Source organism: Anopheles coluzzii, chromosome 3 (assembly GCF_943734685.1).
Source record: "Anopheles coluzzii chromosome 3, AcolN3, whole genome shotgun sequence".
NCBI lineage: Eukaryota > Metazoa > Arthropoda > Insecta > Diptera > Culicidae > Anopheles > Anopheles coluzzii.
The window spans coordinates 16,748,271-16,820,125 of record NC_064671.1 but is presented as its reverse complement, the minus strand read 5'-3'; the positions used below and the strand labels follow the sequence as shown (position 1 = coordinate 16,820,125).

At 43.6% G+C, this 71,855-nt stretch overlaps 4 protein-coding genes across 4 annotated transcripts; 2 read left to right on the top strand and 2 right to left on the bottom strand.

Annotated features, from left to right (window-relative positions):
• Positions 1-37,378: 37,378 nt before the first annotated feature.
• Positions 37,379-43,106, bottom strand: LOC120956500 (ER degradation-enhancing alpha-mannosidase-like protein 3). Its single transcript, XM_040377997.2, has 12 exons — positions 41,772-43,106; positions 41,395-41,541; positions 40,348-40,500; positions 40,123-40,276; positions 39,492-40,055; positions 39,330-39,419; positions 39,014-39,266; positions 38,673-38,941; positions 38,360-38,594; positions 38,191-38,286; positions 37,941-38,113; positions 37,379-37,865 (listed from the first exon to the last, which is right to left on the bottom strand). Exons 1-12 carry the CDS (start codon positions 41,957-41,959, stop codon positions 37,767-37,769), a joined length of 2,421 nt encoding a protein of 806 aa, XP_040233931.2. The 5' UTR covers positions 41,960-43,106; the 3' UTR covers positions 37,379-37,766.
• A 451-nt stretch (positions 43,107-43,557) lies between these two features.
• On the top strand, positions 43,558-46,284 carry LOC120956809 (DNA repair and recombination protein RAD54-like). The gene is made up of 4 exons (XM_040378554.2): positions 43,558-43,707; positions 43,770-44,281; positions 44,359-44,854; positions 44,923-46,284. Exons 1-4 carry the CDS (start codon positions 43,705-43,707, stop codon positions 46,282-46,284), a joined length of 2,373 nt encoding a protein of 790 aa, XP_040234488.2. The 5' UTR covers positions 43,558-43,704.
• Positions 46,285-46,301: 17 nt separating this feature from the next.
• LOC120956808 (nuclear pore complex protein Nup50) lies at positions 46,302-49,332 on the bottom strand. The gene has a single exon (XM_040378553.2). The coding sequence runs from the start codon at positions 49,155-49,157 to the stop codon at positions 46,533-46,535; it is 2,625 nt and encodes an 874-aa protein (XP_040234487.2). The 5' UTR covers positions 49,158-49,332; the 3' UTR covers positions 46,302-46,532.
• Positions 49,333-54,403: 5,071 nt separating this feature from the next.
• LOC120958257 (protein ABHD13) lies at positions 54,404-63,950 on the top strand. The gene is made up of 3 exons (XM_040380920.2): positions 54,404-55,003; positions 55,072-55,834; positions 63,213-63,950. The coding sequence occupies exons 1-3, from the start codon at positions 54,850-54,852 to the stop codon at positions 63,319-63,321; spliced, it is 1,026 nt and encodes a 341-aa protein (XP_040236854.2). The 5' UTR covers positions 54,404-54,849; the 3' UTR covers positions 63,322-63,950.
• Positions 63,951-71,855: the final 7,905 nt, after the last annotated feature.

The following is a 71,855-nucleotide window of genomic DNA, read 5'->3' as shown; positions in this document are numbered from 1 at the left end:
TTGCACCAGTTCCAACTCGTAACGGCATATGCATCAAATCGATCTCTGGGGAAACATTTATTGCTCGCCGAGTGAGGTTGTTATGAGACGATGGTGCCATTCATTAAATTTACCAACGTGTTTATGGTTGAACGAAAAATAGACAACATTTTGAAAGAAATAATTCGAAAAGATGATGCTTTCAACATGTTTAGCAAGACATTCAGTTCAGTCGTTTCCAAAAATGTATAGCATAAATAGACTTTAACTTTTTTTCATCAATTTCTGCCTTTCTATTGAGAACCTTCTACTGTCCCTTACATTCACTGCACATTTTCGTCCCTCCAAAACCACCTTTTAAAGGTTCATATTTTAAATACATCCCGCTGCATCAATCTTTTCCTTCCGCTCGTTAAATACCTCTCCGCAACGCCCACATAAACGAAAGCCTCCAAACAGCCCAACACAACACGTGGACGGCTGCGTCAAAGAACCTCGTCACTCGGTCGGCAGGCAGTGTACACCCAGAGCCCGACAGGAACTTCGTTCCGCTGTGCGCTTTAAAGCCGCCAAAACCTACCGCGCACGACACGTGACCACCATTATCAACGCGTAATGAGTTTTGCATTTTCAATTAAACTTCCCGGGGCTGTCGGAGCTGTCCGTCCGGGCCGGGAGGCGGCCACGCGGGAACGCGTCAGATTTGTATCCTGCAAACTAAGTCCGGCCTCTTCCCGGCCTCTGCCATGATGAATGAAACATTCCTCGAAACATTCATTCCCGGAGACCACCCGGAGCAGGATATAAGATGGCAGGGAAAGATTAAAGCAAAAACGGTGGCCATTTTTTGTGTACTGTTCGCGTTGGAATAGAGTCGCTTGACAGGGCGACTGAAGATTATTGATCGAACAGGTTGTACCGTGTGTTTGGCTTCGTTCCAGTCTTGTGGACGGTGAGTTTTAAATTTTGTTTGTGTATTTGCGTTTCGTGTTTCATGTCGCACCCCGTCCGCGTTGAGTGATGGTTTAATGAGCCACTCGGTGGCACGCGACTTGGTTCGCGGTTTGCTGAAGTGGTCTGTCAAAACATTTCTATAATCCGATAGATGTACTTGCTTTAAGTGTTTGTTTCCCTGAGTGTCCCGATTGCCATAGGGTGCTGTTGTAGGAGATTTGCCTGAATTTTCAATAGAAAAACTTGGAGTTTGCATTGAGTTTTTAAACAAATCTCCATGTTCATGTTTTTTTTTGTTTCGGCTTTACAGGAGTTTTCAGGGGTTCTTATAATTTTGGGACACATTCTTAACTCTTGCTTGCCGAAGTTGAACTTTAAAGAACGGGAATTGGACTCTACGGCATCCCTTTTTCAACAGGCATATTGTAAATTCTTATCGAATTCCAACTGTGCCAGTTCAGAGTCCAATTCTCTCCGTGAAAGAGAGAGTGTCCCAAAATTATGAGAACTTCTGAAAAACCCTGTATCGTTACGACCTACCAGTGGCGGATTTAGGGCATCGGGGACCCGTAAGAGCAGTTCAGGAAGCCCTTGTAAGAATTGATCGGTGTCGCAAATCCTTGGTCGCAAAATGCTTGGACGCGAGTGTCTTGGTCGCACAATTCATGGTTGCAAAATTATTGAACGCAAAATCCCACTTTGTTATACAGTTTGTTCCCGAGGCATCCACTAAACTGGAATACTCTCTCTCTCTCTCTCTCTATCTCTCTCTCTCTCTATCTCTCTCTCTCACTCTCTCTCTCTCCCATGTTGGCCTGCTCACGATAGAGCACGTCAGTGTGACATGGCCCGGTCAACAATCGTTCTCCAGGATGATCGGTCCCTGGCTGCAGCCTTCCATCCATCTAGACACACGATCTCCGACAGGTCTCTCTCTCACCAGATCCAGCCATTGAGTTCGCTGTGCTCCCCTGCGCCTTATGCCGAACTGGGGATCGCTGTCAAACACCTTCTTGGTGGGGCATGAGTCCGGCTGGAAACTGGAATACCCGCATAAGGCGAATATCACATTTTCTGCCAAAATACTTACTTATTTACTTATCCGGCGCTACAACCGCTGTGCAGTCTTGGCCTACCTCAGGAGTGTCCGAAACCACTCACGGTCTCGCGCCTTCGTCTGCCAGTCCGTTATCCCGGCCTCCTCTGTCCTTGTGGACGGCCTAAAAAGACTTTACGGGCTAGGTCGTCCGTTTCCATGCGTACAACATGACCAGCCCACCGGAGCCTGGCGAGTTTGATAAGCTGCACGACAGTGAGGTCGCCGTACAGCTCGTATAGCTCGTCATTATAGCGGCTCCTTCCACATTGTCCTTCCACACATACGGAGCCAAGTATCTTTCTGAGCATCTTCCTCTCTAACGCGGCTAAGAGGGTTTCGTCAAATATGGACAGTGTCCATGTCTCAGAGGCGTATGTGAGTACTGGTACTTTATAGGTACTATATAGTCCCAGCTTCGTTCATCGCGACAGGTTCTTTGAGGTGAACTGCTTTTTCAGGCTGTAGAATGACCAGTTGGCAACTCAGCTTCCATGCTATTGTCCTTGCTGACCTTTGACCCAAGATGAATTGTGGGACGACTTTTAAAGTGCGTTCACCTACCTGCACGTCACGCCTACGTAGATTCTGATTATTTATTGGTAGCCCCGCTGATGTTGCCACCATCAGTTTGGTCTTTGCCTCGTTCTCTGCCAAAATACAATGGATAAAAATGGAAAGTTTTGATTATATTTATTAGTTTTATTATGTAAGTGTTTTATTTAGTAGTTGATTTCATGTAATTCCTGCAACAAATCAGATTATTTTTGGTTTTTAGGCAGCATAAAAAAATACTAAAAAACGCAATTTATTCTGTATTTGACAATATCAATCACAGCTGTTCTAAATATCTGTGGATTTTAATTAAAGTTTGTACAAAAGATACTACACAATGAATCTTGCGGAATGGTTTGTATCCATATTATTGTTCCCCTCAATATGAACAATGTTCAATCAATCACGGGCCTCACGACTTCGTCTTGAAAGCACCAAACAAGTAACATTCAATATTTTATGGCAACTTGGCTGTTTGATGGATTTTTTTTTGTTATAATAACTCTCTTTGCACGAATTCTAAAACGAATGGCTAGAAATGTGTTGAATCATGAACTTGTTAGTTAACATGTTACATATTAGTATTCTTTGTGAACCCAAGTATCCTCCCTTAAAATCTTGTTTTGATGTAAAAATTCAACTTTTGTTTATTGTTCATCCATTGGCAAAGCAGATTAGGTAAACAGTGAAAGAATATTGGTTTACTACAAAACGCAACAAACATCGTTCGCTTATCCCACTCGAAACTCACTCGAGACACTCGATACAACATCATGCGTGTTGCCAAACATATGCGCCGAAAGTAATCACCCTTCGTCCTTTAAAACATATGAGCTATAAACCAACCGGTTGGCCAAAAATCACTCCTAACACAGACACACACACCTACTCACACACGCATTCACGTACGTCCATTTCGGAAAGACAAAATTAAACCCACCCGAGCGCTTTGGGAATGCAGCTCACTGCCACAAAGAGTGAGGAAAGGAAGAGCATGTTTGAGTTTGTTGGACGAAATTTAATCCTGTCGGTGAATCCTTTGCGCGATTCCACCACCCCCTCCACATGCGAAGTGGCCACGTAACCTCACCACTGTCCCACACCACCCTGAACCCTCGTCAAAGGCAACCCCCTATCCTTGCCTCGAGCAAATTGCTATCCCTTTGCTCATATTGCACTGTTCGGTTTTGTTTGGATTTTATTTATTATGATTAGCTTATGAATATGAATTTCAGGAAACGGCACACTATTTTTTACCGACCGATTCTTAAATCCTTTTCCTACCCGGAGGGTTTAACTTTTTCCGGACCACTTCTTCCACTGCTTCTTCCTCCGTTTCCGAAAGTGGCCGTATTCGGCGACGCGATATGCGTTCTCCCGTACCATTTCGTGCAGCATGATGTGCAGTCCATATTTCATCAACTTCCCCTTGCCAAGGCACTTCCCCTACCCAGGGACGAGGGTGGAAGAAGATTATCCCCTCCCCCTCCCCCCGCGTCACCTGCCCTTCGATTCTGTTCCGATCCGTTCGGTTTTTGAATGATGGATTGGATTAAAATTTATGTACATTTGAAGATTAAGAGTCGTGTACGATCGGTGTTGTTCGGTCGGTCGGTCCGAGCACGCAACCGGATTTATCATCGGGCGAGGGGGTTTGGTTTTGGAGTTTTTGGTTTCATCATTTAAAAATCCTCGTGCGATGAATCTCGCAGTCGCGGGAAGGGAGGGTTCGTGGATGATAATGCAGATCATAAATTATCCAGAAATTAATTACTTCGCGCTATCACCGGATCGATTTATGCTCCCACGCATTGCTGCTTTGCACGTTCGGTGCGTTCCGTTTCCTTTCCACTTGCGATCCAATGGCGACGGGCCACGCAAGAACAAAAAACAGGGGGAAATAAATGATGATAAAGCACGCCAGTGAAAAGGCTAGCCCCGGCTCGAAAGGTTCTATGGCTGCCAATTGGGGTTGAACGGGGAGAAGAAAAATCAGGTGTTTTGCGGTGGATTGTGCACAGATGAAAGGAATCTTTTTTGGGAAATTGATTGTTAATGATGCTGTGGGAGGTTTATTGGAAAGATTAAATTATTTTTTTAAGTTTTGTTTTTGACAGTGATAACATGATGCATTTCTTTGTTAAATTTAAGAAGTAAATTGCAACAAGAAAAACAGAATTTTGTGTGTATTATATTTGTCTTAGGACGCACATTGTTTTGGGTAATTAAGACGAATATGTAATTTCAGAATATAAGTCGATTTAATTATATCTTTTAAACCACACCTTGGATATTCAACCCCTGTATTAAGTCTTGTGTAATGTAATGGTCCAGTGACTTAAATAATAGAGGCGTGGTTGGAATCCGTTCCATAGCGTCTTCACGTACACACAGTGGCGTATTTAACGGTAAGCAAAGTAAGCAATTGCGGGGGGCCCCGGGAATCTTTAGTCCATTATCCATAACAGTTGATAGAATATGGTACTGTATTAGCAAGGAGGGCCCCGTGGGTGATGGACGTTGGGGCCCCGCGCTAGACGAACCGTAAGCACCCCCCCCCCCCCCCCGGCAGCAACCAAATTTAAGTTGAAATGTTACATTACCAAAAACAGATGCCGAGTACCCCCCAGTAATCATGTACAAAGGGGCCTCAACACTTCTTAATGCTTAGGGCCCCCGACACTGTAAACCCGCTGCTGCGTAGACAAGCTTAGCTATTATCCTGATATTGATGTAATTCAGTTCATTGAAGTAGGATTGATAACAGATTATTACGGGGATTGTATCATCGTTATCTTATTGGCATGAGCATGTTAACAGTCGTCTTGCATGTCGCCAATTCCAATAATACATTTCTTGAATCAGTACATCTTGATTCTTGTTTGATTTAAATACCATTTCAAAGATAAATTCTAGTGCATCTTCAATTCAAGATAGAAACTACTGTTGTCTTCATTCTCATGCTTTAGGATTGAAGCCTCTAAAAGACGACCATCTGTAACAATACTCAACACATCGAGTGTTAAGCGAGGTAGTCTCCGATGATCTAAACTTAATGAACCTTCCAATTAATTTAGTGAACGATGAGATGTGGAAAAATCAATTAGTTAACCTTCAATAGGATATTATTTCTGTTTAAAAATTGATCTATTCGAAAACAATATAGAAGTTCCTAAGATTTTTGGGATCATCAATCATCAAAATTGAACATAAACTTCCTAAAAGCCTAAGGTAATACTGTTCCTGCAACTTGGCTCTACAACATACTCACAGGGACATTGCCTGTTAATCTTTAGTATTTTTACCTTGACCTTGCATAATGTAGGATCTTATTCTTCTCATATCTATGCATGCACAGACATCCATATACATATCTCGATTTATAGTGATGATACTCCTCATAGCGTACTATTTGCAGCTAATCGTACGGTTAAGGTTACTATATTTTCACGTTTTATGTATTGTATAATTGTTACACCTTAAGCGTCTAAATATCCACTAAAACACCTCATAATAATTAAATTAACGTTTATATCAATTAAATTGAACATTTACCACGATTCACCAGGGTTCATTACATACAACCAAAATCAACTCTCGATCCCACCCTAAAGGAGCATATGATCACCAACATTTCCTTAAAGAAATAACCAACTTAGCAGGACAGACAGGATGGATTTCTTTTTCATTCTTCCCTTGATTTGCCTTCTATTCGCTCAAACATCTGCACATGCTGGCTGTCAAACAGTTCCATCAATCATTTGTCCAGTAACAGTAACAGTAGCAGTAGAAGCAAAGCATAAGAACCATCATTTCAGGGTTTGCTAATTTTAGAAGGAATTCTACAGATGATATGGTTTTGTTTGTGACGCTGCCCATCACCCAATACTTCATTTGTTTGCGCTTGTGGACCTCCCGTTAAAGGACTTTCTTCGAAACACCCGACTGTGTCACAAGAGTATCTTTGCAAACATTAGGCTCTTTGCGTTGGTGTAGTTAGAAATAAAAGAACAAGCTATGGCTTGCGAGAGGTAAACATGGTTTGAAAAATTCACTACATTACCGGTGGGAAAGTCACTTTAAGCCAAATAAATAATGATGTCGCTCGCAGACACCGTGGACGCCGAGGGAAGGGGATATATTTTAATCCACCTCCGCCTCTAGGTCGGTTTGTACGCGCGTTCCGTGGCGGATGCTAGCGCTGCCAGGCGCTCTAATTGCTGCCAGCAAAACCGAACACACCCGTGAGCACCCGAATGCGATGCTCACAGGGCTCACAGGGCAGAAGCGTTTCCGTTGAAATGACAAATGGGGATTTAATTGTGCAACTATTAATCCCGACAGACGACAGACGCTCCTGATCTGCTCCGGGAGGGCACTGGTGCACAGTAGTGTGCGGTACAGTGCAGTTGCCAGGTCGGTCGGCTTTCCCCCCCCCTCCCCGCCCCTTTTTCCCCGACGCAGGGAACGCTTATTACGGCCGGAAATGGAAACGGTTGGCGTACGAACGATATTTGAACCGGTTGGTGGCTGCCAGCTGCAGACACACTCGGGCATTCGTTATCAATTTGCTGCCGTGTGGATGTGATGGGATTCCATTTCTCTTCTCGATTGTGTCATGTTTTGTTTTTGCCGTTTTCCCCGTTTCGGTGTATCCGTGTACCTTTTTTAGGAGCACCGTCGTGTTCGTGTCCGGGCTGGGTTCTGGTTCAGCCAAGCAATACACCTGCATCAGGTGTCAATATTTTTGCCGGCCGGGTGTTTTTTTTTTGGTTCGAAATTGATTGCAGATTTAATTTATCAAGGTTTTTTTTTGCTAGTTTGAAGCGGTGGATTGTGTATTTCAATCGGACAAGATTGAATTGTGGATCATGTGCTACAGTCCAAATTTGTCACTTTCAGGAAGAGTTTAACATGAATGAGATCGTTTTCGGGGTCTTTTTTTTTTGGCTTCCATAAAAGCAACAGTCGCAATAGACACTCTGTTTATAAGGCTTACTATTTGCATACAGTGCGTGGATGTGGCTTCCCTTTGATGTGAAGCGTTTTGATCGTTTGTAAAGTTTTCCAGATTTGTTTTGGATTGCCTTCACTTAGTACCTCAAATCATCATCTTCGGTGAATGTGGCTATGGCATGTTTTCAAGCGTTTTTTTGTATTATTTTATCTGTCATTAAATATTGTTCGAAAAAATGCAATTCATTTTAAATTTCATATTTGATAAGATATTCCCGACAGACATCATGTAATACAAAAATGTTTTTTTTTTTTTAATTTTGTTTCATCTGGGCTGTATTGATTACTGCTTTCAAGGGTTTGAAGTAATTTTTACTAAATACAATATGCATAATTTTGTAAAGATTTGTTCTGTTTTTTTCAGCATTTAATTGAAAAATCATTCTGCAACGTAAGAACGAGTTTCCCAATGTCACTACAGATGACGCCAGCAGCGTTTTTGCTATTTTAATAACACTCCATTTGTTTACCATTTACTAACGGGAGTCGTATAGGCGTCATATAAGACTATGAGCTTGAACAATTTAAACGTCTTTTAAGGGACTTGTGCCACTTAGGACCACTTTGGAAATGGTTACATTTACGTGTTCGACTTGATTCGAATAGAAATGAAGAAAATAACGTAAGTCTGAACTTTCTCGAATGTTGAACTCAATATAATAAACCTGCTTGGGCCCTTTAAAGGAACAGTTTAGCAAATATACAATTATATTTGCATTTATTTTTTATAAAAGCATATTATTTATTTTTATAATTTGATATCAAAAGCACGTTTAAAAAAAACGCTTCAATTAAGAGATATTTTGAATTTGATTCAAAACAAACAACGTTGTGCTATTTTAAAATAGACTTAAAACTCCCCTATGAGCTATTAAATTCCTATTTGAAAGCACTTTACTTCGAAAAATCGTTTGTTTTCTCTTTCAATAATGGGAATACTCCTTTCTGTAATCAAATGTGTACACTTTATCATCATAAAAAGGCTACAAATTGCACTATTAAAATCAGATTACCTAGCGATACTGTGCCAATGCTCACTCTAAAACGACTCCATTGAACGTTGATCGATACACGACTGTAATGTCGATTTAACGCTATAAAAATACTCAGCCCGTCTAATTGAACAATAGAGGCATGGGATTACTTTTTTCTCTATCTCTTTGCAACATTCGCTTCACTTGTGTATGCAGCAAAGCGATAGTGTGCATTCGAGCGATTTGTGGGTGTAACTGCAGCTAATGAAGCGAATGTGAGCTTAGAAAACTCATCATGCAATATCATTACGATGAAGGTAGAAAGAAACGAAACCGAGTGTAGTCCCTGTACGGAGAGAGCTATTGCAATTCAATTCAATTAAATTATAATACTAACATTCATTCCGTAAGTGTGTTTTCTCAACAATTGTGTTTATTTGAGATACTGGTGGCTCACTTTCACCGACTGTTCGACGTAGGTGGAGGGTAAGGAACTCGCGGAAAACTGATGCCTCGTGTGGGATTGTGAGCTGTGAGACTCAACCAAGCAGACGACACATTAGCATAATTGAGAAAACGTGCAAATGTAGAGTGTGCGACACAATTTCCAACGCAAATTAGATTGTAACTGAAAGGGCCTGAGATGGCTCTGTGTCTACGGAACATGCAGAACCGGAGCCGGAGCCGGTTGACGGTCAATCAATCGTAAAATGCAATAATGGAATTGTATTTTTAGCTCGACCTTCAAAGATGTGTGTGTGTGCAGGGAGGTTTATGTTTCCATTATTAGGCAAGCGTGCTTAACATTTCGCTTTGTTCTGTGCATTTTTGTTGAAGCTCCCATACCGATGCCTTGTACCTGCCTGCCTACCTGTGCTAAAATCGCAATAATCCACCCAATGCGCGGGTTGTGGCGTCTTTGTTCACAAAAGAACACGATTACGTTTGCACACGGTGCAATATCTAATTTGCTTATGCTAATATTTGATCACCGAATATGCAGCGCGCAGTGTAGGGTGAAATAATTATGCGCTTTAATGTTGCATGGGATTATGCGGTAGATTTAACACCGTTGCACACAGAACAGGTGGGATGATACGGTGAGGCTGGTAGCCTTGGTAGCCGAAATAATAAAGCGAAAGGTGGAACGTGTCGAGCCGTTTACATTACAGCTAGTTATGAATAGTTAAGCTCGGAGTGGTAATGAAACAATACTTAAAAGTTCCATTTTAATGTTTTTATTTACTCTGATAAAACTGACTTTTAAATGAAAATAATTCATACTCTTTGAATAGCTTTCTAGTGTTAATCACTAGAAATCAACATTATCAACGTGATTAAGAGTCATTGTACATTATGAACATTAGGCCGGTCTCGTAGTACAGTCGTTAACTCGTACGACTTAACAACATGCCCGTCATGGGTTCAAGCCCCAAATAGACCGTGCCGCCATACGTAGGACTGACTATCCTGCTATGGGGGGAAATCAATTAGTCACTGAAAGCCAAACCCACAAGAGGTAAAGGCAGGCCTTGACCGACAACGGTTGTTGAGCCAAAGAAGAAAGAAGAAGAAGAGTACATTATGAAGCAAGTAATTTTTAAATTGCATTCAAGCTGTTTCATCCTTTATAGTCAGATTTGTATGGGTTTAAAAGTCTTTAAATATTATAAGATCGTTTATCGACTAAAATTGTTAAATTGAACTATAGCTCCGAATGCACTAGTTGAATGCACTTCAAATGCCTACCAACCATTGAATTTATGATTACAAGGCACTGAATTGTTACACAGTAGCAAAGATAACAAAACGATTTAAAGGAAATAAATCCCTAATCGTCTGTGAAATGCAAGAAAGCTCAACAAACGAAGGATATTTTGTATAAATTTGAATTCGTTTAATGTGTTCCTAGTTCACGATTAGTTTCAGCCACGTCTATGACGCCTATGACTCAGGCGGTGAAGAAGATTGATAAGGAATTGTTTATCAAGGTTTCATAGCACATAAATGTAAGTTTCCTCATGTTGTATGGATCTGTAAAGTTATCAATTTAGAGCCCAAATGGAGAGCTTCTTCCTTCCTTCCTAATCCGACGCTACAACCGCTTTACGGTCTTGGCCTGCCTCAGGAGTGTCCGAAACCGCTCACGGTCTCGCGCCTTCGTCTGCCAGTCCGTTATCCCGGCCTTAATCTTGCCACCTCAATTTAGGCCTACCACACCTTCTCTGTCCTTTAGGACGGCCTAAAAAGACTTTACGGGCTGGGTCGTCCGTTTCCATGCGTACAACATGGCCAGCCCACCGGAGCCTGGCGAGCTTGATACGCTGCACGACAGTGAGGTCGCCGTACATCTCGTATAGCTCGTCATTATAGCGGCTCCTCCATTGTGGAGGAGGCGAGCTCCATTCAATGGGGGAGAGCTTCTAGTGAGCTTTAATGCATATAATAATCCGTGAACGGGCGCGGTCCCGTGATACAGTTGTCAACTCGTATGACTTAACAACACACGCGTCATGAGTTCAAGCCTCATATGGACCGCCCTCCCCTTGTAACAAGGACTTGACTATCCGGCTGCGTGGTACGAAATAAGTACCGAAAGTCTGCATAGAGGCCGGGCTTGTCCGCGTAGGACGTTCCTTCAAATAGAAGAACAACTCCTGAAAATCAAGGTTTCTGTTTTTGTATGGTGTGTACAGACAACAAAGACTCAAAAGCTCCAATATACAGACACGAGTATGCAGACATGTATGCAATGTATGCAAATAGAATAGAATGAGCCAAATTACCTCACTTTGCAGCAGTAAGTTTAATTAAATTAAGTGAGCCATGCCGTCCCTCTCCTTCCGGATTAAACGGCACTGCTCGTTGCCAGATTGTTTCGACAACGAGCAATATTTGAAGCATTCTCCGATAATCACAATATATAAGGCAGTTCAATGGTCACATGCAAACTTATATGCAATTTGCGTCGATACGCAGGTTTGGAAAATTCACAAGATGATAGAAAATTTCACACAAACCCTACAAGATAATGGATTATTATCTTAAAAAGTATCGAGCGAGCGTACTTGCAAGCGCGTGCATATTGAGTGGGATAAGCACGTCGTGTAGTGGAAAAGTTAGTACCAAAACATAAGCAGAATGGAGAACAAAACTGAACACTAACAACAAATCAGCTGAACTTGAGCAAAAACAAAAACACTTTGTATCGGTTCAATGATGCTACGATCAGTACGCATGCATGTACCTTCATATTAAGCTTCTTATGTTTGTATTCACTTGATGGTAAGATTGTTATCCTTTCCATACAGATTAATGCTTTACACTCCTCCGCCAAAAAGGTGCCCGTGTGCTTTGCTTTGCTGGGGGATGCTTACCCTTTAGCGGTGTCTGGTGCTTTGTGTTCAATTTACCATTTCTTCCAGCTTCAAGAAGATTGTTACGATCGATCCCTTCGTGCGTTGTGTGCACCCCCTGGCCCAACCCCCAAACCCTGCTATTTGATCTTTGGCACGTGGCCGGGAAAGGATTCGCTGGGGTTGAGTTGATGTCTAGTAGAAAGAATAGCCGAGGACGTTCCGCCACTTTTCGGGCGAACCGTTTCCTTCCCGCCGGACCCATTGCGGTTCTGTGCCTGAGCTTGCACTTTTGCTTTACTTTTCTTCGATTTTTTCAAACCCTCACCTCGCACTGTTACCCCAGGCGCAGGCGATAGGTAATGTTATTTTGTCTAGACGCCCGGCAGTGTCGATCTACTTCTTCTCCTTCTCCCATCGCTGCTTATCTGCAGACAGGGCTGCTGCTGCTGCTGCTACAAATTGAATAATTTATCGTCAAACAGATTACGCCATGCATTATAGAAATTGCTAACAACACTGGTGTATTTGCAACACCACCCCAATACCACCGATTTGGCAAAGGGTCGTGCAAACTCCTTTGAGTTGTTGAGATGTGCCTGTGTGTGTGCGTACTGCACCGAAAGCTCTCTATTGTACGTTCGAAAATACGACAAAATAATTGTCGAATTATTCCATTTCATATCAATACACAAGGCTCCAATGACAACTCAGCCCAGCGCCATTAGAAAGGAAGGCGAGAAGTACATTTTGATTAACAGTCCTCACCCACTTCCCTCCCCGTTGGAAGCCTGCATTGTGAGGGGACAGGGTGCAAGTCACTCCAACTCGGGCAGCTTCCAATTAGAGCACCATTGTTGGCTGGTATCAAATTTGCATTTTGATAAACACCTTCTCCGCTGATCTCCCTTCATCACATCCCCACCCGCCAGCAAATGGAAAAAAACAATAAGCTTGAAAACGAAAATCAAACGAGCCAGGCAGCCAGCTCTAGCAGTAGTGGTGGTGGTAGTCCCGGAAAATGGATTCGAAAACGTGCTCCAGTTTTGTGGTTAACCTTGTGCAATTTGCGAAAAACCCACAAACACCGCCATCGTCATCATCATCACCATCGTCATCTCTCCATCACCAGCATCATCAGCAGCCAGCACCAATTCGCATGGGCTTTCCCATTTGGGGGCTTTACTCAATCACCGGGTTTGATTTAAGCGCTCGGTGCAAACAATAGAAACTCGATCCCGCCGTTGGCCACCGTTCAGGCCCTCAGCCATCTCCTCGCGGGGGTTGTTAAGGGCTTTTCCCAATATTCCCTACCCAGCGGTTGGTGGAGTTAGAGGACCTTTCACCGTTTGCTGGGGAGCAAAAGCGGTGCCAAGCGGTGTTCACTTTTTAGGGGGAGAAGAACAAAAAAAAACAATGGTCGAATCAAGAGTTTACTCCAACAATCAATTTGCATATTCCATTAAAATTTGGCCAACCATTTATCGTGTTATGGAACACCGTGTTTCGTGCTTTGTTGCAGCTCGCCCTACTACTCCCTCATGGGGAGTAAGTGAGGGGAAAGGGTGTAGATGAAGAGCACTAGCGAGCAGACGAGCTTTCGAATATAATGCATTAACTTGTTACGGTGGGCTTTGTTTTGGTGGATTTTACCCCGGGTATGTTACAGTGTGGGTCAGCAATGTGTGCACAAATAAGCATTGGAGCTGGTTTTTTTTGTTACGAAATGTTTTCTTAATTTTCACATGAAGGACCACTTTATAACTTTATAGCTTTCAGATTTTTTTGAATATAACGAGCTTTTTGTTATCATCTGTAAATACAATACTTCTTGTATAATACAGGAATTTGGAATAGCTTCAATCGATGCGAACATTTTTTTTGCACGGCTATCTAGTGTCTAGTGATATTTTCAGACTTTACATTTGCTCAAGAACAGTTGTTAAACCTAATTTTATTGATATAAAATCTACTGATAATCAATCGATTGGTTTAGAGTGATTTTTTTAACCAATGTATTGTATAACTGTTATATTTATTTTGACATTTCTTGAACCATTTTCCGTGGAAAACGGTTAACTGGCAACCCGAGTCTGATCCCGAGCTGTCCGAATAATTGACGTTTTACTGTAATTATCTGACATCTCATAGAATTTGTGAAGAGAAAAGAGATAAATAGTATTTTGCACTGAAACAAACAGAGACAGTACTGCAAAAAGTGCTATATAGTCGCAAATTTAAAAAGAAGTTAGTAATAAATAATGAATAATGATAGTAAAAAAGGCAAATAAAACATAAACGATAAATAGCGGATTTGGGGCACGATTGCCAGCAAGCATTTTTTTCCAAAAAAACTTAAGTTAAAAGATCAATTGTGTATACAGATGGTTGCGTTTCAAATACTAGGTATACTGTGCCGAATTTCATTTATGTCAATCGATTTTTCCCATTTTTTATTTATTTATTTATTTTATTTTATAAGGTATCGAGCCTCCATGGCCTACATACACAATTACAAATAATGTCTTATAAACTAAGAGTTCCTAAAATTAGACGTAATGCAGTCTCGTATGACACTAGTACATTTCGGTACACTAAAGGACAGGTCTACAAAATTTGAAAATAAATTAAAATTCTTGGACGTCAATAACAACGGATCCCTAGCACAGAAAAGACGTCGTAAAAATCGACGTAAAAATTTTCGAGATCTTAAAGGTACATAAAAATTGTTTTGAACTTTTTAATATTGAGCATCAAAGTTGAGCAGAAAATTATAGTTTTTATAGTTTGTATTATAGAATCAAAGCAAATAAGCTCTCAAAAAACTTGGAAACAATAAATCGAGAAAATATTTATACCACCGTAAAACTGAGAAAACGTGAAAGTTTTTGTGGGGTTAGTTGAAAAAAAAACTTTCTTTTTGTTACTGAAAAATACAATTCGAAAAAAGGTACAACTTTTGGGGTAAAAGAGCCATCCTCCTTTGGGGCAAGCGCGTCACCATATTTCACAGGCGCGAGCTGTCAAAAATGTAAAAAAAAATATATTGTAGCGTGCTGTGATATTGTGTGCATTTAAGAGTAGATTCCACCCCGAAAAAAAACAGACCAGTAACTTCCATATTGCGGCACAGTTTGTGGTAAAAAAAGGGTTCATTGGTGACTTAAGAGATGGATAAATATATACACTAGGGCCATACACGTAAACATATCAAAGAAATCTTATTCTTCTTCTTTGGCTCAACAACCGTTGTCGGTCAAGGCCTGCCCGTACCACTAGCGGGCTTTTTGGCTTTCAGTGACTGATTGATTTCCCCCCATAGCAGGATAGTCAGTATGGCGGCACGGTCTTATTTGGGGCTTGAACCCATGACGGGCATGTTGTTAAGTCGTACGAGTTGACGACTGTACTACGAGACCGGTCTAATCATCATCAAAGTATCAAAGAAATACGTTTATTTTAATCAGGTGGCCTTGTTGCCCCATAGCCCATAAAAAAACAATGTCTTCTTCGACCCTTTTTAAAACCCTTCAAAAATAGTTTTGTTTACACTTATTTCAAGCGAAACTCATTTATAAGTGAGGAAATAGATGTAAAATGGCTATGAGATTTAAATCAGCTTTTGATATACAAGTTTTAGTGTGTTATGACTTGAAATTCTTAAGATTGTTACACATGCCCCAAATGCCGCTACAACGATGTACATATTAGCTAATCAACACTCGATATGAACGAAAATCAAACCGACCTAAAATCACGCTCAGCACTGTGCCCAGCGCTTACACGTACGATCCCATTTCGGCCCGTTCGCCCGGAAGGCTTCGCACAAAATAGCTTACTTGGATGAAAGAATAATGTAATTGATTTTATGTTAAGCACAGCACAGCGTCCCGCAGCGGGACGGGGGGACCTCTTTAGTGCGCACTGTGCATGTTTGCCAGGTTGTTAGCAGCCATCGGAATGAAACTTTTTAATAAAATCAATTACAACAACACATACCTCCAATGGTCCTTCACCATCTCCCTCTCACACACACACACACTCGTTCGGTTTGGTTATAGATCTTTTCCGACGCGCTATTGCGCCCTCCCGCCATCATCCCCCATTGCATACGTAAGCAGCCTTGAAAAGCGTGCTATTCGATCGAAAACTTTTCCGGTTGATTAACGGAAGGAAATGAATTAGTTATACTTCCTTCCTCCATTTGTGGCTGTGTGGCAAAAAGGTTAGCCGTTCCCGTTCAATATGGCTGGATGGTCTGCCTCTTGTTAGAGGTAGGATAGCGCTTGGATAGTGAAGTTTTGTATTGTGAACCGGAAGTAAACAAACCTCCCCAAAACCGAGAGAAAAAGAAACGAGAAGCAAGCAAATCGGGAATAAAAAAACACACACACACACACCCACAATCCACCAAGATGAAAGGAATGCCAGCAATAAAGCATTTGCTGCAATTGTTTTCCAGCTTGTGTGCTGTGGCGGAGGCGTCAGCGGTACTAGACGTTACCAGGCCCTGCTCGTGAAAGCAGCAACCGTTGAGCAACATTTCGGAGTTTTCGGAGCAACAAATTAAAACAATTGGACCACGTCATTCCGGTTGCAGCTTGCCCGCCCCGGGCCCAACGCTCGGGTACGGTTGGTGGAAATTTCATAACTTTCAACTCAAAAAGCCATTTCCACGAGATGGCTGGCTGGCTGGCAGGCTGGCTGTCTGACGTTGATGGTAACTTGGTAAGCTTTTGCGTTCCGTCCGTTCTGAAGAGGGGAAACGGTACATAGGGGAAGAAGGACACAACAGGAAGAAGGAGGAAAGTTTCCAAATTTTCCAACTGCAGCATAAATTCCTCTACCGACATGGCAAGCACACTCACGCACACTACACCGGAGGCGGGGAAACTTTTAACTGTCTCCTAATTACCGAGTGACACCGAGCGTTGAGCACCAACAAGTAGGGTTTTTGGAGAATTTGAGATTGTTTGTTGCTTAGGAGAAAATTAAATGCTTTTGTAACGTAAAATTAAGAAATTATTTATATGTATTTTGGGCGCTGGTTTTAATATTTTTTTTGGTATTTTCTCCATGAATGTTGTAAGATATCTTCTTAATTTTTTGTGAAGATTTAGTTTTATATTTTTAGCTATCAATTGATCAGCTTTAAACCTTTAATAAGTTAATAAATAAATTTAGAGAAAACAGAGGTTCCTTCAATTAAGACAGATAAAAAATTTAAAATGATATCTGAACGGACCCTTACATGGCCTCAGCCTAATTAAGAACTATTCTAGCTTATGCATTATTAACTATCGACATATGGCAAGAGCTGATGTTAAGACACTTAAAACCCATCAGCTTGGGTGACTTTTAAAATTCGTCAGTTGAGTGATTTATATCAAATCAATAAAGGGAAAGTTAAACTTTTAGTCACGAGGAGCATAGGAGCTGAACAATTGATCAGCTTTAAACCTTTAATAAGTTAATAAATAAATTTAGAGAAAACAGAGGTTCCTTCAATTAAGACAGATAAAAAATTTAAAATGATATCTGAACGGACCCTTACATGGCCTCAGCCTAATTAAGAACTATTCTAGCTTATGCATTATTAACTATCGACATATGGCAAGAGCTGATGTTAAGACACTTAAAACCCATCTGCTTGGGTGACTTTTAAAATTCGTCAGTTGAGTGATTTATATCAAATCAATAAAGGGAAAGTTAAACTTTTAGTCACGAGGAGCATAGGGCTGTATACTTGGCTAAAGTAAATACTTGGCTATTTTATATGTCTGGTCTTAAGTGTACTAAGTATTTTGGCCACAAATAGATTTGAATAATCCTACGTCGATATTTTAAGGGCTGAAGAAGAAGTTGAATGATCTTTTATATTTATCTTGATCAAAATGTAACTTAGGTTATGCTTGATTGCTTGATGATCAAGCTTATTATAGTCTTCAATTTTTACTCAATCTTGATCATTTTTATTTAATATAGATTTTTACACGATTTATTGGTTGGTTCCCATCAATTTTTGGTGGTTTCCCATATTTTTTTTATGCGTTCAAAGAATGTTTTGGTCCAATTGTATTAATATCCAATCGGAAAATACCAATAAATTATGGAAACGAACCAAAAATCTATGGGATACGATCAAAAAATCGTGGGAACGCACCAAAAAATCTTGGGAACTGACCAATAAATCGTGGGAAACCCTGTAAGTAGCTATGTTACGAATAAAAACAGATGTATTGAATGAGCTTTTATTTACAAATGTAAATAGTTTAATATTATTATCATTGAGGCATCAGACGGGTACAAGCCTCGCCTAAAATGAGCTTAAAACACACTTTTATAAAGGTAATTGTGTACGAAACCTCGTTAAAATGTTAATAGATTTAGTTATCGTTCTTGTTCTTGCAAAGTTACCTAATTCAGGTTTGACTAATAGCTCATGAAATGACACATTAGTATAACGATAAAACGATAAATTTACAGAAAAATCATACCCTTGATAATAAAACTAAGCTATTTTCACAATCAAAAGAGTGTTACTCCGTTGCAACAATCCCGAACAGAGTTTCATCTACATCTCCACTTAATTAGAGCGCACTAAATGGCACTCGTAGTGCGTTCCCGATATTTGTTTCACACAAACACTCACCATACACGTATATCCGGCACGATATTATTGCATCCGGACCGCGTGGAAAAGGGAGTCCGACAGCGGCAGCAGCTTCCGGGCTCGAAAGCAATCATTTGATTCAATTCCTTGTCCGCAGACCCGATACAGCAATGGCTGGGAGCGCACTAAGCAACAAACCGAGTCCCCATAAACGGAACCGATTTGTTTTTGCCTATTCTATTCCAATCGCAAGCGTTCGTTTGCGCGTTTTTCCTCTATTTTTGTTTTTGTATTTTTTGCTCAATATATAGTGTATTAATGCAAAGCAAAATGGCGGTGCGCAGAGGAGCGAAAACAAAGCGGAAGTAGCTTTTGTTAGTAAACTCGTCGCCTACTACAGTACAGTGCTTACGGCACCGGTTCTGCAGTCGCATCACGAACCAGCAAACGCACCCAAACAAATCCCGGAAGCGAAAAATCAACGCCAACTTTGCTGCCCGACAGTGAGAAGGTGCATGTGTGTGCGTTTGTGTACATGTATGAATGTAGCAGAAGAAGAAAAGTCGAACGGAAAGGACTACAGATTGTGGTTTCGGTGATCGGTTCTTTGTTCGATGAGAGGCAAATGGGGGATTTTTTCTTCCTTCTTTTTATTCTATACTGTCGTTGTTGTCGGCCTATCGCACGTATATGGAGCTGAGAGCGTGGGCTTGACACCACGCACGCTATAACAGTAAATGACTTTTTCCTGGTCAAATCAAGAGCCGCTATCGATCGGGCATACCGGAAGCTGCTGGCTATGATGCCGGGCCACCCGGGCCGGTTGCAATTGATGTATTTTTGTGTTCGTTTTCTGCGTTTGCCGCGTTTGCCGGCGCGTTGTGTGCGGTAATGGGGGGTTGAAAGGGTGGAGGGGGAAGTTTTTTTGTATCAAACTCTTTTTTAAAAATATAAATGGATACAATCAGATTTCACGTTAACGTATCGGCCTGCCGTCGTACGGCAACGGAAAGCCACAACGTGAGCGGCTTGCGATTTGTATTGCGTACGTACTTGGAATTCAATTCTGTTCAGAGTATGCAATTGAAAAGGATATTTTGATACTTCGATATGGTGAGCAATGTTTTCGTATACAATATAAACACGTTGTGTAAAATACTAATAAACCTTACTAGTTTTAAAAAGTAGAATAAATATGAAAACAATTTTTTTGAACATAATTTTGAAGAATTATTGGCGGCAGTGTTTAAGTGCTTGCAACATTTAAATATGAATTAAATCCAACACAATTTCCTCTTAATTCACACGACAATATTTCTTATTTTTAATAACTATCATAAAATTAAGTAGTATATTCAACTACTCTTTGATGTGCTCTTTAGCTACTTTAGCTTAAACAATGTTTTGAAAATTATCCAATGTCCAATGATCCACAAACCCAAAAATCAAGCAGATAAGGCAAAGGAGATACAAAAGCGTTGCTAGAACTCACATTAGTTGAGTTACAGGGTTTTTTTTCGATTTACAGGGTTCCCCACGATTTACTGGTTGGTTCCCATCAATTTTTGGTGGGTTCTCATATTTTTTGGTGCGTTCTCACGATTTTTTGGTCGTTTCTCAGAATTTTTTTGGTCCAATTGTATTGATATCTAATCGGAAAATACCAATAATTTATGGGAACGAACCAAAAATCTAAAAAAAAAAAAAACGTTAAACTAAAAAAATCGGGGGAACGCTCCAAAAAATCATGGGAACTGACCAATAAATCATGGGAAACCCTGTATTGGTTGGGTCCCGAAATGTTTTGGGCTCGTTTCACGATTCATCGCTTCCAATAGGTTTTTGGTTCGTTTCCACGATTTATTGGTATCGTCTCTATGAATATCAATAAAATTGAACCAATAAAATTTGAGAGACGTTCAAAAAATCTTGGGAACACAAAAAATATGGAAATCAAACAAACATTTTCGTTAAACAAACAAAAACCTGGGGAAACCAGGTGGAATTTCTTCTTACATATTTCTCAAAAGCTATCATTTCCGTACCATACTCTTAAATGATGTAAGATAAGAATAGCCTTAGAGGTAATACTCATAAGATCGTTAAACAAATTTGCTATTAGTATTTATATAAAGATATGATCAAAAATAGGAAAAGATAATTTCTCATGAAGTAAAAAACGATGGCAGATGTTGTGTAACCGACTACGAAAGCAGTTCAGCACAAAACTCTCCTTTTTGGAGAGCATTCGAATCAGATACATAATTGATTTCAACCTTATTTCATTTAATCGCGCTAGTTTGCCCAACAATGACTTCATCGGAGCCATAATAATTACTTTTGTCTCGTCATTTTACCGCTTTAGTCATTCCTCTTCATTCCATCTCAGTACTTTACAAGCTGAGCCTAGTCGTTGCCACCAGAATGAAATGGCCATATCATTGAAATTTGCCTCCGCTTTACTGAACCACAGTGAGAACGTCATTCATTCTTTCTCGCTGGCTTCAATCGCCATCTAGATTTATTGAATGTTTGCGTAACTTTTTGATTACCCGTGCAAGCTATTATTGCAAACAAAATGTTAAACGTTTCAAATACCCATACTGCCTGCCAATGCTACTGCCGACCCAAACGGCAGGACGTTACTCAATCAAATTACCTTTAACGGAAACCACCGTCGGCACCGCAATTCAAATCAGGTCACGAAGTTTTATTTACCCCCCCCCCCCCCCCCCTCCAACCTGTGTACCGGAAAACGATAAAGCCCGCCAATATGTTTGTGGTTTTGATTGTAATTTCCGTTCTTCCGCAACAGCAGAGGACGACCTCAACCTTCACTAACCTTTCCAGCTGAATTACGATTCATGACGGAACGTGGTGAAAGTTTGTCACTCTTCACGTTCTCTACTGGCCCTCTCTTTCTCTCTCTCCTCTCTCTCTTTCTCCCTGGAGTAGAATGTTCGCGCAGTGGTGATATTCAATTTATATTCCACTTGCCCATCATTAAATTCGGAATTCAACCGGACGCCGATTCCGACGAAACCGGTACCACCACCACCAGCGCCACCGGAATGAAGATGATGTCCGTCCGTGGTGGTTTGGGAGATCATTTTTAATATTCGCAGCGCTGTATTGGCATTGGTATGGGCACTTCCGGGCTTTGATCGCTTCAGCAATGCTTCCAGCAGGAGCAACAGCAAGCAAGCATTCAACCTGGTGGGCACCGGGCCAGAAGACAAATTAAACATTGAAAAGGCAACCGACATCAAAGGGAAAATGGGAAACCATGCTCTGTAAATAGTGCGCCGTGGCTTCGGTGGTTCGTTCCAGGAAGATGGGGAGAGCACGAGTGGATTGAAATTTTTCACTTCTCTTCCATTTCGGTACTGTTTGTTCGGGTGCTTTTTTTGTTTTGTTGTTGTGTGTTTTAACGGCACGGCGAATGATGGATGGACGAATTGTACAGAGTGAAACAATGCGAGAATATGGGCCTGGGTACAAACAATTAGGAGAATTTAATATCGCTCGTATTGGGTATGGTTCGGTAAAAATTGTTGTGTGATTTTGCAATTCGCTTTAAAGCTAGGATTGTTTAGCGAGCTTGAAGAGGACGGGTGGGAAAATTTAACCAAGACCAAGCACTTACATTACTATTCCCACCCCTCATAAGAATGTAAAGAAACTTTTTCATTTCAATTACCTATTATTCAAAATTTTCCGAGTAGGTGTGATTGCCTCACATGAGAAACTCTTCAATCAGAAGCTTTTGTCGTTGAACAGCATTTTGTTGATGTGAAACTGATAGCGTGGAGCTCAATTAATCGATTTAATCAAACATCCAATCAGATCAGTGGATAATCAGGTTTGAAGAAACCATTCCTAGAACGTTTAATGCCATTGGATAACTTTGTACCACGTTGGATAACTCTAACGGTGTCTTCGATACCAGCCATAGATCATTCCGTCTCTGAATAGTGCATTCAAAGACTGGTCAATCAGGTTATTTGTAATAAACGAGTCTCATAGGACTATGTAACATCCGTGTAGGTAAAGGGGCAGAAGAGAGCCCTTGCAAGAAACAACTATTGCCATCCGACCACCGTCCGACCTTGTGGTCCTATGGTAAATACCTCTACTAACGTAATTATACTAAGATACTAAGCAGCAGGAGTTGGAAGTAGAAAAACACATTTGAAACTTTTTTTTGCACAGTTGGAATGTTTGAGTTACTAAAAGAGAATTCTTCAATAATCAGCTTGTGCCTGTTAATCGTTCTTCACGGGAGTTATAGCACCGACAAACCGACGTGACACTTCGAACAAAATGAGCTTCAAAAGTTGTCTCCTTATTTCAAATGAAAATACGTTAAACACTAGCGCCATCTCTATAATGATTCGCTTACTACACTGACACAGAGAAGAAACTGCTAAACCCCCTTTTTGTTTTTCTTCGCAAATTCCAATGCGTATTGTTTTATGTACTTCTCACATCTTTTGCATTGATTTGGAAACTTATAAAATGATTTTCCTGGGTGTTTTGTCCAAGAATTCTCACAAAATCTTGCCTCACACTTCCTTCGCAATTTGTATTTAGAAAAGTTGTTTACATCGAAGCAGCAGTGAACAGAGCTTACTTTGACAGAAGTGATCGCCTCACTGGTAAATGACAGTACTTTCGTGTGGGACATTTTTGTAACGCCAGTTTCACGTCGGTTTGTCGGTGGTTATAGTTTTGATAGTTTTGAGTTATAGTATAGTAATTGACTGCATTCAATAATGGAAAGTTTTATATCCCTTATATATGACGAAAAGTAGCTCCATTTTCTTCAAATTAGCACGAACTGTCACCGAACTCTTGAACTTGACAGTTTAACTTGTAGTGTGCGCCAATATTCGTTGAATTATATTCGTTAAGTTAGATCCGTTGTGTCAAACAGGCTATAGATGCTTTAAGTTTAACTTGTTAGTATTATTGTTAAGCCATTCCCTTCCAGTCTTTTCCAATATGGATGTTAGACATATCAAATCGAACTTTTGTTTTAATGTATTACTCTTATTATATTTTAGCGCAACAAATGTAGTAAATATGACTGAAGGCTTATTGATTTGCCTTATTTTATTAAGGCGATCTTGATGATATGGATTTATTTATTTGTTTATTTATTTACACTTCAAAACAACATGGCTAAAACAGCCACTATACTTAATATTGAATAAATAAATAAATAAATAAATAAATAAATAAATAAATAAAAGGTTACATCCCTCGTAAAATAGACAATTCATTAAGAGAAGAAAAACAGACAAATCTAGCTAAAGCTGACAATTTTCGTTCCAAAAGAATTGAAATAACGAAATGATAAAAACGCAAATCATTCTAAAAATGTCCCAAAAAATAGAATTCCCAACACCGGAAAGCTTTACCCATCTAATCGGCACCAACCGCTTTGCTCCCTCTGACAGTTTCCACCAACTGAACGAGCCGAAATGATAGTTAAATGGCCTGCCGGTTGAGCAAGTTTTTGCACACCATCGTGAAAAATGCTGTGAAAGGGCCGCATTTTTCACACCCCGTAGAGTTGATCAATTTTGTTTCTAGAGAAAAAAAATACAGTGAAAATAGATCCACTCTTGCCTGAAATTTGGGGATGCGGCCCTAAAAATTCATTTAAAACTATTCGCTGAAACGATTCGGCTCGCTTTCACGCGCGCGCGCGCGCCCCTAAAAGTGTCTCCTCCCGTTGGCCACTAGTTTTGTGTTTGACTTTGATCGAACCTTGGCGTTAAAATGGGCCGAATGGTTGAAATAGTTTCCGACTTTCCCGGCCCCCGGTGCAACTCGTCCAGTCCGCTTTGCTACCGGCTTTCCGTCCTGTGACTTTGACTTTCAGCCCGAAGCGGAGAGTTTGTGTGACAATTACTGTAAATTCATTCAATGCAATAAAACTCCCCCTACCTCTCGTCCACAGCCCCGTCCTCTGTCTCTCTATCACAGTTTGGCTTTGAATTTTACACCAAAATCAACAGCAGAAAGTGAGGCTGCTGCTGAAAACTGCTCAACTGTTGCAAAACCCGGTTCAAAGTGGGCATCATTTGGTGGGGATCGCTCGTTGGCAAGCGAAAGCGAAACAACGCTAACAGATGGGAGATGGGAGCGGGTCCAATTTGCATTCGGCTTCCTCTGCACGCCAACACTAACGCTGGCTGTGCTAAATTTCATTCGCCCCCAAGAGGAACGCACACGGAAGAGCTTGCCGAAACTCTTCCTCCAGCTTCCACCGTAAATCGTTTGTCCCTCCCCTGTCTCGGGGCGGGCAGCGTTGAAATCGTTGCATTTGTCGCTGTTTTGCAAACGCCCTCGGTGTCGGATGTGTTTCGAACTTTTACAATTGAATTTGCTCAATTCGATCAGCGGCCAGCGCCGTTGCGCGGGCACGGCAAACAACACAACAAGTGTTTCGGATTTCTGTAAACTATTCCACCGCATTGTCGTTGCGCGACAGCATGGACGGTGGTGGTGGTTGATTATGGTGAAAGGGAATGGAGGTGTATATCACGTGGGTGACAATTTCATTTTAACACCGCTGGAAGGATTTTACAGCACCCCTTCTTTTCTATCGTGCGCCATTTTTACGCTGACTGGAGATGTGGGAAAAAAGCAAACCTAATATGCTATACAATGCTTCGTTGCGGTGGTACTTCTAAAGGACATGAAATCAAATATTTGAGATCATAAATGGAGCTCTTTTTAAATATTTTATTACAATTTTTATTTAATATTCTCCGTTTATAATATGACTAAAGTTTAACGTATTTCCAATAACAAGCTTTTGATGGAGACGCCTGGTGGATGACGGCAAAATTTGGTTCCCGCTTAGTAAAAATACATTTCGTTGCAGTTCCGACTTTGTAAATATTACATAAACATAAAAAAATAATTCTTATTTTGTGGGATTTTTTGTTAATTTTTCTCACGCTTCTATACAATATACAATCTAAATCTAAAAATCTAAAAAGTGCTAAACAAAAAATATCAATGAAGAAAGCTTACAGAGTCGAACCCATTCAACCGTACCGGTGAACTCGTTCGTACCCGGGAACGTTCGCTGCAGCACTCATTTTCACTCATTCCATAGCCCTCTAGATCAAAAATTTGAAACTGAATCCGTTTGTAGCGGGAACGTACGGCGCTCACTCGGTATCCTAGGGATGGCAACACATTTCAGGTGCCCGGCCCTATAACGCCGCGGTAAATAATGATAGCAACCATCTATGGGGCCCTTCACGATTCTAGTCAGTTTTTTTATGGAGTTTGACAGTTGGAGGCTGAAATCATGTAAACACTACATACAAAACCACACATAAAACAAGTCTGCAATTTTCAGTCTAGACTATTCAAGCCTCAAAGCTAGAATTAGATTCGAGTATCTGCTCAAAAAATGGCAAAAAGGTGGTATTTACTTTTATCCCAAGGTGCATTAAAGAGATCTGGTGATGGAATCCAGAATCAAAGTGTATGTAGTCCAGGTGATCTCATAGCATGCTTTTACAACCAAATTTTAATATCACTTTTTGACAGGATGGGTGAAAACTTTTGTTCAAACAAGCTTTCTGGAGGCTTGACGAATACACAAAACACTTATAAAATCTTTATTCAAAAACAGAAGCGATAAAAATCAGCCTTACCTTGAGACCAGCCTTGCCTAATTCATATACCTTGAGACAAGCCCACCTGTTTATTATACCCACTTAGAGAGCTGTCCGAAAACTGCTATGCAATGCAAACAGCTGACAGGCTAAAATTTCAGCCTACAAATTTAAAACGGAAAGGGCCCCTATGATAAAAAAAAGGTCCGAAAAAGGTTACACGCGCTATGTTTCCTTGGTCAAACCAAATGCCACGCCCCTCGTACCATGTCAGGTGTCAGTTATTTGGTCTCGAAACTTTAGAACACAGTAGAAAGAATACTCAATGTTTTTTCTTGCATAAATTATTAAATGGGCTTATGGATGCACCTGAAATTTTAAATCTGAACAGCTTTTCTGCACCTACTAGGGATCTTAGAACCAGGCCTTTAATCAGGATCCCATTTTGATCTTCTTTAGTTAGCGCTAACGACCCCTTAATTAAAATGTGTGTCAGCTACAATACACTTGAATCATCTGCAGTTTTTCATATCCCTGTTTCTCGCCTTCGTCAGATGTAAATTTCAGATGTTAGATGTAAAGGTCTGGTGTTATTTATGTTTAAGTTGCTCTCTAATTCAGCCGTACCGGCGAACTCGTTCGACGAGCATCATTCGTCGGTCATGAGTGGACAGGGTTGTACCACTAGGTTGACCAGTACAAAATCTATAAGGTTTTCTAATTTTTGATCTAGAGGGCTATGAAATGAGTGAAAATGAGCGTCGCGGCGAACGTTCCCAGGAACGAATGAGTTCGCCGGTATGGCTGAATTAAAAATATGTATCGGTTATTTAGGCCTACTGCCCGATAACGTAAATAAATAAAAAATCATAATAATCTAGTACGTCTGAAAAATGGGTGAAAATGAGTGTCGGGACGTACGCCGTCGCTACGAACGAATTCAATAATACCAGCCTGAGTGCCATGGTTATCATATATGACAGCCAGTTATGTTTCCTGGGGTGCCATGGCAATCATATATGATAGCCAGAAGTAATTGATTTTAAATCGTAATATCGTGTAACAGATAGGCGTTTTATCATGAAATTTTGCAAAAAGGTCAACAAAATGTTATTTAACTAAGTAATATTAATAAGCTACAAATATTTAGTCGCTACAAACGGATTTAGTCAGTCGTACCGGCGAAGTCGTTCGTTCCTGGGAACGTTCGCCGCGACGCTCATTTTCACTCATTTCATAGCTGTCTAGATAAAAAATAGAAACTCAGCCGTACCGGCGAACTCGTTCGTCGAAGAACGTTCGTCGCTCATGAGTGGACAGGGTTGGCCAGTACAAAATCTATACGGTTTTCTAATTTTTTTATCTAGAGGGCTATGAAATGAGTGAAAATGAGCGTCGCGGCGAACGTTCCCAGGAACGAACGAGTTCGCCGGTATGGCTGTATATGATCACTTTTCAATGAAGCATCCTGTTGGAGAAAAAAAATCTATACTTAACATTAAACTGCTGTTTTGCGAATAAATGATCCAAACAAAGCAAAATAATGAAAATGTAACAAGAAATCATCGAAAATTGTATTGAAAATCGTTATTCTCATCATCTTTTAGTTTGTTTATATTCGGTAACACTTCCCTGGAAGCCATTGCTATCATATATGATAACCATTAAAAATGTAAACAAAAAGTGCTTGGGACACAAAAATGGTTTGGTACTCAAAGTGCAAACTGAAATTCACCGGAAGGGCTACGCTTATTAGCTCAATGGTACACAATGCCGGTGTTTCTTTCTGTTAATGCTATCTCGTTGGTTAGTTGACAATCCAACTAAAAAAAAACTCAACCAGTGAGATCATACTGTATTATGGCTCTAGTCCATTGTTGGAGTTCCTACCACACATATAAAGCTTTTCTGCCGTCGAATTAACCATTACTGCTCATTTGGATTTTCAATGACAAAATTGAAATAACAACACTTTCTTTGAATAACAATACCTGCAACAACAGTATAAATTACTTGCTGAAAACTGAGACTGAAAATGTGGACTGAACTCATTAGCACTATACAATTTCATCGAAAAAAACCTTCAATGTAACGAAAACATCAGCACTAGTAAAAAAAAGGTTCGTTACATCCATTGTATTTTTAATTCGCTCGATTAATATTTCTGACCCGAAAATTCTAATTTAATCGCTATTTGATGACCATAAAAATAAACTGTTTTAGTTTACAAGCTTCGAGTATATAACTCGGCGCAACGCTGCCCGTGCCAGGTAAAACTGTGAGTGATCCTACTACTTCGAGATTACATATTGCATATTTCAGCACAAGTGTTCCGATGTTTCGATGGATTGTGTGGTGTGTATTCAGCACATTCAAGGTGTACCTCATGTTAATACCAATTTTAAAAAAATTAATAAAAAACAACGTGTCGTTACTCTTCATGCAATAGGTTACTGATCGTTGCAAACACCGCAAGCAGTCCCACTAAACTCAGAATGTCTTGCTTACATGAGTGCTTCATTTTTAACTTTCAATCGAAGGGAGACATATTCGCGTTTCAACACATCTCAAATAACTATCATGTGGTGAACTTGCAAAATGTGTTGATGAAGCGCGTTCGTCAGTGGATCCTGGAACGATTGCCACCGTTTGTAGATACACTAAAGATAGAACACTCCAACAAGCTGAAATGGATCAGTGTTCCGCAAGCACTGCGCAACTTACACATCCGATACAGCGGTTTGAGAAGGATCGATATAGCTGCCAACAGCTCATTAAGCGTATTCCATATTTTTAGCAGTGACAAACTAATGAAAGTTCCGCCTGCTATTAAAAATGCACCAAAGCTGCAGTACTTGAGACTGCGTGACTGTGGCTTGCGTAAGATTGATTTGGCCACATTTTGTAATCATGCTTACTTGAGAGTCCTGCTGCTAGACAGCAATCAGATACAGTACATTGAGAACACGTCGAAGCACAATTGCACTTTCTACAATTCCTTCACTCGGCTGGAGATTTCGAAAAATATGCTTACCACTGTAAATGTGGAGCTGTTCAACGTGTTTATCAATTTGAGAAAATTAGATTTACAAATGAATAGAATTACATCACTATCAGGTCGGTTGGTGGCTCGCCATTTGTATGACTTTATGGTCTCTAGTAATAAGCTCGAACATATAGACCTGTGCGGTTGGGATGTGCCATTAATTGATACGGTTGCATTTGCCTCAAACGATCTTACAACACTACCGGAATGCTTAAATAATTGGACGAGTGTTGCAACGCTTTTTCTGACGCATAATAAGTTAACGAATTTCAGTATCGAAAGCGTAGCGGGATTGAACAATCTAACCAAGTTAACTTTATCATGCAACAAGCTTACCGATATAGTGTTGAACAGTGTGCACTTTCCTAAAAATCTTTTATCCCTTGAAATCGGTGTAAATTATCTCAGCACGATCGATTTGTCTTTTATACCGGTCCGATCGTTAAGGGTATCAGTGAATTTTAATCTGATATCAAGTTTCGATGTGAAGAACATCTCTCCGAATGTCACAAGTCTGTCGATGATGGGAAACCCGGTTGACTGTTCATGGGAAACGGAGTTGGAACGATTGTATGGCGAATGCATCAGGCATGATGCATTCACTCTGGAGCACAACCAACACACTGAAATGTGTGCTTCAAAAACCACGATTCATTATCTTTAAATGGATTTGCCTTTGAATAATCCAGGCAATGTTTCGTATTCTTTGTGAGTTCTTCAAGGAAATAAAAATTACGGAACAGTAAAAAAAAGTTTTGTGTTGCGAATATTTAGCTTTTTTTTTGCTTAAATTTTTGTGAGCCAGAATTTACGAGCAGTAATCTGCAGCTACAAATTTTGGACGAGCAGTAATCTGCAGCTACAAGAATTATGCGAACTTGATTTTTGCGACCAAGACTTTTGCGACGACTTTTTGGTCGCAAAAATCTTGGGCGCAAAATTCTTGGTCGCAAAATTCTTGGTCGCAAAATTCTTGGTCGCAAAATTCTTGAGTGCAATATACTTGTTCGTAGTTTTTTTTTATTGCATCCCATTTTCCCATTTTCCTTAAATAAAGTGTATTACCCCATGGTCCCCTATGTACACTTGAACCGCTCAAACCACCTAACACGTGTCCAATTTAATATTAATACTTGTGCACCATTCATGCGCTAGCTCTATACAAACATGCAAGCGTCGTCTTCGTCGTTGCTGTGTTGCTCCAATAGTTCTTAATATTCCCGTACCACCCGAATACACCGTCGATACCAATAGAAAACGCTTCAAGAAGTAGATATACTATCTACTACATCACCGTATTCCGTCCCGTACCCTTAAAAATGGTTCATTGATTTTCTCCTCTTCACTCTCCTCCTTCTTTTTGTTGTAAAACCTTTCCTATACCTTTCTGCAGACGAACCCGTTATGAGGTGCAATAAATTATTCCACTATCCACGAACGATGCATCGAAATGTTGCTGCGTTGCTCGAGGGTGTGTCTTTGCGAAAAGAATGGCACACTACGATGGGGTGCAGGAATGTTGTTTGGGGTTTGCAAAGGATTCCTTTCTGCAGCAGCAGCAGCAGTAAAGCTTCGTGTGCTGAGTGTGATGGTGTGTGTTTCGAAGACAATTTGGGCAAACAGCAACCGTTTCACAGCCGAACAAGTTTGAAGTTCTGCACGAGACAGAACCACCGGAAAGTGGTAACGGAGATGTTGAAGAGATTGTGTTTGCTTGAATACAATCTACACAAACGGGAATATTTGTAGTAGATTTAGTGTTTCATTGGAAGAGATTTTAACCTATTTCATTTAAATAGTATCGAAATAATGAAGAATGTACTCTGAAGCTTTTCAAAATAATGGAACGGTATGGTAATAGCCGAACGATTCCTAGTAAACAGGAACATACACACATAATAATTCATCCTTCAGGGAATGCCAAATCATAACGGCATGCCGAGAATGCCGTCCTAGCTTGTATCTCTCTCTCTCTGCGCCGTGTAAATGCAGGCAAGCATCTTGCAGAATGTGTTACATTAGAGATAAAACATCCACACCGGATAGAGGCGCTGTGCCTGCCTGTACCGTACACTGAATGCGATATGCCGAGACAAGCATATTTCGGTGGTGCAGCACCACAGCCCTTCCAAGGATGGCCCGAGGCATCCGAAAGGGAAAAACCGCATGGAAAATCTCCCTTGTACTCGCTCTTACTGCGATGTAGCAGCAGCAGCAGCAGAACGTGGAGAACGCGCTGCCTACTACACAATGCGTACTTGTGGTGAGGCTCAGGTTTGCTGCTTCACATCGCCCAACCCCTGAAGGAGGAAACATTTTACACCTCACACTTTTGGGAGAACGGAAAGAAAGGTCTGCATAACGTCTGGGCCATGTCTTGTACGGGAAATGTTCGCTGCAGTATTGGGTACGGGGAAGGGGGGGGGGGGGGGGTGAATAGTTTGCTGAAAATTTCGGAGCCATATTAACAATGGTGTTTTATTTTTTGACACAATCTTTTAATAGTAGATCCTGTACGATTCAACAGACTGTAAGCACCTCGTAGTCTTGCAAAATGTAAGTGAACAAACAACGAAAACGAGCATATCCCTTGGCAGTTTGAACCAAAAGCCGTTCATATTACCTTAGACGTTCAAGAACTCTTTGGCTTATCCGTTAAAATAATGATCATTCATGTTTCGAAATAAAATTCAAAACTGCATGTTACGTTCAGGAGTTTAAATGTAAAACAGGATTTTTGTCGTGTTTGGGTTGCTTTATAAAGATTTTTCTTTAATTTGTTCCCAATTTCTTTTAAATAAATAAAAATTCCGTAAAACAATTTATCGATCATTTTTCTCAAATATGTTTGAAAAATTTAACAAAAGATAAATATCACATTAATTAAAAAATGCGTTGGAAATGGACACCAATTTTGGAAATTGTTGTAATAAATAAGAAAAAAAAATAAATAAATGAAGAAAACTCAGGAAAACTCGAAAAGTTATTGGTAACTAGTGCAAAACGATGTTGCACGGTTGTTGCAGCAATATTGTCATTAAATGTCACCACATGTTTGTTGTTTGCTTAAAAGAACATTTAGCACTAGATCATAGGAACGTTTAGTATTAGGTCCCTTAGTATTTAAGTGATGTATGTAGGCCACGGAGGCCAGATACTTTATCAAGAAATAAATAAATAAATAAATATTTAGCTTGACTTAAGAAATACAATGAAGAAATTAACATTTCAAGAAATTCGTATCAGCAAAGGAACGAATACTGAAAACGACTAATTTTTAAAGTATTTTTACAAATGTTCATACACTAATTGAAAATACCATAAAAAGCCTTAACAGTACAGTTTTTTGTACATAACCAGTACCTCCAACAAGCCAACTAATCTAACTATGTGTTGTGGGGAGTTTTCGCGACCATATTGGAAATGGAAATTCACACCGATTGATGTTCGAGATTCCAAGTCAGACAAGACATTGAAATGATGCAAATTTGATGAGTGATGCACCCGGTCGCATACGGTCTGACACACCAGACGCGATGCCTTATTTTAAAACAATGATTGAGGCTGTGGAAAGTTTAATATACAAAATTTACAAAAAAAAAACGAGATCAAAGTTGCGGTAATACGGTTACATTCATACATGAATAGTGAACTTCTTATATAAATATACTCTCTTTGCTAATATATGCCCTACATCTATAAGGTATTGTAAAATAACTGAGAATATGTAATTATTTTTTCAGATTTATCTACTTTGTTAAGGTCATTCATCTGCCACTTGATGTTGCAATTCATCTTATCAGTCCAACATCGGTACTTTAAAAACTTCCTTTAATCTTGCTTGTTTTGTTTTCCGACTCCACTCCTTTTCCAACAGAGAATCTCATACTCCCTGTTCTACTTTGGCGCTGCCATACTTCATATTTTACCAGCTGTGCGACAAGTGTACCGAATGGTCGCGCGTAACGCGTTGCAAAACATCCTGGAGGAGCCCACAAACTGCTCGAGCAACAGCATCGAACAACGGCACGGCAGCATAATGATGACATGACAAAAGTTTTGCTAAACAATGTAAAAACATCCCGTTTTCGTTGGACGAGCATTATGTTGTAGCCGGGTCCCCAGCAAGTGCACCCGTACAACGCCTACGCCCTAAACCTATCGTTAAGGATAGAAAGAAAAAAACAACAACCAACACCGAGTGTCTATCGAGTGTGTTTCTATAAACTCCTCCTCGAGGCAACACACATTCGCAGAGGTAGTAGAGGTGCAACATCGCGTGTGAGGCGGCAGGTCTTATCGTACTTTTGCTCATCTGTTTTTCCCTTGTTCCGGGTGCGCCGGATTTTCTTCACAATATAATGTATGCAAATAATCTTCTAGCGCAGGCAGACACGTTTGGGAAGCAAAATCGAGTAACCTCGCTCTCTTGGGAACGTCTGGGATGGTATGGAGCGTGCAAAATGCCGCTCTACTCCCCGGAAAGAAGCGTTCTAGAGTGTGTGTGTGTTGTTCTTGAAGGAGATGAGTACACCGGTACACACGTTCGGTGCAGCGAAAATATTTACCCCACTGACTGAATGGTGCAAAAGGAGGTGGCGCGCGATGATGTACTTTATTATTAATTTCAGTTCCCATCTTGCACGGGACACATTTGCACTTTGCAGCGGGGAAGCAAAGCAAGTCTACACGTTATCCCCTTAATGCATGTATGCAGCAGCATCACCACACACGTGCATCGATGTGCTACTCAGAAGATTCGCTCACAATGTCAAGTTATTGAAACCGAAACAATTAAAGTGCCGGGATACTCTTATGTACAGTTTTTTTGTTTAATCCCTTGACAAAGTGTGGTAATTAAATAAAACTTCTCCGTGCGAAAGAGTATAGCAAAATAGAAGAAAATTAAGTTTAAAATGCAAATGAAAATAGTTTCACGTCAGTTGGATTTGAATATTCCCAAATTAATATTAAACTTTAATATTAAACTTATACAGAACTTATAATCATATAAATTTACACTGTAGGACATAGTAAACACTTGGTTGCTTGCTACAAAACAACGGACTCTGTCGTATTTCTGTTGTTTAAATTAAGTTCTTACTATCGCATCAAACTTACCGAATTATAAACTGCGCCGGAATGCCAATAAAGCTGCTCCATATTGGGTACTTTTTAACCATCGCCATCCTTTTTCGAGTAAAATGAGGTATGGATTTGTTGCATTAGCTGTAAAAGAACAAGAAAAAGCTTTAATTAAACTGATTTCAAATAGCAATGTCCTACTTTTAACGAAATAAAGGATAATATACATTAACCAACCAATCAGAAGTGCGGACGACACGTATTCAAACTTTTAAATTGAAAAATCCCTGCTAAGCTAGGATGTAGGAAGGTTTCTTTCTTTACTCATTTAACAGATTTAGATGTAGCCAACAACTTTCAAGTTCAACAAGCTTCCTGCCTTGTCACAATGTCTTGCATCAATCGATAACTCATCAGAAAGTTTTAATTAAACCCAGACGGAAGCACCTGCCAAGCGAGTGGTTGTGTCCAACCGTCCATCGCCGTTGACCGGTGGGGTTTGGCCCGGGTCAGTTGAAAGAAGGTTATAAAGTACTGATAGAGATAATGTGGAATGTTTATTTTTTGTTTCGTTAATAAGTAATAAGTATGTAAGGAAAGTGAGAAACAATAACTGAAGGAGAAGTGCAACAAGTCACTTGATTCTTATTATGAACAAGTTTTCAGTTTTGCACAACAACAATCTCTTTCTATTGTTATGTTTTCCGTTTTGTTAAGGTAATGAGAAAAAGGAGAAAAACAGTCGAAAAGAAATGAAAAATAATTGAACTACTTTACAAGCATTCCAATTAAAAACAAACAAATACTTACCCCCTTTCTCGCATGCATTTTCCACTAAGCATGTCCACTAAGAGACATTGGACATCCTTCGCTTTTCTGGTTCTGGCCTTTCCTTCGAGCTCCTCAGCACCATTGACACAATTGACTACCGAAAAAGGGCGCAAATGTACCTTGCTTTTGTGCCGCTCACCGTAGATGGCTCTTTGGCGGGCAAATTACACGCTAAACATACCAACACAACGCATCCATCTCGTTTCCGGGGTTCCGGTTCCGTTTACTGCGAACTGCTCCTGACTCGACCGACCGACCGACCGTCGCCAGGAAACGGGACGGAGCATTGTGTACATGGGGGAAATGAAAGAACAAACCGGGTGCCTGGTCCTGGTGGGGTAGCAGCCAACGGAAATGAAATGATTTGTACAAAAACTGTTCCTAAACAGCACTAATGAGAAAGAGAGAGGGCAGTGTCGCCCAACTTCCGCGGGGTGGTCATTCCATTCCTGTTCGGTCATATTTGCCTTTCGGGGCCGCGGACACCAGAGGGAAGTTTCTAATTAGTAATTATTTGTCGGAAAACACAAAGAAGCTTGGTCGAGACGGTTGGTCTTTTCAAATGTGCATCTGGAGAGCGGATTTTAACAGCATTACGGCGACACAGAATCAACTGAAAGAAAGAAAAACAATATTATTGGAACAGTAAAAGATTTACACAAATATAATTATTATTGTTTGTAATGTCATCAACAAACGATTCTAAGCATGATTTCTGCTATCCTAAAACCTACAATACTTGTTTTGATATAAAATTTGCAGTTTTTATTTACAAAACTAAACAACATTATTATTATGAAATACAAAAAAAAAAGGAAAGAACGAACAGAAACGACTCGTCTTAGTAGAATGGAAATCAATAATGCATTTCGTCTAAGCCCCACCCCCCTCCCCACAAACACTCCCTGCTTCGACTGCTCCACTTACAGTGGCGTCACGCAGGAACAAGTCTGTGAGAAGTTGGGCTTCTTGTTGTTTTTTGTTCCTTTTGTGTGGAATACCACCATCCATTTCGGGGGACAGAATTTACGTTTTTACGTCTTTCTTACATCCTAACGCTTGGTGCATGCGGCACCTGCGCTATTGCAACATGTTTCAAGAAATTTAATCTACTTACGTTCTAATGTTGTTACCGCCCGCTCTTGCGCGGCTGCGAACCCCAGAGGATGTGCGCCCCTCGCTTCGTACAAAATAGATATTTACAGCATTTTGACCCTTTGCTTTCACACATTCCAAGGAGTTTGCAAAAACAAACGGTTCTTCTTCTTTTTTTTTTTAAATTTGGTGCTATCGACGGATTTCTCGCTTTTCGCTTCATTTGTCTAACTCCGCGCTTTTGACGAAATCATTTTTTTTCATTCTTGCCATCTTCTTATACTCTTCAACATTTCTTTGCTAGCGAAATAAAGTAAATTGTAAACTGTTAACGAAAGTGAGCTGCGCACATTTGTGTGTATGTGTATGTGTGTGTGTTTTAGGCGATATTGAATAAATCAGTAATTAAAATATATGTTTGCTATTCGTGTAGAAAAAGAGTTCGGTAAGAATAAACTCTACATTTAACTGTTTCGAAGCGGCTATAATATCAGGTAAATGATAGAGATAACAGAACTTATGTAAGATAAGATAAGCATGGCAAAAAAGGCTTGTCCAGTAACGGCACAAAAAAGAAGCCCCCATATATGCGATATGTTTGTGAGCGTGCGCGTGGCTATAGAAAGCAGCGATTGGAAATATAATTGTAATTGCGGCAGGAAACGAATTGCACACAGAATGAAGGAATGAACGTGAAGGAAATCAAACAATACAAACAAACAATAAATCGGTCCTTTCTTCATCGAAGGGAACTATAGCAGTGCAATTGAATTAAAGTTAAATCCCTTTTCTTTTCTAACTCCATCGCTGATACGATACTTGGGCATCTCCTCTCTTTTTCGTCCTTTTTCGAATTTACACTACACTAGAGATACCGTTTTGTTTGCGTTTGCGTTTCTTTTGCCTTCCGTTTTACTTAACTATACACTAATGTATCACTTTTTTGCGTTAGGGTTGAGAAACGAACAGAACAATACTCACTAGAATGCACGCCTTGAATGCATATTCTTATAACCCTTTTCACACATTCTCATCTCATTCATTTCCTGGACAACGATAATTGTTTTATCGGTCCCTTTCCCTAATGCAACCTCCTTTTTTACGTGTGTGTAATTCGTCTAACTTTTGCCATCAAACACACCGAAAGGACGTTTGTTTTGCACGTCTTTCGGTGCCACTCTCTTACTCCCGCCAGGAAAAGGCGACATTCCCTCTTTTCTCTACGACCACCCAACAACAGTACCACTTTCCCCCCAGTGCGACATTTTGCTAATCAATTCATTACTATCTAACCCGGGCGTCGGTCGTCGTGCGTCGGTCACATCGGAATACAGATGTGAGAGGAGGATTTGCGCGGATCAAGTGTTACCGAATCCGGGTGGAACGCTGCATGAAGAACACTCCCGAGGGACGACCACCTACTTTCCCTTTTTTTTTACGTCTCCCTACTTCCCTGATCGGCGGCAATATCGTTCACGGCTACACACTAGCAACTCGGGCTCTACTCGGCACCGCTACTACTATGGCGTCACTTTTGAGTCACTACTTTTCGTGTCAGTCTTCGTTGTGCTTGCGCGGGCCAGCTTTTCCTTCAGCGCCGTCACGGACATTAGCGTGAGCTGCAGTGAGTAAAAGAACAAATGAAGCCGTTTCTAGACCAATCAAGAACAGGTGCATGTGCTCGAAGCAATTACCTCAAGGGAGGGCTGCTCTTTGATCGCCTTGATGAGCTGTTCCGCTTCCTTGGTGAAGAGGAACACTACCGGGATCAGCACGTCGTCCCGCCCGTCGCCCGACATGGCAAACATTTGCTGATTGTTGATCGACGTGTTTGGCGTATTATCGATCACAATTGCGGCCACGGCTCCTGCAAAACAGAGGCAAAAATAATACATTTAAATTCAATAACGCACAGCCCGTTTAAGCTGAACATTCCACACTTACCCGCCGACTCCACTCGTCTCGCTTTATCGACAAACGTACACTCGCCTCGCTCGATAATTACAATCTTTCCTCGAATTTCTTCCGCATTTTTCAGTGCTACAGGACAGGAAGAAAAGGCGTTTAATAAGTAATGATGTGCCAATGATGACGCACACGCAATCTATCTTACCCGAGCAAACCTTTGCCGGCTTGGCAAAGACGGCCCGCTGCACCACGGCCAAATCGTTCACCAGCTCCATGCCGAAGTGGCTGGGGCCGGCCTCGAGGATGCGCATCTCACGCTCACCCTCCCGCTTGTAGGCGACGGCCTGCAGCTGCGTGTTGGGAATGGAGTTGGAGTTGGAGAGCTCCACCATCTCTTGCATGAAAATCAGCCCCCGTTCGGCATCCTCCGGCGATTTGGCCTGTTGGTTTTTGCACAAATTAAAATACTCTCCATCTCACCCAAATGCCTTTCTGGCACAAAGGTGTGCTAAACTTACATTGTGGAAGCTGTGCAGCAGCTGCACCTTGCCCTCGCCTAGAGAAACCATCGTAATGCCCATGTCATAAACTGTTCGTAGATGATCCGTATTGCTTGCCTGAAAGTCAGCCGCTCTAAGTCGCTTGGCACTCGATATGCGCGGACAGACTCCCGTAACGAGGTCACGGAGTGGGCGCCGGACTGTTTCAGGAAACAACTTGTTCGGGCTCGGGCAGGATCGCATGTAGTCGAGCATGTGCACCTGCTCGTCCTGGTCGCGTACGCCAGCTGGAAGGCGAAAGATGCCGGGAAAGAAGGTTAATACGACTGCTTAAGAGAACTGCCGTCCTCCGGACTTACTGAAGGTATGGTTCCCCAGTTGGCCCAACGTCAGTGGCAGCAGATGTGCTTCGGTAGTGAAGATAAAGTCTTCGATGTTGAGTATCAGATCGGCCGGATCCGAGAACAGCAGGAAGAGATACTTGAACGTTTCGGAAAGCACGTACGAGTCCATGCGATCCTCGTGCTTTCCCGTGCGCACGTCGTTAACTGCGGCATAGCCACAAGGAACTCGTGCGTGTTTCTGCAGTGCTTTCAGTGCTTTTTTGCCCGCCTGTAAAAGAAAAAGAAGCTCCATTTAACAAACTGGAATGCATTTCAGTTAAACTCTGCTTACATGTAAATAATAGTGATCACCCGTGGCGCGGTATAGGAAGTACGTGGATTCAATGAACTCGGGACGAAGATGATGCTGACCCCAGTGGACCTGTAGCAAACAGCAAAGCAAGAAAACCGTCCTTAAATATTTGACTCGAAAAGCATTTCCTCCTCCAATTACCTGGAAATCGAACGTAAATGCCTCCGGAATGAACGTGTGCATCTGCATCACCTGATAAAGCATCTCGTGCGTCTGTACCGCCGGTTTCAAATCACCGGACAGTACCTGCAGCCCGGGCCAAAAGGCAAGCAGTGCGTCCATGAAGTTGCGCGTCTTCGTATGCGGCCGATGCATCTGCACGTCCAGCAGCATCGGTCCCTGGCTGATGTACTTCATGATCGCATGGTAGTGGCGGTTGAACCGGGCCAGGTAGCGCTCGTCGCCCAGCAGTATGTACGACTTCAGGCAGTACTCGTAGTAGGAATCGATACCGGCCCCGACGCCCGACTCGCGCCGTATCCAGTCGCCGGAATGTACGTTCAGCACCGTGCCCATCAGCTCGGAGCTGCGGTGGCGCATCTTCCACAGCGCATCCATGGCCGCGTGTGCCTTCACCTCGAAGATCGGCTCCCCGCTCAGCCGGGACAGGGCGGCAAACTCCAGCAGTATCGTGCCGGCACAGGCGGTGCAGGTTTCGCGCGAGTGGCGCAACGCTTCCACCTTCATGCCGTGCTTCAGATTCACCTGAAGTGAGGGAGTTGGAAGGAAATTGTTAATGCAGTTCTACCATTTTTTGCTCTTCCCAACGTACCCTTGCGTGGGGTATGCCCGTGGAAGTGTTAAATGCTGGCAGTAACCGGTAGCCAAGATCCTTTGCCATCTCGAGCAGTTCGCCACGATACCACGTCATCACGTCCGCCTGCTTCTGCACATACTCCGCCAGAATGTGTCCGGACAGAAGGCCACTGTAGGAACAAATGTAAAATGATTAGCAATGACTGTTACGAAAATTGTAATGATTTAGTGTTCTTCTCACCCGATCATGCGAATGTTGGTTTCAAATACCGACACGATGATGTCGTTATCGAACTTTACATCCTTGATCACCAGTTTGACGGCGTGCTCAAACTCTTCCAGATCGCCCAGCACCACCAGCGTGTCGAGCGTATCCACCAAGGTCATGGAAAAGCTGTAAACAAGGAGGAGAAAAAATGATATTTGATAAAAAATATATATTGCAACCAAAATTAGCTTTCCATCGCTTCTTAACATCGACATTTATATGACCGTTTCGGGATTTAATAAATAATTCAAATCCAATATTTGATTCCGGTGGGTTGGACCAGCAAAGCACATACGATTTCGAATTGTTTTTCATAATTCACACGCGTGTTGCATGTTACATATTGCGCTAGTGTGAATTTTGAAGACAAAACAAGCATAATTTGGCTTGAATTTTGTTAAAAAATAGAAATAATAGATGACGAAACCATACCAAATTGGCATAACGAATACATGGAGCATATGAGCACGCCTTTTCCAAGTTCATCGCTCATTCTATTGTCTAGCAAAAACATTCCAACCAAGGACAAACGTTTTACAGCACAATTCGCCATAAAAAAGACCCCAAGAGGTTCATAGATTATGAAACGGATGGAAAAAGGTAATTTAAAAACGATTCGTTGTACAAAAAACAATCCGCCACACCAAATGACGCACTCTGCCCTTGCTCTGTGTGTGCGTCGGTCAACTTGTTTCCACCGAGTTTCAAGATAAGACCAAGTATCGTTTCGCACTCCCCGCGCCCGTGTCAACCGTACCTGACGATAACGGCTGTGCTGTATAACATTTGTTTTGGTACGTGTGTGCGTGTGTGTATGCGTTTGCATAACATAGCGTTGAAAGAAGAAAAAAAAAGAAATTAACCGCAACAATCGGTCGGCTTTTGCACTCGTCGCCGTCGTCTTATCAACCTTTTTCCCCCCATTCGGTCGGACACGTCACCAAGGGGGGCAGCGGGAAGGGGAAAAATTGCCCAAAAAACCCCTGCCTCCATTCGGTCCAATCCCACTAATTAACTTACTTCCCGAGCGTATCGTCCAGGTCGCCACGGGACGGCGTGACACCACGGTAGCGGCCGGCGCAGCTCAGCGGCATCAGCTCATCCGCCGGGTAGGCATTGTCCATGTACGCCCGGTACGCGTGGTAGAACATTTCCCTGGCTTCCTCTCTGTCCATGTGCGCGTTCCATGTGTGTGTGTATGTGTGTGCGTGCAAAAAAGAAAGAAAAAAGGAACCCTCTTTGGACCTACGGCCTACGGAAGCAGACTGCTCCCGGGCCACCGAGGCCCAAAAGGGGGTTCCGTTTTTTTAGGGGGGAAAATGGAAAAGATATGAATTAGTTTACATTCTTAGAACCTGCGAAACACTATTGGCACTATTGGCACTATTGCGCCTTACTTAAGCTCGTTTCGCTCCTTGTTGGACATGTTGTGCGTTGGTACGGTTGGGATCTGCTCCGCCAATGCAAGGGTGGCCCACCCCAGCACCACCGCCGTTAGCATCGCGATGAAGGTGAGCAGCTCGTGGATCGGTCGATGGCCGGTCGAGGCTGTCCCACCACCCCGAGCGTTTATAACTGTCCGCATTTTGGTCGTTACTAAATACACCGCTTTAACTGTGTAAACACTTCCTTAGGGCCACTTCCTGTCGTTTCGCTCTTCCTACCGCAATCAAGTGGTGTTGTGGTTGCTCGGGCAACCGCAGGCTCGACGACGTGCCACGCAATCTTCTTGACCAACTCGCCTTATTCGGGTTTGCCCGGGAATGCAACGCGAACCAGAATACCGTTTCAGGGGTGGTTTATTTTCACTGCGCCCGGTTGCGCCCCCCGTGATGACGGAACGGGAATTCGCGTACGTGGAGCTGAGGTGTTGGTGTAACGTGATGGTTTGAGGGTGTTTGCTTAGCTGCTCGCTGTTCACTTCTAACACCGTTAGAAGCTGCTGCTATGCATCGCTCGCGAGATGAAGCAATGTTAAGCAAGACCCTTTCGGCCTGTTGTTGTTGCGCTCCACTTTCTATTGCTGCTTTTGTTCTAGTTCCTGCTACCTTCACCGCACGAACGATCCTTCGAACACACTAGCCCCCCCACCCCCGTCGCTGGTGCACCGATGATTGATTCTTGCACCGTCCAAACACAGCAACCACTGGCCAGCATAGCTTCGTATCGTCATCATGTGCACATCATCTTGCTCTCATTTAGTGTATCTTTTGCCTCGCACACACTCCCGCTGCACTAACACGTACTATCAGGAAACGGAACACATCGACATGTTTTAGCTGCTGCGCTGGTGGTGGTGGTGGTGTCGGTGGCCGTGAAAGCAATTGCACTCAGCGCACAAAAACAATAAAACTAACGAATCTCGCAAAAGGGCTGCCGTTTCGGAGTTGCCCTTGTTTTAATGATGATGATGATGATGGTGGTGGTAGTGATGATGTTTTCCCTCTTGATGTGTTGTTGGCCACTGGGGCTGATGGTAAAAACTCCTATCACAGTGGGCAACAATCACCACACCAAAATGCGTTGAATTATCACGTTAGCACGGGAACGAGAACTGCACAGATTGAAGGTATTTAGTCGACGATTTAGCACAGCAGAAGGGTAAAAAGTGTACCCGTCCTTCAGAACTAGCCCGAACCCGTTGTTCCGTACACTTTTTTTCTCTGCTGCACGGAGCGCCTTTCTCCCGTCCGTGCGTGCCTGCGTGTATGTGTGTTGTTCGATTATTTTTGCCTGCTGCCAGTTTGACAGCTCGCACATGACAGTTTCCCTCTTGCCGCCCGGTGAAAAAGATACACCAACACACGAGGCAACTTCTTGTGGAGAAACGGTTTTTTGAAATGGCCGTTTGACATGCAAATTGATACACAAATTAGATGGAAAATTGCATCGTTGTTCTAGTGTTGGGTTGTTCAACGGACTTTTCGGCTTGCACAAAATCTTTTTTATTTATGGTTTGTATTTTACGTCATATTTTATGTTATAAAGATGAGTTTACTAAACATTGCGCAATTGCTGAAAGTTGTACAAAGCATTTCTAATTTAACCCCATTTTCTCCCAATAATTCGTTGTTTTCTTTAGCAATCTGGTATTAATATTAATTTTAAGATATTTTATCACTTTTTCATAATTTTATATCATCCAAGATGTCATTGTATTTGTCGCAAAATGTACAATTCCAGCGCGGCGCAATTGTCACAACATTCCGCGCCAAAGGGACGCTTCGGCAAAAAAGAACAAAAAATCACAACAAACCGGTGGTAAATGATTCCACACGCAATATTTCTTTTATTTTTTGTTGAGTTCAACACAACATAAAATATCACATAATGGTAATCCGGAAGTACCTTTTTTCGGCCTTCTCCTCACTCATCTCCGTCCATTGTATTTTCAGCGTAAAAGCCTCGTGCCACAGCGATGCACCCCGTCGAATGCCGTTCACTCGCCGTTCAAAAGCCCGCTGTCGGCACAAAAGCGCCAGCGCGAGTGCCGCAAGCGATTGCCGGACAAGGGCGGGCCGGCGGATCAGCCGCCGACGCCGAAACTGTCCGTGTCCGAGCACGAGCTGATGATCATGAAGATTCTCACCCAGCCGTTCAAAATACCGATCGCCAACTACGTGCCGGAACATTCGACGCGATGTCTCGGCATGAAGCGGTCGGCGGCCCGGCGCGCCCTGCACGATCCGTACGCGTGCAATGCGCTGGTGCTGTTCAGCCCGCCGGAGCTGACCGAGCACGACAAGCTGAAGATGGACAAGAGCAAGATACAGGTGCACGTGGTGGTGGATCCACTGCTCGGGAACATTCTGCGGCCGCATCAGCGGGAGGGTGTGCGGTTCATGTACGACTGTGTGACCGGCGCGAAGGGTGACTTTAACGGGTGTATCATGGCGGACGAAATGGGGTGAGTGGTGACGGGGGATGAGGGCTTGACCGTGGAAGAGAAATGCTGATTGTGCTCTGTTACCTTCTCTCTTACAGGTTGGGCAAAACGCTGCAATGTATTACGCTGCTCTGGACACTACTGCGCCAAAGTCCGGATTGTAAACCGACGATCAACAAAGCAATCATCGTGTGCCCGAGTTCGTTAGTGAAGAATTGGTACAAAGAGTTTGGCAAGTGGTTGGGCTGTCGCGTCAACTGCCTCTCGATCGATGGCGGGTCGAAAGAGCAAACGACCAAAGAGCTGGAACAGTATATGGCGAATCAAAGCCAACGCCACGGCACCCCGGTACTGATCATCAGCTACGAAACGTTCCGGCTGTACGCGCACATCCTGAACAGCTCCGAGGTCGGTGCGGTCCTGTGCGACGAGGGGCACCGGTTGAAGAACTGCGAGAACCTTACCTACCAGGCGCTGATGGGGCTGAAGACAAAGCGACGTGTGCTGCTGTCCGGTACACCGATCCAGAACGATCTGACCGAGTACTACAGCCTGCTGCACTTTGTCAACCCGGGCATGCTGGGTTCGACTGCGGTAAGAAGCGAGTTTGGGAAGCATTTCTCGTACATATTTACGACCTCTTTCATTTGCACTTGCCACAGGAATTCCGCAAACAGTTTGAAAATCCAATCCTGCGCGGCCAGGACGCCAACTCAACCGACGCGGAGCGGGAAAAGGCAGCGGAACGGCTGCAAGAACTAGCCGCCCTGGTGAACCGCTGCATGATCCGGCGGACCAGCGCACTGCTCACGAAATATCTCCCCGTCAAGTTCGAGATGGTCGTGTGCGTGCGTATGACCGAGGTGCAGGCCGCCCTCTACAAGAGCTTCCTCCAGTCCGACACGATCCGGCGCAGCGTGATGGAGAAGAACGCAACCAAGGCAAGCCTGACGGCCCTTTCCAACATTACCTCACTGAAGAAGCTGTGCAATCATCCGGACCTTGTGTACGAAAAGATCCAGGAGCGTGCGGATGGGTTCGAGAATGCGGCCACCATTCTGCCGGACAATTACAGCCCGCGGGAATTGCGCCCCGAGCTGGGCGCCAAGCTGATGCTGCTGGACTGTATGCTGGCGTCGATCAAAACCAACACCACCGACAAGATTGTGCTCGTGTCGAACTACACGCAAACGCTCGATCTGTTCGAGAAGCTGTGCCGCAAGCGGGGCTACGGCTACGTACGCCTCGACGGCACGATGACGATCAAGAAGCGGGGCAAAGTGGTGGACCAGTTCAATCAGCCCGATTCGAACGATTTCATCTTCATGCTCAGCTCGAAGGCGGGCGGCTGCGGGTTGAATCTGATCGGTGCCAACCGGCTGGTCATGTTCGATCCCGACTGGAACCCGGCGAACGATGAGCAAGCGATGGCGCGGGTGTGGCGCGATGGGCAGAAGAAACCTTGCTTTATCTACCGGCTGCTAGCGACCGGCACGATCGAGGAGAAGATTTTCCAGCGCCAAACGCACAAAAAGGCCCTCTCGACGACGGTGGTGGACAATGCGGAGGACGGCGAGCGGCACTTCACGCAGGACGATCTGAAGGACCTGTTCAAGTTGGACGAGCAGACGCGCTCCGACACGCACGACATCTTCCGCTGCAAACGGTGCACCAACGGGGTGCAGATGAAGCTGCCGCCGGACGACAGTGACTGCATGTCCGATCTGGCCCACTGGTATCACTGCGCGAACAATAAGGGCATCCCGGACGACATACTGTCCAAATCGTGGGACATTACGCGGTGCGTATCGTTCGTGTTTCACCACCGGTCGAACTCGGCCGTCGTGGAGCAGCAGCTGGCGGAGCAGCGGCGCCAGCAGGCACTGGCCAAGGAGCGGGAGGAGAAGGAGGAGCAAGAAGAGGAGGAGGAAGAGGACAAGGAAAACAAAGGGTACAACACGGAAGGGGAAGAGGAGGAGGAGGAGTCGGGAGATGATGAAAAGGATAAAGATTTTGTGTTGTAGTGTGTAACACGGCGCCGCACATTCGCCGCTAATTGGGCACGATGTAAATTTTTATTAAAAACGAAAAAAAAAACCGAATATATCCTTTCCTGCTCTTCTGACTCGTAATAGTGCTTGCCGGTTGTGACCCGTCTGGCGCTCGCCTCATCTCATCTAACATCGTGTTGTCCGGCTTCCTTTTGCTACAATCATTCTTTTGGCCCTGATTTGGTCCTGCTACCATGCTTTCCCCCTTACCTTCCGGCCCTTTACTTCGGCTTGTACTTCAGCAGCGTTGCGAGCAGCTCGTCCGCCTCCTCGCCCGTCTTGACGCGCAGCAGCACCGACGTTGGCGGCGGCTTGGCGTCCGGCGTCGGCAGACAGATCATCATCACGTTGTTCTTGCCGAGACGCTGCACCGGCACCGATTCGTTCAGGATGATGTTCAGCAGAATGTTGCCGAGGCTCGTGTCGGCCCGCACCAGCACCTGCACCTTCGCGTCCACCATCTTGATGTGGAGCGTGCCAACGCCACGGTCCGAGTACGAGGCGCCCACCTTCACGAACAGCTTGCAGCGCTTCGAGTACACGCTGTCCTTCTCCTCCACCGGCGTAAACTCCACCTTCGGCGGTTCGTCCTCGTCGGCTTCCGCGTCACCGCCGGCCGGTTTGTCCGGTCCACCACCCGCCGCACTGCTGTCCGGTGCGGGCGGTTTGCTCACAACACCGCCGAACGTGAACCCGCCGGTAGCGGATTTGGCCGCGAACGTGGACGCACCGGCAAAGAAGGACGAGGAGGAGGTGGACACGGTCGAGGGGGTCGTTGTGGTGGCGTTGGTGCTGGTCGAAGAGGCAAGACTACCGAACGAGAACGGTTTGGAGGAACTGCCGAACGTGAAACCGCTGGAGGGCTTCGTGGGCGATTCTTTCGCTGCCGAAGCCGCCGCCGAACCGCCAAAGAAGAAGCCCGGCTTTGGCATTTCCTTTTCCGGCTCTTTCGGTTTGGCGGGTTCTGCTGCTGCGGGCGCTATTTTGTTTTCCGTTGCAGCCGCCTGCGAGGTCGTAGTAGGCGCCGACTTTTCCACCGTTTTGCCCGGCGTCATTGCCTGGATCTCGTCGAACTGCTTCTCGTAGTCCCTAAACACGGGATGCAGCTTGCAGTACGGGTTTTCGCGACACTTTTCCGTAATCCACGCAATGAAGGCTTTGTTCAGGGCGACCACATTGTTGCGAATCACCGTTTGCTTGTCCGCTTCCGTTACCGGCTTGGTGGACTGCTTTTTCTCCGCCTTTTCCTTCTCCGAGTCCGTCTTGGATGTGCTCGATGATGCTGCCGGCTGTGACGAGGAGGAGGAGGAGGAGGACGCAAAGCTGAACATTTTCTTTATCGCGTCATCACTGGTTCCCTTCGGTGGGGCAAACGTGGCTTTGCTCTTTTCCGCTGTCGCCGCGTCGGACGTAGAGCCGGCGGTAACACCGAAGGAAAATGTCTTTTTCTCCGCTTCGGGAGCTTTAGAGCCGAATGAAAAGGTTGATGTTTTGGGTGAGGAGGAGATGTCTGCGGCACTGTCCTTTCCGCCGGAAGCGGCCGTACCGAACGAGAATGTCGCCTTCTTCTCTGAGCCGGACACCGCATCCGCTTTCGTTGCGTTGGAGCCGAAAGAAAACGTTGCCTTGGGTGTATCGGGCGAGGTGACCGCTGTGCTTTTCACCGCAGCAGCAGCAGCCGGCGATCCGAATGTGAACGTTTTCCTCTCCGGTGTCTCGGACGGTGCCGTCTTGGCCGGGTTGGTGCCGAACGAAAACATGCCTTTGCTCGCGGCGGGAGAACTGGCCGCCGGTTCCTTGCTTCCACCAGCCGGCGATCCGAATGTGAACGGCTTCTTGTCCGCTTCCGGTGCGTCCGAACCAAACGTGACGGGCGTTTTAATCACACCGCTGGGCGTAACGATCGATGTGCCTTTCGGTGTGGCTGCCGGGGAGCTTCCGAACGCGAAACCTTTCTTATCCGTGGAACTGCTGTTTGCATCCGCTTTGGCGGCATTGGAACCGAACGAAAACGTACCCGTCGTCGTGGGCTCCTTCGATGCGGTTGGGGAACCGAACTGTATCGATTTCTTCTCCGTCTCGCCGTCCGGTTTGGCTGCGAAAGAACCGAACGAAAACGTTGGCTTCGGTGCGGCGTCCGTGGACGAATCTTTACCGCCAGCCAGCGTGCCGAAGGTAAAGTTGTTGTTCGGTTTGGCCGCTTCCGTCGCTTTGGGTGGAACGGTACCGAAGGAGAACGGTTGGGTGGGTGCGCTGCTGGCTGCCCCGAAACCGAACCCACCCTTGCCCGCGTCACCTTCCTTGGACGACGAGATGCCAAAGCCGGACGACGTGGAGGACGCCGTTTTCGCTCCCTCCGCCGTACTGTCCGCCTTCAGACTGGTCGGCGATCCGAAGGCAAACATCTTTTTGCTCGCATCCGACGCTGCCATCGTGCCGGCGTTGGAACCGAACGAAAAGGTTGGCTTCGCTGCACCGCCGCCGCCGCCGCCGTCGGCCGCAGCACCGCTCGACGACACCGTTGCCGTACCGTTGCCATTCGTTTTGGCGGCGCCGAGCGTTGACAGGAAGGAGAACGACTGTGCACCGCCACCGCCCGGCTTATCCGCCCCGCTCTTGGCGAGCGGCGTCGAGGCGAATCCCTTGAACGCACCGAACACGGACGCGGAAGCGGACGGGGCGGTACTGTCCGCATCGTCGGTTGCGACCCGGCGCCGGGCCTTCTTGATGACCCGCTGTTTTAGGACATCGTCGCTCGCCTTCGTAAACTCGCCCTTCTCCTCCGGCTCGTCCGTTTCGTTCCAGTTCAGATGGTTCAGCGACGATTGCGGGCCGCGTTTCGACATGTTTTGCGGGGCGAGGATGCGTCGGTCGGATGCTAGAGGTGGTTGCACGCCGGTGGTCACGTAAAACTGGGGGGGGGGGTTTCGCACTCCACGGGGATTTCGATACTTTCGGCGGGCGCACGGAATAAAACGTGAAAAGCGCTTCCACAACAGTATTCGCACAACAAACGTCAAAAAGCTGTGAGCTGTCAAAAAGGTTGAGGTGTTCAAATTGCGATGAAGAATGCCACTGTGCGGTGTTTGGTATGGTGGAAGTGGGATTTTTTAAATTATAAAACATGGAAGAAATGATGATTTTTTAAACGTATCACAAGTTTTGTAAAATTCTGAATCTAAAACCCGTTGAAAGCATTAAAAAAGTGAAAAAGCACGCAATGTTATGCAAAGCGCTCTTTTTAGTACAGCTCGTTCTTAGCACACACGCACACTACCCGGCAGGCAATTGACAGCTAAACTGACGGCGCCGGAGGAGGAGAAACGGGCGCCCAACCGTGCATGGCTCAGGCGCCCAACGGAAGACATGATTGGGCGTGGGGGGGTACGGATGAAACGGACCTCCCGTTCTTTCGTGTATTGTTTACATTCGTTTATCCGTGTATTTCTTTCATTCGGGTTGTATATCAACACAGCTAATTTTCAAATCGACCGTTATTTTATTGATAATTAAATATTCTAAAAATACACTATTTTTCATACAAACCTAATTCAGCGCACGAAAACGGCTATCACGGAGATTTCCAGCATTCACCTATAATTAAATTAAAAAATAAAATATAGAATAAGTAAAAAAAGTTATTTGCGTTTCATATAAATAAAGCGTAGAGAATGCAATACTTTACCAGTAATTGTGAGAAGCCAAAACAACATGTTTGTTTCATTGAACATGTTCAAACAATTTGTTGTAGCCGCCTAAACAAACATGCCTCCAGTTGAAATGATAGTATGACGACGAACGTGCAGGAGTTGCGTCGTCATCGTGGACTAAGCCAGCTTCATCGTTTTGGCAGCATTCCGTCACCCAGATGTGATTGTCCTTCGTGATGAAGTGTAACTAGCCGACCGTACATGGTATGGCATTGATGAGAACGGTTTATCTGAAACTAAAGAAAAAGAATAATATCATTCAAGTGCATTTCATGCTGATCGTTCGTGATCGTTTCTTGTATGTGCAAAGGAATAAGGGGAATATTTTTACAGATTTTTTTCATTTGCACGCTTCCTACCCGCACCAGTGTAACCGGTGCTAGCGGACGAGCTATACTATGCCATAGATTTGGGCGCGGTTGTTGCGTACCTGTGGGCCCGGCATGTTTTTACAATCTCGGAACGTTACCTCTGTGGCCCAAACATCTGTGCTAGCATTTTCAGCATCCTAACGCATCTACCACGACCATTCGTTCGGCGTACGTTTGCTGCAGGTGGTTGCTGTCCGCTTGGGCTTGCGTCAATATGCTGCGCTTCGTGCGATGGTGATGATCTTGATGTTACCAAATCACTGCGACTTCCGGACGGTTGTGAGAGCCAGCTGTAATTCTCACAGCACAGCTGAAATAGACAATATAAGAGAAAAATATTGTTAGTGGAGCGCAATCCATGTAAACCATTAATTTTAATTATATCGTCGATTTGTCTTTCTCTTACACTTTACACCGTCGCTAATTTCGGTAGCTTAGGTAAGCTAACAGTACGACGATGATCTGGATACCGCCAATTAGCGGCTCGTAGAAGCGTGAACGCATTCATCATCACTGAAGATTTGGTACCTCAATAACAGTCCGCCTCAGACGACGAAATTATTAGCAGTTGCGATCTGATATACGTCGCCTAAACGTGATGAGAAAAAAAACACATCGAAAACGTTTTAGATGAAAAATATAATGTCGGTTTAGCTTAATAAAACATTAAAATGAAATATTTATTTTGCTATTTCGTACGGCAGATTAGCTGAAATGAAAAATAAAACAATGTTAATTTATCAAACTGTCTTTAGATACTGTCAGACTTACTTCAACTTTGCTTCAATTTAGCATGGTGACCGGTGACCCACGGGGTTTTCCGCTGTTTCCAGTTTGTGGTAGACCGGTGGTTTTTATAAAGCAGTGACTCCCACATTCTCCAAACGGCGCCGGAAGATGAGGAATAAGAACGCGTGCTCTAATTTTGTCTTTGGGGAGGCATTAATCGAAGCAGGACAGGTGCAGTATGATCCGACTACAGCGCGTTGGCGAGTAACCCGGAAACACCAAGAATGGGGACATAAAACGCTGGTATGTGATAAGTAGCTTCGTCAGTCAGATGTACCAGGCCGTGTTGTTGAACAACTTCCGACGACAAGTGCAGTGCCATCGGTGGTTTCAGTGGCCGGTCAGCGCGAGTCAACAAAGAATGCCAGTCCGTGTTGTTGAACATCTGAAGGTAACGGATGAAGTATCAGCGCTGGTCTCGAATGCCGGTGATGGTAATCATCATCGGTCAACATTACCTGGTGTTCCTGCACCATTCCGTCCGTTAGGCCAGCAACATGGACAGCAACCATCAACTAGTACTGCTGCACCATCAGTGGTACCGGTTGCTGATGCTCTACCGCAGGAATCAGGCATGAAGATCGGTAGACAACAGACATTGGCGGGTTCTGCAGTACCATCGATTGCATCGCTTGTCGAAGTTCATGCTCCGAAGAATCAGCGTGGTATGATGTCCGCTGTTGTAAGACAACAATTACACACCAGTGCTTCTGCATCGGTGATAGCGGCTGCTAGAGGATCTGTTTGTATTGTGAGTCGTACACCAGCCAAAATAATCAGCGTTAATGTTCAAAAACCATCAACGAGTACTGCTATGTCTGAGCAATCTTTTACCTGTGTTCCTAGCCACATCCGTCCGCCAGGCAAGATAGATGACGGTGGTAACCAAGTGCCATCGACAAGCGCCGGTACATCGTACATAACGACTGAACGAGCAAATGGTCCTGTTGTAATAAATTTGCCTGAAAATATAACCAGGAAAAGTGATCAGAAACCGTTTACGAGTTCTGCTACGTTTTTGGTGTACGAACCTGTGCTGCCTTCGTCGCCAATAATGATGATCACCGACGATGAACACCAGGCTGCAGCAGGAGCAAATCAAGCAGTCCTTTCAATTACTTCTACAGAGTATTCTGGAAGCTGCTGCCTTCGTTGTCGGATGCTGTTAATGAAAATAGATGCACGCAGCGCACAGATAATGGTGATTTTAAATGAGCAGCCCACAATACTGAATCCTATGAAGGGTATAAGGAGAAATGCGGAGAGTTTAGCAATTTAAAAAATTGGAAATGAACAACAGTTTGATACATTTTTAGCAAAAATAGCTGGAGATGATTTTGCATTTTGCAGTTATACTTAAATAATAGATGCAGATATCAGCAGCCAGGATGCCAACAACAGGATGCATAAGGCTTTAGACGTGATGTTTGATAAGACTTTTCTTGCACGGTGTAGCTGGGAAGGATCGTCAGGACAAAAATAGCTTTTAGTAACTATCCAAATACAGTGCTTATTTAAGTCTATCGCCACAAACCACGTGGGAATAGACGTAGATATAGAATATGATAAAGAATATTTAAAAAGAAAACTGACACATGCACCGGCAAGAGTAAACATGCAGGGAAATGTTAAAACAAGCTGCCATAGAAGGAAAAAATAAACATATATTTATTTGGTTAAATTGCTCTACCTATTTATAGTTGCTGTTTATACATATTACATACATTACATATTATTTATTGATAAACACATTGCTTTTCCATTTTTATTAATCGCAATGTCCTATTGATACTATATTTATCAATCACCTTTGATCTATTCTTTTCTAATTTTACAAATTAAATGAAAAATTGTACCTTTTATTGTACCTATCACATAGCTAGTGGTAAGTAATACACATTTGCTTTGGTAGCTTTCAGGGGCAATGCTTATTTAAGATAAAAAATGTAAAATGGCTGTTGGTATCATTTTGCAAATTACTAACAGCCATCGTGTTCTATCATTTATAGTACTTTATTGTATTGTCAACCGTTTGACCGAGGAGGAACAACGCTAACGATATTCCGGAAAATAAATAATGCTGTTGCATCTTAATAGATATAAACAAAATGCGTTAACAGCAATAACACGATTACACGACGACAATACGACCATAGCAACCTCTGGTGTCAATCGTCGGGGTCAAACAACAGCAACTAAACCCGAGAAAGGCCGGGATAAGCTGTTCCGTTGGAGCAATTTTCTTAAAAGAACAACAAACAACATACGTCGATGTTTGAGCTAATGCTCAAATTAATAAATAAACGATTTAGTGAATAGTTAGATAAACACATGCATTCATAAGCTATATATAAATGTTACCATCGATTGTTTACAACTCTCTTCAATTCCCAAACTTGATATAATTTCCACCTGGAACGAAATGCTCATCCGGTTGTTGCTCTGACCGCGCAGTTCCCATAAGGCCCGCGCCGACGATCCAAAGTTGTTGTAAACAAAAATAAGGATAAGAAATCTAAAAGTAAAAATAATCAAAGTTTCCTTACCATCATGCCCACTTCTTTGATGGCTTTCCAATATCCTTCGCATGAAATCCGCTGGGTGCATACGAGGTGAATCGGATTTGTGTGTCTTCGGACATACCTTCCTGCGGAGGCGAAATAGCTGCACGTATCTAACCTCCAATCTTTTTCTCCTGGTAAACGATAAGGACACCAAAAAATATGGAAAATTAGATGGGTACAACCGAACATTAGACGGATACGTATAAATATTTCTAATTTATAACACTTTAGCACACATTTTTGCTTCACACTAAGCACAACAAACTAACATAGGAAGCTTCAATATTTCAACGCTCCAATATTCACCAACAGCACACAAGTGAATAGCACCATTGATCATTACTTTTAAGTTCACATTACAAACATTAACACTGAAAATATGCAACTAAAATACATGTTTATCACAAAGACGCTTCTGCATCAAACTCTTTCACTTTGTAAACATAACCTCGATCCATCTTCGCTGCCTAAAATTACACACACACATCAGCACACTGTACGTCGTCACATGCCGTTTGGTGCTGTTGCACGCACACAGTTGCAGTTCATCACCGCTCGTCCGTGTTTCTTCCTGCTCTTCCATGCGTTTCAACACCCCTCGCCGTAGTATGAAACGTCAATTGCCTGCCGGGTAGCGCACCCGCCGCTCAACTGTCAAAACGTTCTAAGAAAGAGAAACGGAAAAACAACAAACATTACCGTACGCCACACACTCCGTAACCAGTAGAACGGCAACATTTTTACTTTCCCATCGATTTGCGTGTCGTTTTCTTTCGTCCATTTCCGCACAAAACCAAACACTCCGATGGCCGAACAACGGTGCGACAGTTGAACCCGATTCAAACGTGCCCGCAACACCATGCCGACCGGTTTTAAGCTGCGACCATGTGTGTCTTCAGAGCAACGTTGCACAAACGCCAGCCCGAAACGAATCGTTATCGTAAAATGTTGCTAAGAAAGGTTGGCAAAGCGTGCTGTTAACGAGCTTTTTGTCCACCGTTCCTGAGGAGAGAGTGTGTGCGTGTCCCAACCCGACTGTTGCCCGTCAATAAACACCCGGCGACGTTGCAGCCCAAACCAGAGCAAAAGGAAACCGTCCTCAAAATGTCATTCCGCGACTGGAAGATTGTGCGGGTGCTGGCCGGAATAGCGATGCGGATATGGGCCGCCAGTGGAGCTGCCCTGCTGTCCGCCTTCCTGATCTACGTGGTGTATGGGGGCTTTTTTGCCTTCCTGCTGCTTTTATTCGCCGTTTCTGGTAAGCGTGGGCCCCCGTTTTTCTCTACCCACCAGCAAGTATTAACAATCGACCATTTGCTTTTGCAGGCATTCTGTACCACGCGCAGGACAACCTGCTGTACCATCCGGAGCTGCCGGCCAACTCGCGCATCTTCATACCCGTTCCCTCCATGCACGGGCTGCCTTACGAAACGCTGCACCTGAAAACGCGCGATGCCGTCTCACTGCACGCGTTCTGGATCCGGCACCCGGGCGATAAGGGCCGCTACGTGCCAACGATCGTGTACTTTCACGGCAATGCCGGCAACATGGGGCACCGGTTGCAGAACGCTACCGGCTTCTATCACACGCTCCAGTGCAACGTGCTGATGGTGGAGTACCGCGGGTACGGCCTGTCGACGGGCACGCCAAGCGAGAAGGGCTTCTTTGCCGATGCCCGCTCCGTGCTGGACCATCTGTTCAGCCGGCACGATCTGGACCATGGGCAGATCGTAGTGTTTGGCCGGTCGCTCGGCGGTGCCGTGTCGATCGATCTGGCCGCCGATGCGGTGTACGGTGCGAAGCTGATGGGCGTGATTGTGGAGAACACGTTCACGAGCATACCGGACATGGCGGTGGAGCTGATACACCCGGCGGTGCAGTACCTGCCGCTGGTGCTGTACCGCAACCAGTACCTGTCGGTGGACAAGATACAGTTCGTGTCCGCGCCGATACTGTTCGTTTCCGGCCTGGCCGACACACTAGTGCCTCCGCGGATGATGACGATGCTGCACACGCGATGTGGCAGCACGCGCAAACAGATGCTGCAAATCGTTGGCGGTTCGCATAACGACACGTGGGCTGTGAATGGGTGAGTAGGTTTTAGTGGGGCGCGTAATTAATGTTTTATTTTTTGATGATGGTGTTTTGGGGATAGTTTGATGGTTTGTGGGGAGTTGTGTAACTGCTGTGTCTGGGAAAGGAGCAGGTCACGCAACGGTTTATTTATTATTTAATTGGATTACAGTGAGCGAATGAGGAGTGGATCGTAGAAAAGGAAAGATTAATAGTTTATTCACCGCTTCGTTATTAATCTTGTTCTTGATCGTGTGCGTTTTTGCGATCGATCTAAACAACAAAGCAAACAACCGGATAACGGGTTGAAGGTATTTAATTGTTTAATTTATCATTTTCCTTTTACGACTTTAGGACTAAAGCGAGTATAAGAGCTATGGGTTGTATTTTTTGAATGTAACTGATTGTTTGGTTCTTGCTACCGGAAGAACGGTCCAAATAGGAAATGATTTACGTCTGATGTGGTAGGAGCCGGAGCATCTATCGCAAACAGAACTGTAATTTCATAATATTATTAGATATTAGTTTTAATGTATTTAAAATGTTCAGAATTTTAATATTCATTTTAATAGTTGGTCCTAATAGTTGGTAATAGGACCTATGGATCGCATACAGGACTCCGATCTAACTTCGATTATTATTAGTCCGATTCCGACTTCGACAAAATAGGAACCACTAGTTCCGTCCGGAGTCGGAGTTGTAGTCGTCCGGAGTCGTTCGGAGTCGTCCGGAGTCGTTCAGAGTCGTCCGGAGTCGTTTGGAGTCATTCGGAGTCGATCGGAGTCTTTCGGAGTCGATCGGAGTTGTCTGGAGTCGTACGCAATCGTCCGGAATCGTCCGGAGTCGGTCGGAGTCAACTAGAACCGTCCGGTGCAATGTGCTTGTTATCAGGCATTTTATTTCGTTGTTTGTCTTTCACTTTGCACGTGCACTTCGTATACAGGCCTTTGATTCGATGATTGACGCCGGGCGATACCGACTCCGAGTGACTCTGGGCGACTTTGACTCCGAACTAGTGATGGGTAAAGTTAGCAAAAATCCGGAATCGACTGCGATCCGACTCCGAGAAATCCGGAATCGACTCTGGAATGTAGGTCCGCCCTGCATTTTCCGTAGTCGTTCGGAATCGTTCAGAATAATCGGGAATCGACCAGAATCTCCCGAAATCGTCGGGAATCGTCCGAAATCGACGGGAATCGTCCGGAATCGCCCGGAATCATCGGGAATCGCCCGGAATCACGCGGAGTCGTTCGGAATCGGAGTTTTTCGGAGTCGTCCGGAGTCGGAGTCGGCCTTCGAAACAAAGGCCTATATACGAAGTGCCTCCGGGCGACTCCAAATGACTCCGACTGACACCAAACGACTCTGAACGACTCCGGACGATTCCAGATGACTCCGACTCTGAACGACTCCAAACGACTCCAAACGACTCCGGACGACTCCGACTCCGAACGACTACGAACAACTCCAGACGGCTCTGGAAGACTCCGGGCGGCTCAAACCAACTCCGGGCGACTCCGACTCCGGGCGGATCTACTGGTCCCATTTTGCTGGAGTCGGAATCTGACTAATAATAATCGGAGTCGGAGAAGTTTACCCGTCACTAGTACGATCATTTCTAAGGACTAATCGAGGATCGGTAATGCATTTTGAAAGTAACTCTAACGAAAGCATCGATCATCCAATGCTCGTCTACTAATGTGCAGTGAACTGCTCTAAAAATGTCTTAAAAATGACCCAAAATAGACATACGACAAGTTTTGTCGTATAAAAGGTTTAAAACGCTGCTTTTGGATCCAATTCAGTATTTCGCTTATGTTTAATCCCAAGAAAATAGCCTAACTGTTTTTAACCATTTCAGCGCAAACTGTCATTTGAATGTCGAACGAAATACGAAATGTCCCGCACCGAAATTGCACCGAAATCGATTGTGTATCAAATCCTGTGCCCGACCACCCAACCGTGCCTCACAGACAGTTAACGCAGCAGGAGCATATTTTGACACAATGGTAATTAAGCCCTGCAATGCGCCCGCGTCTAATGGGGCAGGAAATTCCCATTTCCCAAATGCTTGGCCAGGAGGCAGTGGAAGAGAAGCAAAAGGACAATGCGCACTAATACGCCGTCAACGCCGCCAATCTGTTAATGCTTTACCGCGTCCATCCGTTCCCCATCCGCGCGGTTGTGTGCTCATCATCATCACTTCCTCAGCCTTCTCAGCCAGCACCGACCGCACACGTGGTGGCGCGAGTGCTTTCACTCCCAAGACCCTTGCCGGGGCGCGGCGAAGGGGAGTATTGATAGGATTATTCTACATCACTTGATATCCTCTTTTACATAAATTGAAATGATTGTTGTGATTTCCCTTTTTTCCGCTTCAATGGGTATCATCATCATCATCATCGTACAAATTTCACCGTTTGTGTGGGGATTGCGACTCCCTGCTGCATGCGGGTTGGACATACAAGCGCACATATTACGTGCGTGTGAGGGAGATTCCTTTAACCCTAGCCGGGAACCATACCACCCAACCCTTGGTGTGCGTTAATGTGCAAATGGGTGGTAGCCGCATTTAAACTCTACCCTGCCCTGCGTTAAATATGGAAACGCACGGTGACGTTTGATGGCATTAATGCTGACGAAGGAAATTTCTGTCACAAAATGGAAACCATTCACTGGCTCCTCGCCCCGTTTTTTTTCGCGGTTCCACCACGCGGGAAAGAGGTAGCCGCCGCCACCTGTCCCCTCCGTACGCGGCTCATCCATTCTGTACCTGATTGTGGAAAATGGTTCGTCAAAAGGGTAATGATGATGGTTAGATTTTAGGGGGCCATCGTTCAGTGCCCGGGGGGGGGATGGACCCGGCTTTGCGCACACTTGACGGGATTAATTTTACATTGTGCATTGTTTTTGCCCTGCGCGTCTGTCGGCAGCCCCCCGTTCTTCCTCTCCACACATAGACACACGGGTGGAGTGGAGTAAAAAAGCGGACAGATTTTAACTCATTTTTCATCATCAATCGCTTTACCATGCCGCAGTAGTACTCTACCAGTACTGAGTACTACGCACCGGTACTACGTTCGGTCCGGTGACAGACATAATGGGTGGCACGTGGTTGTGTAAGCTGCTGAACCAAACGACCTTTTTATTCCACACAATAAGGCCTTAATGGAGATGCATGTAGGAGTAGCAATGTGTGCAGGGGGGAGTTTTTTCGCCAAAAAGGTTAAGAAAATGGAAAATGGATTCAAAATTGGGTAAAGAGGAGTTTCTTGTTATGCTGTTGTTGCTGATTTTGTTCATGAACCCCTTTGCTATGGGGATCAGCTATTGCGGTAGAGATTTGAAGTGGTCAAAGTAATAATTTCCGGTTGCGTTACCTTGGGCATTATAGTAAGACAAACGGAATTAGGTTATTCGTTTCGGGGTGTGTTTTGTTATAAAATTGGAACATCAAATTCATCAAATAAACATGAACGATGGTTGCCGAAGGGGTACAGTCGTCAATTCATACGACCTAACAACATGGTCGTCATGGTTTCAAGCCCCGAATGGACCGTGTCTCCTCCATACGTAGGCCTTGACCGACAACCGTTAGTGTGCCAAAGCAGAAAAAGAAGATTGCCGAAATAACTGAAATGAAGCTAACGTCGTTTGCCAGCAAAACAGATGATTGTTTTTACATTGGTACTAAATATTGAACGACCAAGAAGACTTTCTTTGCCCATAGAAGCTACTCCACAGTCTTCGGCAAGTTGTGATCTTCCCCATCTCTCGATTGAGTTTAAAGTATACTGATCGACTGATCTATTTTTCAGAAGTTTTACTGAGCCTGATGGCCTAAAAGGTCCTTAACTGAAGCTTTTGGATAACTATGTCTATCTCACCCAGTCCCCAGTCCAATCTTGCTGATCTAACCTGATCACTCTAACTTTGTGTTTCATCTTCAACTACTTCACCAAGATCTAAACTTACTTACTTACTTATCCGGCGCTATAACCGCTTTGCGTTCTTGACCTCCCTCAGGAGTGTCCGAAACCGCTCACGATCTCGCCTGCCTGCTTCGTCTGCCAATCCGTTATCCCGGCCTTAATGGCGGACGCCTCCACGCCATCCTGTCAATTTGGGCCTACCATGCCTCCTCTGTCTTGTCTTGTGAACCGGTACTATATAAGTGCTGTATCCTTGCGCATTCTTCTCTGTATATCCGCGCAACTCTGCTTCCATGCTATTATCTTTGCTGACCTTTGACCCGAGATAGGTGAATTCTGGGACGACTTCAAAAGTGCGTTCACCTATCTGTACGTCACGCATATGTGACTCATATCGGTAGGGCCGCTGATGTGTGATACCATCAGTTTGGTCTTTGCATCGTGTATCTGCAATCCGAGGTTCTCTGTCGCCTGCTTGATCCCTTGGTAGGCCACTGCTACATAAGAGAGCCGCAGACCAATGATGTCTATTTATGTCAGTGTATGCTAGGATCTGGGTTGACTTATAGAAGATGGTTCCTGGAGTCTCCATCCCCGAATCCCGGATGGCCCTCTCTAGCATCTAGTGTAAAGACCGAAACCTAAAGGCTGGACGAAAAAGCGAAATTACCAGAACCAAGCTACGATGCTATAGTCTGGTATCATTTCTCAGATGTTAAAAGATGCAGGTTGTTGTGAATGGCTTTATTCGCGTCTCATAACGTTTGTGTGTAGAGCTCTCATTTGGAGCTCGTTCTCTTCCGCATTTGTCAATCAATCATGTCCTTGGAATCTCAAGTTGATGAAGAGAATCATCAAAATTGGTATGTGAAAAGTATTCTTAATATTTTTGGATGATGTCCAGTAGGATTTAGTAATAGTTGGTAGGGTTATCTCATCAAAATAGCTATAACTAGACAACTGTTCTCGGTGGGTTGGCCTAATATACCTACAGCAAGGCTTATAGTCATTATGGAGTAGTTGGCAATGGTACGATTCCATTCACGGGAATCTTTAATGACTCCGTCGCCTCTAGGACTTAGACCTACTAAATTTATTACTCTTGAATCGCTCTTAGGGTCTTAGGACTTCAGGTTCAGGTTTATCCACCCATCATATAGCATTTAGATTTTGTCAGCAACCTTTCAATTCGATACCTAACTTAGCACAAACATTACCATTTAAAAGAATTTGAGGAACTTCTTGCAGTATATCAGAAGAAGCACGAAGAGATCTGGACAGATAGGGCCTCAAGCTAACTGACTATAATCAATTGAGCAATCGTCAACCAGTTCCCTCATAGATCAGCATTTGTCAAGTTTGGCGAGCATACAGGGTTTTCCAGGGGTTCTCATAGTTGTGGGACACTTCCTTGACTCTTTGTTACTGGAAGTGAATTTCATATGGTGGAAATTGGACTCTAGGGCACCCTTGTTGGACAGGCTCCTTCAAAATTCCTATTGGAATTGTCCAACAAGGGTGCTATAGAGTCCAATTCCCATTACATAAGGTTCATTTCACTAGATTGTGCACTGTTGACCTTCCTGGAAGGAATTCATGTTGGTTTCGATTGATGTAGCTGTTGAAATGTAACTTGATTGTTACAAGACTGTTTCAAACTACAAATTGTTTTCACCAGATGTCTTAAAACTACTATCTACGAGCTAAATTCGGTTCTTGAGAGACGACTTAATACTGGACGACTGTAGAAATGGGACCTTTAATGTTTGTAATTTCCCATCCAATAAAGATTGTAACGTGGCTTGATTAGCTAAATGTAACATCAAAATGGGAGCCCTCTGTTATATTATTGAAAAGCATTGTGGCGTGCGAACTGCAAAGTTTCGTAACACGCCTGTTTGTACGTCTGGTTGGTTCGATAGCAATCAGTGGGGAATTACTTTCGCTTGGCACTGCGCCACACTAAGCGGTAATCCTGCAACGGAAAGTTTTAATCTCGTAGGATTCTGGGATAACTTTAACCAAACGCGAAACATACTTCCATGCAATGCGCAGTGACGGTCAGCAGAACGCAACCAGCATCCAACGCCGCACACACACCGATACACATCAAATCATCAAATGATGCATCTAAGCACTGTAACTGTGTGCTGAGAGCTTGTGGGAAGGTGAATAAAACATCAAACCCATCTTTCACGAGGCTGTCCCAAAATTCCCCCCCCTGGGGAACACCTTCACAAAACCACCATAACCATCAACGGACGGGAGAGAGAGCACATGGATGGCTTCCGGACGGTTCGCGCGTATCAATGCGTGCCGGACAACTACGGGAAGATTGCCGGGGGGGGGGGGGGGGGGGGGGAAGATACTAGAATACCACACCATGGCCCATTAACATCGGTGGCTCTGTGTCTCTCTAGCTGTGTGTGCGTGTGTCTATATGCTTAATGTACCGTCATGGCTGCGGTTATTGCGCTGCGTACGCATTATCCTAGTTAATGTGTGCATGCATCAGGTAATCGGATTAGGCGTGAGTGCCACGGAACGACTGTGTGTGTGTGTGAAAAGGGAATTTCCTTCGGTGTGGTGTAAGTGCGAGATTAGTTCATTGGATGGGAATAATTTCGCCATTCTCTTCTTGCGAATAGAGCGAATTCTTTTGAAGGAGAAATCGGGGAAAATGCCTTAAATGGATGTAGCTAACCGTTCGGAAGGACTTCAATAGAAAACGTTATGTTTTTACTTGTTTTTTTACCATTTTTTCTGCAAATTACACATTAGAAGCTCCATTTTTAAAGGTAAATTATAGGAACAAAAAAATAAGGAAAGGAAATCATCATTAAACATCAGCCGAAGTTAACGCACACGAGTCACCCTGCCCGCAAACCTTCCCAGAGGGAGCCAGAGTATTGAGCAAGCTGCCAAAAAAGCCCTCCCTTTGCTCTCTATATTAGTCAGTAGCCGTTGCGATTAATTCTATAAAGAGATAATTTATATAGAAAATTAACTTCCACAATCGACCTTTTACCAACCGCGGAACGGCTACAGACCAGAACCATCATCATCGTCATCTTTTGCGCTCTGGTAGTGCGCGCGCCGTGTATTGCGTATACTTTTGTGCGTAAAAGCGTGATTTCGGTGCTCGAACGTTGAGCGTTGTTGTGTGGTGCACCGACCGGTGGGAAAGTGTGATGCGCAAGCGATGGCTAATGATTAATCGTTTGCCATTATTCAGCAGGCAAAAGCCTCTCTCTCCCGCCTAGTTCCCGTAGGTTCGTAGGCGCTCTCTTTACCTTAAGAGTTTATTACATTTCCGTTACTTTTTTCCGTTAAATTTTGTGACATTTCAGCGGGAGTGTGGGACATCATTTAAATATGAAAAATGCGTCGTGATTGTGTGTGTGGGTGTGCGTGCACGATGAAATTCTAATGGCCCTTTTTTCCTTCCCGCTCTCTTTACAGCTACTACCAGGGTGTAGCCCAATTTCTGAAGGAGTGCAGAGAAACGAAAGGACCACTGCAGACACCGCCGGTTAGCCACAACGTGTGGCCCAACATTGAGGAGGTGTGAGAAGGAGGCTGAGGGACTCGGGTCCCCCAGTTGAATCGTATTCTCTCTTTTACTCTCTCTCTCTCTCTCTCCCTCTCCCACTTCTTCCGTGACCGCCTTTTAAATGCGACGCGCTTGCCAAAAAACACGTGATGTGAATGTCTCTGTCACGGGGACGGATAAGAATGAGACGGACGGACGTTCTGATGTGATGCGATTTACGGAGGGATTTGACGGACGGATTGTACCGCATACCAGGGCCTCTACCAACAAATACACGCAACTAATACGCGATTAGAGTTAGACGAGCGCGCGGGCGTTCTAAAACAATTAGAATCTAGCGGGTGATGGGACAGTGCACAACCCACACCCTTTTTATTGCCACCACCGTCACTGTTCGGTGGTCACCGTCTCACCGGTGAGGTGCTTTTGCAGTCGGGTGTGGCGGGAACGTAGCGTCCCCAGCGTAGCTTCAGTTCAGCCGCAAACCGCAAACGCACCCAATCCGCCACAGCGCCTCACCACAGCAACAGGTTACAATAAAGCGAGAAATGAAGAGGAGGAGGAGCAGCAACAAAAGAAAAAAACGGTTAAAATTTTGAACATTAGCATAATAACAAATATTAAAATAATAAATTAGCGTTAAAGTATTTTCGTCTCTTACGCGTTTGGTGCACACAAACACACACAATCACCTATTTATCGTTCGCTTTCATCCACCGTTGGGTTCGCACCGTGTGCCGGCTTGATTCAATTACGACCTTCCCTTCCAAGGTCGAAGCGATTTTGGGTAGAAGGCAGCGTCGTTCCATTTTTCTTTTCAGCCAGCCCACCAATCTCGTCCGGTTGTGTGAAGCAGCAATGCGAGAAGAGAGAGAAAATTTCATAAAATTCTTATTAGCTTCACGTCTTCGTCTTGGTAGTGGGGCTGTGAAAGGTGCGACAAGACAAGATAAATCGGCACAGCCTACTCTGCCTAGCCAGTCGGCTGGTAGGTAGGTGCTTGGTGTCAATGATTGAATTTAGGCAAACCATGTTCATGCTCTCGTCCTTGTGCGCACGCCGTTACGCACGGGGCGGTTTTGTCCGGGTGCCATCGATTCTTATTAAATATTGACGAACCGGCCCCTCGCCCCACCGTGTCTATTTATTGCGTTCGATTTTTCGTGTTGATCGGGGGCCGCCGGGGTGCGTCTAAGCGGGCGTAAAAAGCACGCGGTGGTGTAAACGAAATTAACTTACAGCGATACTTTATCACCACACCACGTGTTGTTGTTCTCTCTTGCGCATCATTTGAACCGAAGAATGGCCGGCGTGAAATTAAACACCTGAATGTTGGTAGTTTTGTTTGAGTGTTTTTTTTTCGTGTGAATGCCTTGTCCAAATAAATGGGAATTGAGTTCCGAGAATCGGTCGCTTGATTGCCCCGGGGGCCAGGATTTTGTATAAAAATGGTACTGTTTTGTTCCGCTAGCTGAAATTGCTGATGTAAATCTTTTTGTGCAGTTTCTTTCTTGTCTTTTTTTGGGTAAGAAAGCTTCAGTTACAACATACACATTGCTTATTGAATTGTTAATAATATTGAAATTATTTCCACTTTCTTCAGAGAATGCTTGGAATGGTTCGAAATTCAAAAGAGTAGAAACATAAAACCCCCGTTAATACATTTTTGACAAAGGGGATGTAAGTAAAAAAAAAACTCTTGCAGCAACTCGCCCTGCAGAGGGTGCATTGTGAGCTGGATAGAAAGACACGGCGGAAAGTAAAAAAATACCATTATTTGCCATGTCGAAAAGAATCATTTGTAACCGCAAACACCTGGGCAAATGATGGGCGAGCAGGCGGGGGGAAAAAGGGGGAAAATAAACTTCCTATTGTAACAAGCGAGCTTGCAGTTGCTTTCTTGCTGTATCACCCACCGGGAATGGCTGAATGGGCGTTTAAGTCCTTTTGCGGTGTAAAGTATAGTTCGTTTTACTGCATTAACAATACTTATTGGATTTGTTTTAAACGTAAAGTTAGTACAAAGATACGAAAACAGATGTGCTACAACAGTAGATTTACTGTAAATGAAGATGTAAAAGGACTAGTGTTCTAAGACTGCTCACTAACCTATTCTAAGGTCAACGTACTGAACCTTCACAGTCGGAGAAGTTGTATGTTCCCTCAATCGGGCAACAGTATCAAAGTAAACTTATTGAGAAAAAATGTGAGAAAACACAAGTACAATTAGTATAGTGACGGTATATAAATGTTTCAGAAGTTACTTTCGAAACTATCGCTGCTGAGAAACGAACCATCAGGCGTATGGAGGTGCCTAGTACTTCGTGGGTTAGCAGTGTCAACAGCAGTCACCCTAAAATGCATGCATTTATGATGAGTAAGTACAATTTGGAAGATTTTATAAGTTCGAAATGTTTATTAATTATTAATTGAAGTTTGTGTGCTTCACGGAGAGCTTGGCCTAACAATAGTTTAGCGCTAGACTGGTTGTGTAAAATTGTTTTTTTAAATCAAAATTTGATGTTGTTTTCTTTGCTGCATCTTCTTCTTCTTCTTCTTCTTCTTCTTCTTCTTCTTCTTCTTCTTCTTCTTCTTCTTCTTCTTCTTCTTCTTCTTCTTCTTCTTCTTCTTCTTCTTCTTCTTCTTCTTCTTCTTATTTTTCTTCTTTACAGGGTTTCCCATGATTTATTGGTTGGATCTCATCAATTTTTGGTGAATCCCCATATTTTTTTGGTACGTTCCCACGATTTTTTGGCCGTTTCCCAGAATTTTTTGGTCCAATAAAATTGATATCCAATTGGAAAATACCAATAAATTATGGGAACGAACCAAAAATCTATGCGAACCCACCAAATATTGATGGGAACCTACCAAAAAATCATGGGAACTGACCAATACATCGTGGGAAACCCTGTATGGTGCAATGAATAATTCTTTATGGCACAGCAGGATAAAGAGTTACTAGGACGACTCGGTTGAGAATTGATTTTGTCCGTCCTTGTAGACCATAGCTATCGAATTTGTCGATATTGGAGCCCTTTCCGTTGTAAGTTCGTAGGCTGAAATTTCAGCCTGTCTGCTGTTTGCATTGTATAGCGGGTTACGAGCAGCTATCTAAGTGGGTTGTGGTGATCAGCGCCATCTGCACATCAGATGCCGCAATCTCAACGTCGCTGTCATATTCACCACCTTAAGTGGACATCACCTTGTGGTATAGAGTAAGTTGAGTTGACAGATGTTAGATCAGTTTAGTGCAGGACGAACGAGGAAGCAGCGATCGGATGCGCCGATCGCTCGTTCACTTCTCTCGCAACCATCCGCCGATTCGGATCGATTAATACGTTGTTAATCAGTTGTGAAAATAAAGATAAGCTCCGACTAAAAGCTTACATTGGTGACCCCGACGTGATCCCGAATCCGGCTACGCAAAATTGATTGCTGTAACAGCAACAATTAGTTTTTGGAACGATATATTCCGAAGTGACCGCACCGTCCACGCGAAACTATTCCCGCGAGTGAACTTAAAGGTTCACGAGTGAACAAGTACCACGCGAGTGAAAAAGTGCCGAGAGAAAGTGATAAAGAGAGCCGATCGCCGTCGCAGACACAGCTACACAGTCTCATCCGGACCGATCGTCATCGTTTTTTTCTACCGCACGGGCACGCAGCACCGTTACATCTCAACGCCGAAATACACACGAACATCGTTTGGGCAGCTGTACGGCTCCACTACAACGAAGATCAGCGGTTGTGCTTGTAACTACGAGGCAGAGCTCTAATCGTGCCCCATCGCCCTTTACGGCCACGAGGAACGAATCCAGCCGTGCGCCGTCGTTTTATTCACGGTCACACGACAAACGTCCAGCCGTGTGCCGTTTCACGGGCACGAGATACCGGAACAAGCCTTCAACTTTCCGGCGTTCACAAAGGCCGTCAGTTGAGACACCCGCCATCGCTAATGTTACCACGAGGCCCAGCCAACGCCATCGCTCCTGTCACCACGAGGCTCAGCCAACGCCATCGCTCCTGTTACCACGAGGCTCAGCCAACGCCATCGCTACTGTTACCACGAGGCCCAGCCAACGCCATCGCTATTTCGACCACGAGGTTCAGCCTGACGCCATCGCTATTGCTGCTACGAGGATACGGTCCAGCCAACGTCATCACTTTTGTGGCCACGAAATCATAGCCAGCCCTCCACCATCGCTATTGAAGCCGGACGGGCTAAGAAGAACCAGATTGTTAGCAGCCGGGCGAGTGATTTCCAGCAACATCATCGGATTACGGTGAACTAACCGCACAGGAGTGTTCTACTGGTGAGCGCGTTCCATATTATTATTATTTTTTTGATTAAAAAGTTTTAAATTGATTTCTGCTACGTAACACATACATCCATATATAAAAACTACATAACATTTGCATACAGATATATTACATATATTACATTTACATACACTATATACTATATATTATATAATACACTTATATATATTACACAATATTGGCACGCGTGAAAGAAAGGAAGAGAAAGGCATACGTCTCATTTTGTTCTATTAAAAAAAAGTGAATCTATCGTTTTTTTTTTGTTTAAAGAAGTGAGGTGATTTTTGTTTTTTTTTTCTTCATACATACGTATTCATATTTTCATAGTATTAAATTTAGGATTCTTGTGCTTAAAAGTGTATCGAATTTTCGAATAGTGAATTTTTTTATTACGCTAGTTTTTTTTTAAATAATTTTTCATTATTATTCTCATACGTATTATTGTCATCAATTATTATTATAACTATTATTATATGCGAAATCTATTAATATTTATCCTCATCGTTGCGAAGTGAACATAGTTAGTTAGAACAGGGAAATTTTTTACTAAAGTGTAAACCACATAGTGATGTCGCTTAAGGCCGGGGAGGAAGAGCGCGTTGGAGAGCGCGTTGAAAAACCGTTGACACCATCGAGCCAACCACTTGCCGTAGAACGCGTTTCCACAAAATTGCCAAATTTTTGGGAGGAAGTGCCAGAGGTTTGGTTTGCCCAAGCCGAAGCGGAATTCGAGATATCGAATATCACGCGAGAGCGAACTCAATATTCCTATTTAGTAGCTGCGCTCTCGAAGGAAGTATTGGCAAAAGTTCTGGATATCGTTAAAAATCCAGACCGAGAGAAACCGTATTCGCACCTTAAAGAAACCATTTTAAGACGGTTGACTTGTAGCGAAGAAGCACGGTTGTCTAATTTATTATACCATGTTGAGATGGGGGATAAATGTCCATCTGAATTTTATCGTCACATGCTACAAATTGCTGGTGACTCGACTGACCTTTCACTCACACTTGTACAAAAACTATGGAAATCAAGACTTCCAAAGTCAATCGAAGTTGCATTAGTGGCAGTAGACAGCAAAGACCACGCGGAACTAGTGAGAATAGCAGACAGATTGTGGGAGTGTACACAGTCTGGCGCAATATCAGAAGTAACCAGCGGACTAAACAGTTCACGCGGGTCGGTTACCGAAGAACTTCGTCGCGAAATTAGTGAGATTCGTGATTTAATTAAAAATTTGGGAAAAGATTCACACCAACCTCGACAATCACGATGGCGAAACCGAAGTGCTTCGAGAAACAGGAATAATCCTCGTCAAAAGACTCCATTGCGCCAAAGGAAACCATTTTGTTGGTACCATTATCGCTTTGGTAATGAAGCAAACAAGTGTGTTGAACCATGCAATTTTTCTTTATCGCGGGGGGCTTCCACAAATGATCAAAAAAACTAAGAGGCTCACGGGAAGTGGCGGACATCCCACGAGCAGTCAACAGCTCCTTTACTCGATTATTTGTCAAGGATGAAAAAACTTCACTTACATTTTTAGTGGACACAGGAGCAGACGTATCCGTCATTCCTCTTAGTTTGGCTGGAAAACCTCACAAACCTACGGATTTATTACTTCAGGCAGCCAATGGTTGCTCTATAGTAACCTACGGTACGAAGTTAATCCAAGTATGTTTAGGTTTTAAGAGAATTTTTAGCCACGTTTTTATTATAGCCTCAGTGAACCGCCCCATAATAGGCGCAGATTTTTTATTTAAAACAGGAATTTTGGTCGATATAAAGGGACGCAAGCTAATCGATCCTCTTACCCGTTTCACAACCAAAGGAGCTCTTGCAAATGTAGACACCCCTTCACCTAAACATTACCAAGTCGATGCAGGAGAGTTCGGAAAAATTTTACATCAGTTTCCCACATTAGTGGAACCTCCGGATTATAGGAAACCTGTAAGACATAATGTGTTTCATTATATAGAAACAAAAGGTCCTTTACCTTTTGCTAAACCTCGTCGCCTAGATCAAAAAAAGCATAAAATTGCTCAGGCAGAGTTTCAGCAAATGGTTGATATGGGTATTTGCCGGCCGTCATCCTCACCAGCGTCATCGCCTTTGCACATGGTACCAAAGGGAGATCAGGATTGGAGGCCATGTGGCGACTATCGTCGTCTTAATGCGGTCACGACACCTGACCGATATCCCGTTCCTCACGTACAGGATTTTACCATGAATCTCTATGGTTGCACGATATTTTCAAAACTCGACATTGTGCGAGCCTACCATATGATTCCGATAGCCGAGGAAGACATACATAAAACCGCCATCACAACACCTTTCGGTTTGTATGAATTTCTTCGAATGCCATTTGGTTTAAGAAATGCTAGCCAAACATTTCAAAGATTTATGAACAGTCTGTTCAACGATTTTGATTTTGTTTTTGTTTATATCGACGATATACTAATCGCTAGTCCGTCGAAGGAAACGCATATGCAACATTTAAAAAAGGTTTTCAATCGTTTAGCTGAATTTGATATTAAAATAAAACCATCCAAATGCGAGTTGGGAGTATCTTCTATAGATTTCCTAAGTCATACCATTTCATCAGAAGGGATTAAACCCTGCAAAACAAAGATTGATGCAATACAAACATTTCCAACCCCAACGTCAGTTAAACAATTACAACGTTTTGTGGGAATGTCTAATTATTATCATCGGTTTTTGCCCAAAGTTTCTGGCATCCTCGCACCATTACACAAATTGGTAGCACAGAATACCAACAAAAAGACAAAAACTTTTAGTTGGACTGAGGAATGCGACAAAGCTTTTCAACAGGTCAAGGCCGATCTGGCGAACGCTACGATATTGTCGCATCCTAGGACAAACGCCAGTTTCTCGTTAACCACGGATGCATCTAATTTTGCGGTGGGTGCAGTTCTTCAGCAACACCATGAAGGATTTGATGAACCTTTAGCATTTTTTTCCAAGGTTATGTCCCCAACCGAACAAAAATACTCTACGTTTGATAGAGAGCTACTCGCAATCGTTCTGAGTATTAAACATTTTCGATATTTTTTGGAAGGGAGATCGTTTACTATTTATACTGATCATAAACCTCTGACAACAGCGCTAATATCGAAAACTGAAAAATCTCCACGACAAAATCGACATCTCGATTTTATTTCACAATTTACTAGCGATATCCGCTACATCAAAGGTGATAGTAACGTCGTCGCAGATGCCCTATCACGCGTGGGGGAAACAAATTCTATTGACGACTTAAATTACAAATCATTTGCCGAACATCAAAGTTCAGATGAGCAAATAATTAATTTAACCAACAACCAGGCAAAACGTAATTCCTCGTACAAAATCAACAAGTTAAAGCTGGGGGATACAGAACTATTTTTTGAATCGTCCACAGGTAAAAACAGGTTGTATGTACCAACTCCATTACGGAAGAAAACATTTGAGGGCGTGCACAATGCCTCTCATCCTGGAATAAAGGCATCACGAAAATTAATGACCGACAGATATTTTTGGCCATCAATAAATAAAGATGTTGCAAACTGGACTCGTTCATGCATTGGTTGCCAGAAATCAAAGATTACACGGCACACAAAGTCTCCTTTCGAAAATTTCACAATACCCCAAGGGAGATTCGATCATATACATATGGATCTTGTAGGACCTCTTCCACCATCTGAAAACAAAACATATTTACTAACAATCGTAGATCGGTTTACGAGATGGCCAGAGTGTTATCCTCTATCGGACATCACAGCAACTACGATTGCCAAAGTTTTCGTAGAAGAATACGTTTCCCGTTTTGGCTGTCCATTAAGGATAACTACCGACAGGGGTAGACAATTCACATCACGATTGTTTGATGAGTTAACCAAATTATTAGGTACACACCACATCACAACAACAGCTTACCATCCGCAGGCCAATGGCATGGTAGAAAGGTTTCATCGCCATTTAAAGGAAGTTTTAAAAGTATGCCATGAATCACCGAAGTGGACTCTACGAATTCCATTGATACTGTTAGGTATTCGATTGTCATACAAGGAAGAATTAAAAGGTTCTCCCGCGGAGATGGTTTATGGACAAAATCTTAGATTGCCGTCCGAAGTTTTTTTACCATCTACCGGTGTAACCATTTGTGATACACCAGAATTCATCGCTAACCTAAAAAAAGCATTTCGGTCCGTGGAACCAACTAGTCCGAA

What these genes read in the sequence shown, in the direction of transcription:
- LOC120956500 (XM_040377997.2), bottom strand. Translation starts at nt 41,959, where the DNA reads ATGCGGACAGTTATAAACGCTCGGGGTGGTGGGACAGCCTCGACCGGC. An exon ending in ACCAACATTCGCATGATCGG is followed by an intron (nt 40,277 to 40,347) that starts GTGAGAAGAACA and finishes TTGTTCCTACAG; the next exon opens with TGGCCTTCTGTCCGGACACA. An exon ending in GTGATCACTATTATTTACAT is followed by an intron (nt 39,267 to 39,329) that starts GTAAGCAGAGTT and finishes TTTCTTTTACAG; the next exon opens with GCGGGCAAAAAAGCACTGAA.
- LOC120956809 (XM_040378554.2), top strand. An exon ending in ATCATGGCGGACGAAATGGG is followed by an intron (nt 44,282 to 44,358) that starts GTGAGTGGTGAC and finishes TCTCTCTTACAG; the next exon opens with GTTGGGCAAAACGCTGCAAT. An exon ending in GCATGCTGGGTTCGACTGCG is followed by an intron (nt 44,855 to 44,922) that starts GTAAGAAGCGAG and finishes CACTTGCCACAG; the next exon opens with GAATTCCGCAAACAGTTTGA.
- LOC120956808 (XM_040378553.2), bottom strand. Translation starts at nt 49,157, where the DNA reads ATGTCGAAACGCGGCCCGCAATCGTCGCTGAACCATCTGAACTGGAAC.
- LOC120958257 (XM_040380920.2), top strand. Translation starts at nt 54,850, where the DNA reads ATGTCATTCCGCGACTGGAAGATTGTGCGGGTGCTGGCCGGAATAGCG. An exon ending in GCTTTTATTCGCCGTTTCTG is followed by an intron (nt 55,004 to 55,071) that starts GTAAGCGTGGGC and finishes TTGCTTTTGCAG; the next exon opens with GCATTCTGTACCACGCGCAG. An exon ending in GACACGTGGGCTGTGAATGG is followed by an intron (nt 55,835 to 63,212) that starts GTGAGTAGGTTT and finishes CTCTCTTTACAG; the next exon opens with CTACTACCAGGGTGTAGCCC.